The 72089-nt window shown below is 35.0% G+C and overlaps 2 protein-coding genes and 1 non-coding gene across 3 annotated transcripts; 1 reads left to right on the top strand and 2 right to left on the bottom strand.

Annotated features, from left to right (window-relative positions):
- Positions 1–396: 396 nt before the first annotated feature.
- LOC150100376 (excitatory amino acid transporter 1-like) lies at positions 397–23521 on the top strand. Its single transcript, XM_090402759.1, has 9 exons — positions 397–674; positions 4552–4762; positions 8746–8788; positions 11612–11714; positions 18710–18836; positions 20691–20924; positions 21347–21541; positions 21641–21775; positions 23243–23521. The coding sequence occupies exons 1-9, from the start codon at positions 431–433 to the stop codon at positions 23334–23336; spliced, it is 1386 nt and encodes a 461-aa protein (XP_090258885.1). The 5' UTR covers positions 397–430; the 3' UTR covers positions 23337–23521.
- A 364-nt stretch (positions 23522–23885) lies between these two features.
- Positions 23886–54626, bottom strand: LOC150100377 (calcitonin gene-related peptide type 1 receptor-like). The gene is made up of 18 exons (XM_090402564.1): positions 54494–54626; positions 40208–40425; positions 39920–40065; positions 38377–38564; positions 38123–38190; positions 35822–35955; positions 30665–30858; positions 29747–29872; positions 29098–29201; positions 28824–28915; positions 28574–28724; positions 28232–28382; positions 28025–28085; positions 27440–27506; positions 25409–25488; positions 25142–25280; positions 24440–24481; positions 23886–24339 (listed from the first exon to the last, which is right to left on the bottom strand). Exons 2-18 carry the CDS (start codon positions 40256–40258, stop codon positions 24148–24150), a joined length of 1986 nt encoding a protein of 661 aa, XP_090258690.1. The 5' UTR covers positions 40259–40425; positions 54494–54626; the 3' UTR covers positions 23886–24147.
- Positions 32664–32735, bottom strand: TRNAP-AGG (transfer RNA proline (anticodon AGG)). The gene has a single exon. It is a non-coding gene; the product is annotated as a tRNA-Pro (tRNA).
- Positions 54627–72089: the final 17463 nt, after the last annotated feature.

Here is a 72089-nt window from a genome sequence, read left to right on the forward strand (position 1 = left end):
AGAGGTAACTGTAATATTTATATTACACTTATATCTAATATTCCTAAGTTTTATTCATATCGAAAACTACAGTGCTACTTATTTATATTTATATATTTAAACATAGCAAAACGTATAATGTTATTTGTTTATTTATTTATTTTTTGACTTCTCGACATGTGCTAAACGTTTACTGTCTGAAATGCCCGCTTAACTTTGGATTCGAGACTACAGAGTAGATGACTGTAAGAATCTAGTTGCTTGCATTTTATGTTAGGGCAGCGGAGTTATTTTTGACTGAAGCAATAGCTAAATGTTCTTCCAAAATAGTTTGACTGCAGTAAAAAAAAGTGCGTGGCGTTACTCAATATTAAAAAAAAATAAAAGAAAAAAACAACCTACTCGGCGGATTTCGTGCCTTCGGTATTTCACTTCCTGCTCGACTAAGAAAATGGGCGACGAAAACGAATCTCTCCAAAGCAGCAGAAATCATTCCGTTAAAAGCAAATTTAGAGAAAATGCTCTCCTATTAACTACTTTGTTTGCAGTAATACTGGGAGCTTGTTTAGGATTAGGACTCAGGATTGCGAATCCTAACGAAACAGTTACTCTTCTCTTACAATTGCCAGGAGACATATTTCTGAGAATTCTCCGCTTGGTGGTGCTGCCTGTAATGGTTGTTACTATTATTTCAGGTAATTTTATTGTACACATTATTTTTAAGTGGTTGTAAAATTCAATATTATAACTATTATAACTATAACTATTTCTTTAAATTCGTTCGAAAATTTTTCTGACTCAGTTAATTAATGCTATAATTATTATATATATAATATTTACCTCATATTTTTGTCAGTGTAAATACTTCTACAAACATTTACTCACTACAGGTTTCTTTGTGTGTAGTTGCAGCTCACGGTCACTAAAACCCGAAAAAAATTGACGTGGTCTGTTACTGTGCTACTAGGACTACTTGCATTAGCTCACGCTAGTAATCGCCGATACTTTTATAGTTTACTATATTCGGCATGAAACTCTCTGATTCCGATCTCTGAGTTTCTTATTCGGTTTTAAAACAATGTGGGATTTAATATCCCCTTAATTTAAATAATGTTTATATCGCCGAAATGAAGCCTGTCGACTCTTTATATTTAAGTAATAATAATGGAGTATTTAAATTTCATGTTTAACCTATAGCGAAGTAGCTATTTTTGTATTTAATATACACTACTTTTCGTGTGCTGTGTTCATAATCAGGAAACGTTTCGAGGAAGTTGCAGATTGTTAAACTGCACATCACGTGTATTAAGCATGCTGAGCGAAACTAGAAGACTGCCATTTTAAAAGGACTGTGTTGAAAGATCTCTGATAACCAGTTATTTTGATCAACCTTTGCTCAAGAAAATATTTGATGATATTTAGAAACGCTAGATGATAACTAATTTACTAGTAAAATTTCTGTTTCACTGGTGTGCCACTAGAATTCCGTTCCACTAGAATTAGGAAACAAAAATGAGAATATGTAGGTTTTGATTTGACAAACAAAACAACGTAAAAAATTCTTTAGATATTAAAATAACGCATACATAAAAAGAATAATATCATTTTATTTGAAATGTATGGAAATACATTTATTTCAAATAAATGCATTAAAAATAGGGTAAGTTGTTTGAAAAGATGGAATATAAAAACATGATGGTGGATAAAATTAGTCTAGTGGCAAGGCTTATACGTTGGCTATTCATAACTGTATTTTTAGGATATTACAACGTAGACTAATATATTAACTAAAATAAATTTAATTAATACTTCCAATATTTCTGAAAAAACAAATTATTATCATCAGGGAACAAAATATAATAAGTTATGTGCACTTATTAAGTAATGAAGACTTTGGAAAGAGAAAACAGAATAAGCAAAGCTGGTATGGTTGGGAGCTAGTTGAATAAATTTATTGGGAATAAGAGAGAAATTAGCCAAATTGCCAAGCTAGCGGTATACAAGACTTTCAAACCAATTTTAAGTTATGGATCTGAGATTTGGGTTAGAAATAGCACCTGATGCAAGATTAGAGACCACAAATATAAGAGTTCTGAAAAAAATTAGGGGCCTCAACAGGTGGCATCAGCGGCAGAATCATATTAAAAATGAAGACATTAGGAAAGAACTTGATATTATTTGCAGTCAAGAATGTGTGAGCAGGCTAATCTTAGGTGGTATGGTCACTTAAACAGTATGAGAGAAGAAAGAAAAACAGGTGTTTTTGATGCCAAAATGGCAGTAAAAGACTCAGGGAAAGACTAAGGTCTAGGTGGATTGACTCAATCAGAAGAGCTTTAGAAGAACAAAATGGCAGAAACGACAGTATTGGAGTGCTGACAAGTAATCAACTAATTTGGAAGAAGATCATGTTGATAGGAGAATGATAATAATATAAACGTAATCTGTAGTGCTGTCATAGTAGTCTGAACACTCAAGAAGTGTTCCGACGACTATGACAGGGGACAATCAGGAAATTATTGATGATGGATGATGATGTATTGAAAATAATTCGTTTCCAACTATATGCAAGGATACTGGGAACTAAAACAATTGATGATTCTTGCTTCTTGCTGTAATGGCTATTCCTTATAGGACACACACACACACACACACACACACACACACACACACACACACACACACACACACACACACACACACACACACACACACACACACACACACACACACACACACACACACACACACACACACACACACCTGCTTTCACCATTAAAAAGGAAAAAAAGTAAGTTTTCTGACAATCTGTGTAGTCTCCATTGCTCAGTCCCTATCTGCTCATTGATTGATATATGCCTTCAACGTCCGTCTAAGGTGCAAGGAATCTTTATAAGTTTTTTTTTTTTTTTTCTTTTTCATTTTCTTACATCCCACAAAACAACCAAACGGCCAGAAGGAAAAAAAAGTAATACTGTACTGGTTTTCGGAATGACACTGGTTTTCATAGACTTATTACTTCGGCCTTCATTGCGAATCAAATTCACCGTACTAATCTAATGTAGTTTGAAAAATCTCTCGTGAATACAGGTGTATGCAGTTAACATTAAAAATAATGCGTATGACCTCTATATGTTTTGTTTTAAAGATTCTGGTACAATACACTTTTATTTACAAAATGTCTCTCTCTCTCTCTCTCTCTCTCTCTCTCTCGGATTCCTTATGGCCAAAACTAAAATGGAAAACGTCCATTTTGTAACTTCAGTGATGTATTGAGATTACTGAACATCCAATTTACTTATTAAAAAGAAATAAAAACAAGAATATCTTACTTTCGTATATTATCTGTTTCATTTATTACAGCCACTAACAAAGTATATTTAGCCAGTACTATTTATCTGAGTACATAACCAAATATCACATCACATAATGGCCAGTGCTTTTCTTATTCAAAAATGATTGCTATATTTTAATTTGCATGCATATATATATATATATATATATTAGAGGGGGAAGCATCAAATACATAGTCTCCTTGAAACTTGGGTTTGTACCCCGCAACTCAAGAGCACTGAGAACTCGCATTATTATTTCGGACAATAATATATAGCGTTCTGGTTAGGGATACGATATGGAAGCGGTTGTCTGCCATACTCTTCTCTGCGGATGCCAGTTAAAATCAGTGATAGCCTTAGACTAGTTAACTGTGACAACCCCTTCCACCAGTCTTCAAATGATAATTAGGGTTAAACGCTCTACCCCCCCTTTGGGAAATAATAATAATAATTATTATTATAATTATTATTATTACGTGACACCTCCAAGGAGTCCAAGGGTGAATCGCGAGAGGGCACTCTACTCTACTCTGCTAACCCATCTCACCGTTTTTCATACTACTTAATTTTCCAAATACATTCAACGACACTATAACTATCATCACGTTATCTACCGCCCATTACAGACAACAACAGTAGTTTTTGTCTGAAACTTGCGAGTGTTCGCATGTTTTCAATAAAAGGCACTAGTCGATGCATTTATATTTATTTATAGTATTTTTATAATAATGTATTTTATTTTAAGCTTTATTTTATTTCATTTTTCTCCTTCCACCATTTTGAAATCTTGTAGCTGTCACCAGAAAAGAAAAGTGGCCTCTTTATTAATCTTTTGAATAATAAGGCGCCACTTTTCTTTCTAAGAGACCAGCCCTATCCAGCATAAGGTGGATAGAAAACATTAAAATACAACGAACTTGCTTCGGGAATAATTTACCTGTTCTAAGTATGATTTTTCAATCACCAAAATACCTTCATCAAGCTTTATTTCACATATTCTAATTGATTATTGTAGCATGCTATAATTGAAAATGTGAGGTATAAAATGCCGAGGAAGTTTCATTCATTCACCAGAAATGAAAGTGACTTTTTAATTTAATTTTACTTATGTATTTATTTTTAAGAACAGTGATCTCATACCCAATCATTATCGATTAATGATGTATTATGTTGCCATCACTAAAAAATCAGTATTTTTTTTTTAATTCTTCAAAATATTAATTCTGTTTCTTTGCAGGAACTTCGAATCTAACTGGTAAGATTGAAGGTCGAGTGGCAGTTATCGCTTTTTCATATTTTTTGGCAACTACCTGTTTGGCAGCATTGATTGGTTTAGTTTTTGTGGTGCAGATTCAGCCAGGAAAAGGAAATATTAAGAACACAATCAGGCAAGAACCAGAAATAGCCAAAAATGCTCGTATCTTGGACACAGTTCTGGATCTCTTTAGGTAATATAATTTATAGTGTTAATTAATTATGAATACTTTTAAAATTTATAGAAGTCATTGGTGAGGTTAAATACGAAAACAGAATATCCACATATCCGTTTACAGCAATGTCTGGAGGAGGGTGAGAGGAAGAAAGGAAGAAAATGATAGAGAAATTGGGCAGATGATCCATAAAGCAACAGCATTTATCTCTTCATTGCTAAATGCAGATTTTCGTAAATACAAAAACATTCTCTAGCAAATAGATTATCGAATTATGACTAACATAGAAAATTCTCTCTTTTGGTTAAATATTTTGTTAAAGTATTCCCCACAATTCTCTAGTAATAATTAGGTGCAATTTCGTTTATCATCGTGGATAAAAGTAAAAATTTTAACCCATTATCATTTTCTGCGATTTCCATTATGGGTGTAAGAAAATCCAAGAACGAAAGTCTTACTTCTGCGCATTCTACTTTCTTTTTTATTTGCGATTTCAGGAGTGCTTGTATTACATTCTTTTGAAGGCTGCTAAATACTTTGAATCCTCTTAAAAATCTTTTCCTAATCTAGTCATAAAAGCAATGAATCAAAGTTAAAATGTTTCTTAGTATTTCCTCTACTTATAATACACCTGACGAAACTCGTCTCATAAACAACTTATTGCTTCCAGTATTTAAATATCTATTGCTTCCCAGTAAGAACGGTTATTCTTACTTTTCGTAAGAATAACACCTCCGATTTCAGCATTTATATTAGTTAACTTTCATAAAACGATCGTAAATGTCTGAAATATATCCCACGAAAATTTCACAGAATTTCACAGAAGCTTTGACACTTACTCATCTTTCAAAACCTAAAGATTTTTATGATATGCCAAATTAGTCGTAAAGTCGTACAAACATCAAGAAACAAGTCGATGTACGTCTTTTGACAACTGCTGGGTGTATATGGTGCTACACTGTAGAGAAGAATGACTGTCAGTTGGCTGAAGGAAGGAAGTGTTTGGCTAGCATCCAGCGAGTCAACTTGCAGCGCTCTCGTTCTTGGTTTGCTATTATAATGCACGTGGTATATTCAAGTTTATTTTTTGCAAATAGTAATGAGACGCCTTTCGTTTCTACATTACGTATTTCTCAAAATGAACACTCACTTGCTAGATTCATTTTGTCGTCTTGTCATACACATGTTATTGCTTTACCCCTGCTATTGAAATTTCATATTTTTAATCTGCACAAATATTTGTCGATCAAGTTTGATCTAAATCTGGACATTTTCAGAGGTACATTTAAACAAAACGATTCGAAATGGCACATAATTAAACATTGTCTGATCAAATATATCCGGAGGCCTGCTCATCCCAACTCCCACTCTAATACTGTATGAAAGGCATTAATATGGAGTTGGTCCGCCCTTTGCTTCTATAACAGCCATCAATCTTCTGGGAAGGCTTTCCACTAGGTTTTGGTAAGTTGCTGCGGTAATTTCCTTCCATTCTTTCAGAAGTGCATTAGTGAAGTCGGTCACTGATGGCGAACGATACTGTCCGGCTTGCAAAGATCGTTCCAGTTTGTCCAAGTGTTCGATGGGGTAGAGATTAGGACTCTGTGTAAGCCAGTAATGATCTTCAACACCCACCTCATCAACCCATTCCTGCACTGACCACGTTTTGTGGACCGGGGCACTGTCGCGTCGATACAGGAAAGGGAAGTCATGAGCTGCCATAAAGCTGACTGCATGGTCTAGAATGTCATTATAGCGTTAAAATTCCCAACATTGAAACTTAAAGGACCAAACTCGAAACATGAAAAAACAACCCTAGACCATGATGCCTAGAACTGTTTTTTCATTAAACTTCGCAGTTGGCACACCACATTAGGGCAGGTAGCGTTCTTCTGGCATCCACCAAACCCAGACTCGGCTGTCAGACTGCAAGGTGGTAAATGTGATTCATCTCTCCAGAGAACGCCTTTCAACTACTCCACCAGACGCCAGACGATTGGTGTTGCCCTTGCTGATGTTAAGCTTGTGAGCGGTTGCGTGGCAATAGAAACTGATGTTCTTCGGCTCCAGATGAACAGTTTGGTGCTGGCGTTGCCAGCAGAAGCATTTCGGAACTCAGTAGCGAATGTTTCAATAGAGGACTGGCGATGTTTTCACGCCACGCCCTTCAGCATTCAGCAGTCCGCTCTGTGATTTTATGTAGCTTACCAGTCGGGACTGTGCTGTTGTTGCTTCTAGACGTTTCCGTTTCACTGTAACATCAGTTACAATTCAGGGCAACTGCAGCAGCGCAGCAATTTTTCGAATTGAGTTGTTGCAAAGTGATATGTGATAGTGTCATATATTTGAAAGTCACTGATCTCTTCATTACTGCTTATTTTACTGTTAATATTTGTCTAGAAGGTTGCAAGACCATGCTTCCATTTATACCTGTATGAGCTATGGTTGTGATATATATATGTATATATAGCCATATTCACTCCCATGAACGGTGTGAGGATATTTTTGATCCCGGTAAAACGCCTTTTCTTTTCTCAAAGATAACACTCTTTTCAGTCGTAACTTTTTTGGAAATCAGTAGGTAGTCTATGTTTGCCAGAATCAAGACTGTAACAAGGACAAGGCGAGTGAGACATAACCTCAGGCGCACAAAATGAGGGAAGGAGAAGAGTAGACAAGTTTTATATTCTGTGTTATCATACATTTTTAAATAGCATGTAGGTATATTACCTGCGCTATGCATATATTTTTGTTCATGCAATAGAAATGCATTAAGCATTGCTATTATCATTGCTGTTTTTTAAAATAACTGGCATGAAAGTGTACTGAAGGTGAGGTACGCAATTTTCCATTCTTGCTTCTGTCCTCCCCCTCCAAAAAAAAAAGAACTATGTAGTTACGGATCTGCTTCTCACCTTCCGCCAAGATAAGTGCATCCCCTCGGTACTCTAGATAAAAAAAAAGGAGTAATAGCTATTCTAGAAGAATGACTATGATGAATGAACTGTTACAAGACTTTTGTTCCATTCACAAACATACCATGAAATTGATAATACTAAAATAAGAGAATACGTTTGTCTCCCGTCCATCAGCTCTTTTACAACCAAGTTGGTAAAAATTCTCAAGAAGCACAAAATGCGAATCACATTGACACATCTAACAATACTACGATCCTTGCTTCGTCCAGTAAAACCCAAACACGACACACTGCCTGAAGTATTCAAGTACTTGCAGTATCCTATATTACGAACAACCAGAAAAAATCCACAGAACATCATATAGAGGAGAGCATCATTTGACGAAATCACATAAGAGATCGAAGGTCTCTGTCCACTCGTATTAAAAAATTCTACAGATCCAAACGACAAACAATCAACTAGACACCTAGCAAAATGGGATACATGATTTCGCACCGATGCTATGATGACATTGAAAGAAGTGTACTAGAATCCTCTCGATCCTGACCATTTGAATCGGACTATGATTCAACTGCAATTCAGCCATGGCGAATAGGAGACTAGTGCCTGCACGTGTTCAACAATGCCAGTAGGTCCAGAATAGTTTAAAATGACGACAGTCCATCTGCAAAATGTGATGATAGTTACTATGTTTTCAATGCTTATTGTGTATTATTTATTTATTTATTTTTATTTATTTATTTATTGTACACCAGATGAGATCCTCGAGAGTAGTACGAAACTAGTTGTGCTTTTTTAAAAAGAATAAATAGTTTATATTTTCCTGTTCCCTCTTCTTAACCTTTCATAAAAAACAAATATTTTATATAGACTAGCCTAGGTAAAACAAAAGTAAAGCAAAATAAAAATATAGAAAGATTTGAAAAACTTTTAAAAGAAGTAAAATTTGTAAAAGAAGTAGAATTTCACCAGAGATGAAATTCTACCTCTAATTTTAATTTTCGAAATTCTAATTTCAGTGACAGATACTTTAAATATTTTATTCATCCTAAAAAAACTAAAATTATTGTTTATTTTTTACAGAAACATCTTCCCTGACAATCTGGTGGCTGCATGTCTTCAATCGGTAAATGAATTTAGTTGTAGCAAATAATAATAATAATAATAATAATAATAATAATAATAATAATAATAATACAGTGTTTTTATTTTCTTTTAGTTGACCATATTTAAAGGGTGTGCGACTGTGTTAACTGTGTGGATGATGCTATTTATCTGTCCATCTATCTTTAGTTGGGAGATGAATTTCGTCCCCCCTGTCGTGATACCACCAACCTGCTTATTGGAGACCTGAAGTGGCTTGGAAAAGTTCCACATTTGGTCTTCAGAGCTGTGTTTCCACACTGCTTTGGGAGAGTTATTGCTAAAGAAAGGAAAAAGAACACAAACTTTTTCAACTCTGTCAACTGCATGTATTGATCCTATAAATATATTTTTATACTTGATTGTGCACTATGTACACTTTGCACTGATGCAAGACTATATGGCTAAGGTTACAGACCTTAAGAGATTCAAGTTTTGTCTTCCTTAATTTTAAAGTTATTCGTACATTCGGCCACACTTTATAATAACATTGTCCAGTCTCATTCAAAATATCCTTAGTCTCAAAACAGATATATTTGTGATATAGGTGTTGAATGGAATTACGGCTAAAGCAACTAATTCTACTTACTACTACAACTAATTCTACTACTGAGGCTCCCAAGCTAGTATATTATGCCATTTAACCGCGTGTTCTCTCCTACCGCTCTACTTGGTTGCTGGATGAAACCCTTTCACCATTGTAGGAGAGTGACTAACTCACCTTCATTTTGATAAGCTTTATAATGGTTCCTCACGTACTGGATAGATTCGCATTGTCCTTAGTTCGTAAGACACTGAAAATGACAACAACAACAATTCGAACTATTTCCTTTAATAATTTTGCTGAAATCCAGGGGGAAACTGTGATATATTACTTTCTTTCCATTATCATCCACTTTGGACAATTTTCGTTTTAAAGGATACTCATAAACGATGTCTATCAGTATCCTTTATCACAAATTTAAGAATTGCCCGCATATTAAAAAACGAAAGAAGAAGGCGATCTTTAATAATAAACTTGCTACTTCATATATGTGGGTGAGCTGAAGAGTTCTCGGTCTAACAATAAAAAAACGAATTTATAATTTCAAAATTATTTTTATTTTTCAACGTAATCTCCCTTAAGACTAATACATTTATTCCAGCGATGCTCCTGCGCCGCCATTATCCCGTCTTCGTATAGTGGTTCTCAGCAAGATCTGCAAAATACCCTTCTACAGCTGCAATCACCTCTTGATTCCAAGAAAAACTTTGACTAACAAGGATGATTTTTACTTTTCGGAAGAGGCAGAAGTCAGATGGAGCCAAATCTGGGGAATAGGGTTGATGTTCCAACAATTCATATTGCGGATCACTTAATTTTCCCACTGCCAAAAAACACCTTTGTGGCCATATGCATTTCCTGAAGAAAGATGATTTTGTCTTCTGCAAACCGAGTATTTTTTCGCGAATTTTTTCGTCTAGTCTGGTTAAAAGATCGAAATAATATTCCCTGGTTATTGTTTTACCCTTTTCAAGATAATTAATAAACAAAATGCCTTTAGCATCTCAAAACACCCATGCCGTGACCTTTTCGGCTGATGGAACCTACTTTGTCTTCTTTGGCGCTGAACAACCGGCTTTTCTGTCCACTGTTTTGACTGCTGTTTGTATTCTATTGTGTAATGGTGAATCCAAGTCTCATCCATAGTAATAAATCGACGCACAAATCAGTTTTATTCTTGTTAAAGCGCTCCAAGCACTGTTCAGAGATTTTCATGTGCGTGCGTTTTTGATGTACTGTGAGCAAGTGTGGCACCCATCTTGCGCAAAGTTTTTTCATTTGCAATTCTTCATGAAAAATATATGCTACATTTTCTTTTCAAATGCCTATAGTCTCAGCAATTCCACACACTTTGACTCGCCGGTCATCCAATGCCATATCACGCACTGATCAATGATTTCTGGTGTTGTTACACTTTTTGGACGTCCTTCACGTGGATCAACTTCAAGGCTGGTACTGCCGCATTTAAACTCGGCAGCCCATTTCTTAATTGTCGAAAAGGAAGGAGAAGAGTGCTCATAAACTTTTATGAACTTCGAATGAATTTTTTTGGCATCAAACCTTCTTTTACAAAGAATTTTATAACCGCACGATACTCAATTTACTCAACTGACAACACTTTTATACAGACAACAGCTGTATAAAACAAACTACTTGATAGAATGACTTGCAATTTCATATGGATGCTTATGACAGATGTACCAACTTAGAAAAAAAATCTTGCCGATAGTGCTGCCATCTATGCGAGAACTTTTCAGAACACACTCGTATATGTTCAGTTACACCTCGTTCAGTTAAAGACTGCTGTTTCATGTGTGAGTTATTTGGCGCAGATGCAAGTAGAAAATAGAGACGAGTACGGATTCATATTATTTCTGCTCCTCTCAGGATGGAGATATAAAGTTAACTTTACCTATTAAAAATAATTAATTAATCATTCTCCTGAATGATGTGATCTGATAACTTCACTGCCTATTGCGCATGCTTTATTATTATCAATTTCATCAGAGGTTAATAGTATCAACATATCCAGATTTTTACCGATAACTTCACATTTTGTGCATAGAGTTGTTATTTATGGAATGATCTTTTCGACGACTAATGGCTTAATTGAAACTTAAAGATCTTAAAAATGGCTGATACTTTTTTAAAGATCTTTCTTCAGAGTATTATCCGATAGTGTTATCTTAAACATATATTCTCTAGTGTGATCGTTATCCCAAAAAAATAAAATAAAATTGATATCTTGAATATGTTTTTCAGGTTTACACCACTACTGTGGAGGAGAGGGATAATAATTCAAACCTGACCGATGCTGTAGTGATTCGCCGTATTCAAACAACGCGTCCTGGTGTTAATGCTTTAGGTAAGTATTAATGCGTTCTAATATATTATATTTAGTGATAAGTAATATAATATGCAAAAGTATTAATATTTTTCAAGAGAAATGAAACTGGCTTCCCTTCCAGGATCGTATTAAGCACTTCGTCTATCAAGTTTTTATTTTTTTCTTAATGTGATTCCCACTTATAAAGGGTTAAACCTGTAGTATATTAGTACTGTGTGCTCAGGATTTTTTTTTCTAATTATATATATATATATATATATATATATATATATATGGGGGATTTCCCTTTCAGTCGTTTCCGACCGTAGGTGACTTTGTAGGCATTGCTCACAAAGTTTTCCTGGTGAGATTTTTTACAGGGTAGTTCACCATTGCTTTCCCTAACTGCTCCCCAATTTTATCCGATCCTGGATCGGGACTGGCATGTGGCGGGGACGTATTCATGACAGTAATCCATGTGTGTTCAAGGGGCCAGTTGGCCTGTTATGGGGGACGAAAAACCCTAGTTTCCGGGTGAAAAAACCCGGAATGGTGTAGTATGATCGACAATCACTTGATTGGGCTTGTTGTGTTACCAAATCATCTTACAGGGCTCATTTATCTACAATTTCTGTAAAACGAACTTCCACTACTATTGAAGGATGTTTCCTTGGCTACAAGGATTGGTATGTTCTTTCAGCACGATGGAGCTCCTGCACATTGTATCCGTTAGGTGACATAATATCTAAATCGAACTTTCCCTGAACAATGTATCGACCACGGTGGTCCCGTTTATTGGTCACCAAGGTCTCTAGACCTCACTCCCTTAGATTTTGGTTTGTGGGGATGGATGAAAAGCGAGGTATACAAAGAAAAGGTAAATGCAAGAGACGAATTGATCGCTCGCATTATTGACAATGCTGCCCTCATAAAAGAGCGTCAAGATGACCTCAGAAGACGTACAACACGTACTATTACCACAAGAGTTGCAAAGTGAATTGAGGTTGGTGGCGGAATTTTCGAACATTTATTATGAACTGTAAATTACAGTATTTGTCAATTATGTGTGTTTTGTATCATTCAAACAGTCAATTAATACAAACAATGTCATCTATCGTTCTTTAATACCTCTCGTAATAGCTTTTTACGTGCCAGTTTCAAACAGCTGTATCTCGGTGTCCATTGGCAATTGAACGCATGTTTATATGAACATTTCTACTCTGAATAAATCGATACCACCACCTACCAAACTTTTGATTATTCTTCCTCCTGGAACACACGGGATGTTCCAGGAGGAATAATCATATATATATATATATATATATATATATATATATATATATATATATATATATATATATATATATATATATATATATACAGGGTGTTCGGGATAAATTTGACAGTTTCGTAAGGAAAAAGAAAATCTTCTTTGTATCTATTAAATTTAATGAATTGACAAAAAAACATTACAGGCAGAGTTAATTACAATACTATCAACAAGATTTACTCAAAATAACCACCATTAGCATCGATCACAGCTTCAATTCTGCTTCGGAACCTCGAACAAGCTGATGCTACAGTCTCCCTGGGAAGGGCCGCAAAAACTGTTTTAATTTTATCCATTAACTGGGCTTTTGTATTACTGGAAGTGCGATTGGTGTCTTTTTCAACTGCGCCCCATACAAAATAATCCATGGGGTTAAGGTCTGGGGAGTTTGGAGGCCAAACATTTGGACTGGTGAAGTCGTAGAAATTTTCAGACAACCATTTTTGACTTTTCCCAGAGGTGTGGCAAGGGGCCGAATCCTGCTGCCATACATACGGCCTACCATTGGCTACCCTTGTTATCCAGGGCTTGACTACAGTTAGCAACTCCACGAACAAAGCCCGAATTCCAATGCCAGGGTTCTTCAACACCTGTTCCTGCAGATTTGCGAGGAATTCTGCTGTACGAACGCAATCAGATCGTCTGCTAGGGATCTTTCTTCTTGCTACATCCTCGTAGTCACCATTGCAAGTCTCTAGTTCATGCCTGATTGTTTTTACTGTATTTAGGGAGCATTGGGCAGCAGTCGTAATATCCTTATTTTGATGGCGGGCACGAATCATCATGATACAAGTTATTCTCTTCCATGATTCAGGTGGGTTCCAGCTATCCATCCTTTCTGACATCTTGTATATGAATGAAGAAGGGTCCAAACTTTTAAATGAAGAGAAGTGTGTGTTAATACATGTAACTTATGGAAAAATATAATTAATTATAAATATGTCAAATTTATCCCGAACACCCTGTATATATATATATATATACAATATATATATATATATATATATATATATATATATAATAAACCAAGTTTATATATATAAACTTGGTTTTAATCCTTTTTTCCCCAAGTAAGCAAACAAGCAAATAAGCCAAGTTTGCGTCTGAAGTATTTTCAGGTCTGAAGCAACTCGTGGTAAAGGTGGCATAAGCTTTTGATCACTTGCCTACTATATTAATTTCTTAATATAGAAAACTATATTATTAATTTAGTTTTCTTCACACAGTTCTCACAAATAAGTATATCTCAATATTCCCCCACCCCAATGAAACATCTGGATCTCTCAACAGTATATTGCAAAGAATTTCGACTAAGAGAATACTTTTTTAATGTGAATAAGCACACATATTTTGTACTTTGGGTGGAGTAAGGTTAGCTAATCCAAGATTCCTGTTCCACAAACCAAACATGGAACTTCTCCAACCAGCAGGGCAGCCGCCTCTTATGGGGCGATAATATTCATCTAACACGAAAGCCTTTTATGAATATATAGACTGTTAGTTGAAAAGCAGCGACACTTCCCCCCCCCCACACACACACACTAGTACAATTAAACCTGTTTACATCTATATTCACTTCTACTTTTCATTTTTCTTAAATGTTCATTATAACAAATTCCATGCCTTGTCTTCTATTTATGCCTTATTTCGTTCTCCTCATTAGGTTCGTGATTTTACAACTCTCCAGTTAGTTTTACAAATAATGCATAATAATATTGAGAACATACTATAAAGTGCGGTAAAAACATCCAGATAAATTTATTTAAGTACCTGAAATTTATCGTGAATATAAATAATGATACTGAAGCAATGCTCCAAACTCATATACAGTTAAACCCTCGATTTAACGGACTTATAGGGGCTAAGGGGTGTCCGTTAAATCGAAAGTCCGTTAAATCGGGAATTTTTTAAAATAAAAATATCTGTAACATTATATAATTTTATCAATATTGGCACTGTAATAACAAAAAAAAATTGTTTTACACACAATTTTTAACACAGTTTTCACACTTTTACATAAACTTAATGTGATGTTAATGTTCGATGTCGAGGCGCTTAGTTTAGGTAACCTGTTTTGAAAAACTATGAAGTTTTTTTAACTTTTGAATTCTGCTGATTTTGTTTTATAATTAACTCCCTAAAATTAAAAATGTGTGTAATAAAACTGCAGCAGAAAGTCACACCACGCGACAAAAGAACCAATTACAGTGCGATTGTGTGATCACGTACTAATCGAATATTCGCCGAACATGTTTTATGAGCGGTGACTCCATTTATGTCGGATAAATTACTAGTGTTTTTCCAACATATGATGGCCTATTCGCCAAAATTTGTTAAAAATAAAGGAATTAATAACAAAAAATAACCTGTTTATTTAATTTTAAACAAATCTTGGTTAAAAGCATTTTAAAATTAACAGGGTGTTAATTTTCACATGTGACATACGGACCGGAAATTTTGTCCGTTAAATCGATGGTTTACTGTATAGAAAAAATTAAAACGCACATTCACAATCCAGTTTAAGTAGATTCAAATTGTCTTTTATGACCAGCCAAGTAACTTGCTTCTAGTAAGCCGAATTTTGAATATAATACAGTAATTAACCCTGTCTCCATGGTATACTGTTTCTATCAAAATCTTTGTCTTTGGCCGGTGTTTGTCTCAGACAAACCTGCCAGAAATAAAGGCTTCGGTTCGGATTTTTTTTTGTCTAGGTAATAAAAAAAAATCTGAACTTATGAGAAGTTAGAACTTTCTAATACTTCCGTTTCAGATTGATACTAACTCATCAAACTGCATAATTGATACTCACTGAACACAAATTGTCCTTTATAAATTCACTTTGAAGGGACTTGGAAATAAAACTATGAACTTTGATACGAATTAAAATGAGAACAAACTTTATGAAAGAGACTAAAGTAAAAAAAAAAAAAAACGTCCGTCAATGACTAAACGTACGAAAGTGGTCTGAAAAGTACTCGGCCTCAACTATAAATGGCAACACTATCGGAAAGACTTTTTTTCCAAGTTGGTACATCTGTCCTAAGCATCCATGTGAAATTACAAGTCATTCTATCAAGTAGTTTGTTTCATACAGCTGTCTGAAGCAAAAGTGTTGTCTGTATCCCTTGAAATGGATAAAATCGATATCGTGCGGTTATAAAATTCTTTGTAAAAGAAAGTTTGACGCCAAAAGAAATTCATTCGAAGTTCATAAAAGTTTATGGGCACTCTTCTCCTTCCTTTTCGACAATTAAGAAATGGGCTGCCAAGTTTAAACGTGACCGTACCAGCCTTGAAGATGATCCACGTGAAAGACTTCCAAAAAGTGTAACAACACCAGAAATCATTGATGAAGTGCATGATATGGTATTATTGGATGACTGGCGAATCAAAGTGCATGAAATTGCTCAGACTATAGGCATTCCAAAAGAACATGTAGGATATATTTTGCATGAAGAATTGCAAATGAAAAAACTTTTCGCAAGATGGGTGTCGCGCTTGCTCACAGCAGATCGTACTGGCATGAAAATCTCTGAATAGTGCTTGGATCATTTTAACAAGAATAAAACTCATTTTGTGGATCGATTTATTACAATGGATCAGACTTGTTGGATTCACCATTACACACCAGAATCCAAACAGCAGTCAAAACAGTGGACGGAAGCCGGTTGTTCAGTGCCAAAGAAGACAAAGTCGGTTCCATCAGCAGGAAAGGTCATGGCATTGGTGTTTTGGGATGATAAAGGCATTTTGTTTATTAATTATCTTGAAAAGGGTAAAACAATAACTAGGGAATATTATTCCGATCTTTTAACCAGACGACAAAAAATTCGTGAGAAAAGCTCTGGTTTGCAGAACAAAAAAAAATCCTCTTTCATCAGGATAATGCACCTGCCCACAAAAGTGTTTTGGCAATGGGAAAATTAAGGGATCTGCACTATGAATTGTTGGAACGTCCACCCTATTCCCCAGATTTGGCTCCCTCTGACTTCTGTCTCTTCCCAGTACTAAAACTCTTCCTCGTTAGTCAGCTTTTTTCTTCGAATCAAGAGGCGATTGCAGCTGTAGAGGAGTATTTTGCAGATCTTACTGAGAACTACTATAGGGACGGGATAATGGCGGCGCTGGAATAAATACATTAGTCTTAAGGGAGATTATGTTGAAAAATAAAAATAATTTTCAAATTATAAATTCGTTTTGTTCATTTTTAGGACGAGAACGTTTCAGACCACCCTCGTATTGATAAAGGTTGTAGACTTACAGTTAGAATTAATGGCTCTATTCTTACTAGGGGTTTATAAAATATTTTATAAAATGAGCCATTACTTGGCCGTAATAAAACATTGGGTTTTCTATGTAAAGGAAAATGATTCACCTCTTCTTGTGATGCAGACTTGACTGTTTTTTTGCTAACGGCACGAAGTTAATGACACAGTTCGTAGTTGAGAAAGAAGCTTCGGCTTTATTTATAGTTACTACTCCATCATGTCTTCCTGTCATTTCACCACCATCATCTGCACATGTTCCATATTCTATTTTTTATATTCTGCGCAACTTTTTTTTATGAAATTTTCCAATGTTAAAACAAAACAGATCTTGGGGATTTCTACGACTAGTTCATTAAACGCTACCTCCATATCATTTTCAAATTATTATTTACGGAAGAACAGCCTACTCGACTTCTGTGTTCCAAAAGTTAATAAGTGTTTCATTTCCTGCAAAAATAAAGAAAAGACAGAGGAGAAGATGATAAAAGAATCCACTGCAGATGATCGTACTACATGCTGCGTTATCCTGTGAAAAGTATGACATTCCTCAGCAGATGTTCTCTAGATGTACAGTACTATTCCCCTCCCCCTTCTTCTTCTTCTTCTCTCTTTTCTTGCATTTGAGGAAGTACTTGTAAAATCACCTAAAACTTCACGTACTTTAATTATAATGAGCAATCAACTGATTAAGTATCTTTCATTCCCTAAATGCCTTTAATGGATATTTTCAGTTGAACAGCGTTCCTTAAAGGAGACGTTTTTGTTACTCCCCTCAAAATGTGTAAAACTCGTGCAGCAGTCAATCATCATTAATTTTCCGTTCAACTTCGTATTCACCAGACTAAAAAATCTTTTTTTCTTTCTTATTTGTCTCAACTACTTCTGTCACGGGACTTCTTCTAGTAATTAACAGAATTCTAAATCAGCCTATCTATCTAAAAAGCCTGAGTCAAAAAATCCATTTGCTAAAAGCGAAAGAACTAATTTTTCCATTTCATCAACTTTAGTTACATAACTAGCGTCGTTAAAACCTGATTTACTGACACAAGTTCAGGCGAGGCACATTAGAACCTAAGCCGACAAAGCAGCTGTTTCAAATCACTCACGTTTTCGTTCTTTATTCATCCGGTTTGGACTAACAGATTTAATTCAAGCTCAAGTTGAATACCAAGGTAACCATCAGTCTGTGACGAAAAATAGGCTGAAGGGTCTCTCCTTTTTTTCGGGTATTGTTTTTAATTTAAAATTTTGCATGTAAATATTGTGATACTCTTTATGTTCGATCATATTTTCTCTTGTTAACAAGGAATTCTTTGAGGATGGGAAAACAAATGAAATTATTTGAGAAACATAATAAAGAGAAATGTGATACCATCGTTATCACTTATTAGTCTTAGTTAAATTACGATTATATATACCGATGTTTCTTGTAGGGATTATAATGGTATCTTTGGCGTTTGGAGCCATGATGGGATCGATGGGAGAAGCCACTAACCTCATGAAGAAAATGTTTACGGCTTTGGATAAAATTATCATGAAACTGGTTATGGGTGTGCTCTGGTAAGCAATGCAGACTCATTTGTACTTTGAGTTTAACGCCATTCAATCGATTTATGTGCCACATTATATTTTATTATTATTATTTTTAATGAGTTTAAATTTATAATAGAATTATACATGGTGCTTAACTTAAATATTAGGTCATCGAAAATTTTCCGAAATAACCACCACGTAACACCATTGTAGTTACACGGCTTAACCCCTAAATGTAGACAGAATAGAATCTAATGGGTCATTCGTTGTTTATTTCAAAGTTATAGCTGAATACTTGAGTAGTAACCACTTGTAAAGTGCTCTTGTGTGTTATATCTTCAGTGAATTCCTCGCCATTAAAATGACGTTCAGTTAAAGAATAGCAATCGTGCATCAGATTCTGCTTCAAACAGGATACGACCCACTCTTAATTGTTAAAATATGATTTCAGTGAGGAAGGAAGGAATGAAAATAATTCAAATATTCCATTGATTTTCCAAGTTTAAAAGTGAAGTGAAGCCTGTTGACGATACTGCATGTTAGGAGAAATCTCTATCGAGCTAAAATGGGTCAAAATGAAACCAGATGTTCGATTCAGACGTTCTGAGAATATCTACAAAGAGATTGCTTTCTTCAGTATTAGAATGGTGGACAGACCAATGTGTCTGCTTTGCCTGTGCAATAATTTCTGAACAAACATAGCATTTACTTACCTTAATCCAGAGTTCGGACAGTCTGCAATTTTTTTTCTCTCTTTCAAAAACTGAACTGTTACTGAAGAGAAGCAAATTTCATAATGCCTTTACGCTTGAAAAAAAATCTCAGGCTATTTTATATTTTCACGATGATGTTATCGTGATTTTTGTTTTATTCAGGCTAATATTTTTTAAATAAAATTTCGCTTTGAGCTCAAGTAACAAAATTTTCAACAGTTGAGCAAACGCCGGCCTTATTGTATCACAGGGGAACGCCTTCAAAGAGGATATCATAAATAGCACGCGAAAAAAAAAAACTTAAAAAACTTTTGATCACACCACATACATTAAGGATTTTATGGCTAATCTATTGGATAGAAAAGCAAGACTAGATAAAGAGTCTTCATGATTTGGAAAGTTGCTTCTTGGGTGCAAAAGCCTAGGTTTAAATTCTCTGAATTTGGATTCGAAAGCCAATCGTAGATTGAAATGTGACACTAAAACTACAGCTTGCTCTCCTTAAAACATACAAACCAGCCCGCGAAACTGGACAATTGTTGGATTAAATTTGCAGATAGATAACCTCATAGCTTTGGTTGCTTCTTGTTGAAGAATATATCTAAGCTAGTACAATTCTAAAAACGAATTAACTTTTAACATTGATATTATTTCCAAACAGTATTATATCACATTATATCACACTATTATGGCTTTGGTACAGTTGCAGTTCGTCGTAGTTGGTGGATTGAGTGGTGGAGACAGAGAGTTGTAGAACATGGCCCTCCCTCGATGAGTCTTTGAACTCCCTGGAGGTGTCACGTAATAATAATAATAATAATAATAATAATAAATTTAAGACAACGTATTCCTGGGAAATGATTACCTAACCAACTAAATGTAGGTTAAGTAATTGATTACTTAACCAACTACTCAATAACTTTCGGGAAGACAAAAGCCTATAAGTGCCTTTAAAAGTTGACATTCACCAAACGGTCCTTGGAATTGCTCCTCTTGATAAGATGGGTTGAAGTCTGCCACCTTCGGGTAATGAAAACGAAGAAATTTTCTATAGCATAAACTTTTCCTTGTATTAAGTCTTAAGGGATTGTGGTAGTTTTGTTATTCAAACGATCATTTCTTTAGTATAGAAACTTAATAAATACAAAATTTTTGTTGTTATTCATAGGTTCACACCACTGGGGGTATTCAGTCTAATATGTGGAAAATTATTAAGTGCAGGTGATATTGCCGTCCTTTTCCAACAGATGTCGCTATACGTAGTTACCGTTCTTACAGCACTAAGTGTTGAGACATTAATAGTGGAACCAGGAATCTATTTCGCAGTAACTAGGAGTAATCCCTTTATTTTTCTGGGCCGTCTTTTGCACGTCATAATAACAAGTTTTGCAACTGCATCCAGGTAGGATAATTTCTCATGTTCGTAGGAACTGCAATATTGTAAATAGAAAAACAAAGTATTGTAAATAAAATTAAAATCTTACTCATAAAATTTTTACAAAATAAAGATCTATTAATGAATTAGCTGTGGGACTAAAAATAGGTGACGTAACGGTGTAAAATAGTTATTTTTTTTAACTGTTTATTTACGCAATGCGCAAAGAAATGCGAAACCTATTCTGAAATAACAAAAGTTATTTCAGAATAGGGTTCAACAGAAATATGCCACAAATTAAACTCATTAAAATCAGTGCATGGAATGTTTCAATATATTTAATTACCAGTCAGAGAGCTTACTGTTTGCTAAGCTTCAAAAACGTTAATTCCGATGCTCAGCACTTGTTGAAAGAGATATGATTAATTTTTTATTTCTTATTCTTTTAGTTCTGCTACCATGCCACTTCTCTTACGTTCCCTTGAAGTAGATTGTGGACTTGATTCTCGTATCATTCGATTTGTTGTCCCAGTAGGAATCACAGTAAACATGAACTCTGTTGGCCTATTTATTACTATCTGTACATTCTTCATTGCGCAAATGAATAATATTGATATCAGCGCGGGAGAGACTATTGCAGTGTTGTAAGTGCTGCCATCTGTTGCATAAAAATACTATCTGTAAAAAGTGAAATTTGTACATTGTTATACTTATATTTAATTTATTGATCGGTTTTCTTTTAGAGTGACTTCAATAGCCGTAAGCGTGGCTGCCACTGGAATTCCCAGTTCTTCTCTCTTTTTGCTAGTAATGTGTCTGAGTGTTATTGGAGCGCCAACAAGTGACGTCAGTTTACTATTTACCATTGACTGGTTCCTGTAAGTATTTTCGCTCGGTTTTATATCTGCTAAAAATGCTAATGCCTTTTATATCCTATGCGGACTGGGCTAGTCGTTTTTTTTTTTTTTTTTTTTTTTTTTTTTTTTTTTTTTTAAGCCCTATCTAACTTTGGAGACTGAAAGGACAGTTTAATATGGCCGGTAGCCAATCAGAGATACTGCCTGGAGACTATCACTGGATGCCGTTTATAATTAAACGGTATCCAGTAAAGAGAAGCAGACAAGTGTCGCCATCTCGTTATCCCTAACCCTAACGCAGTATATTAGTCTGAAATAGTGCGCGTTCTACAGACGATTTTCTTGAGCTTATGAGAAGAAAAACTAATTTCCGGGATAAAAAAATCCGCTTGTCTCTGCCCGAGATCGACTAACTCGAGAACAGGTCGGAGAAAGGGTAAGAAAAATGTTTCTGTAGTCAGCAACTAGATTCCAACTCAGAACGGTTATTTATTTATTTATTTATTTATCGGATGGTTAACCCCCGCCATGGATACCAACGTCACTTTCGCAGAACTACACAGGCCGTTCGATTTTATATATAGGTGAAAATATTAACCGAACTTCGAAAATCAATATGCTAATTTTTTATGGGAACTTATTTCGTGATCCACTTTTTCTGTTATTATATGTTTAAGGTGGTAGTATTATGATACGAATGCAAACAATCTTAGCTTGCAATAAACTGAACTCGAATTTAAATTCCTTGCATTTGTTCATTTTCTGTGTTCGTCTCTCTCTCTCTCTCTCTCTCTCTCTACTACACTCTTATTGGGGGAAACTGTTTTGTTATCTGTTCTTTTTCTGGTGCTCATCCTTGACCAACAGCTGGTAGGATTCATCTAAAAATTATAAACTCCATAAGATAAAACAAAATAACTCAGTTTTGTCTGAATTTGCACGACAAACATAACAAAGGACTGAAATTCCTTATTTCCTTTCTCTAATTAAGAACTCTTGTTAATTGACCTGTTTTTGTTTTTTTTTCCTCGCGGCTCTCTAAATATCTATTTTTCTAATATATTTATTGTAATATTTATTATCAATTGCACAAAAGATTTGGAATTTCCAGCAAACTTTATTTCACTCTTAACAACATAAATTACTCATTATTCAACCTGGCCGACCTAGCATAACTATTGTTGGCATGGAAACACGGAAGCTAACCGTCATATCCGTCGTCGGACGTGAAGCACAAAAGTAAAATTTTATTTTACCAGACAATGCTGACTATTTTTAAAGCAATCTACTTTTTGTACTTCATAAGTTGCCTAAAGCAGTAATCATGCATAAAAATCAGGTTTTATTTTTATAAATTCGTAAAATTAATATATTTTAACTTTTAAATTCTTTCGTATAATTATTATTATTTAAAACTTTTTTATGAACTTTAATATCTGTATTATTTTCTATTGGAATCTGCTCATGACTGTTTATTGTTGTCTTTAGAGACCGGTTTCGGACTGCAAATAATGTCATAGGAAATGCTGTTGCAGCAGCTGTTGTTACTCATCTTTGCCGAAACGATCTAAGGCATATTTAATACGGAAGACAGGAAGTAAAATGCTGAAAGATGAACCTAAACTAAAGAAACGACTTTTTCAATGTTGCCAAGGAATGCTGGAACAAGAGAGACTCATTTGTTTGGATGACGTAAGCATTGCTATTAATGTGAAAAATGTTATTTTTAATGCTCTTCATAAGTGGGTTGGATGTTACATTAAATTTTTATACCATGGCTCACAATGTTGTCTTTATTCACTTTTTTATTCTTTCTATTTTTATGCCCCAGCAAAAAAAAAAAAAAAAAAGCGCCGAGATTGCGTTTTTATTTTATCTACTTATCCTTCTGAAATCTGATATGCGACTATGACTGCGTATGTTTTTGAGTTCGTATTTTTTATCGAATATTGCGGCTGTATCAATTTCATGCACCTCCAGTAGGGTTCACAAAAATTTTGATTTTTTTTCCAAATTCGCTTAGCTTTTAATTTAATTTGTAATTGATATCGCAATGGAAATTCTAGCACATTGCTATTTTGTTCATTAGGGTGATGGGCAACATAAATATGAAAATTCAACAAGAAAACCCTTATTATTAAATAAATTTTATTAAATAAATATCAAGCTAAACGACTAATGTTCGCTCCATTCCTCGACTTCAACAGTTCTTCCACTTTTGGCATCTTATTCTTCGTCTATTTTTCATAGAGTTTCAGAAACAATAACTTCGTAAGTCTGCAAATAAAAACAAGAACTTGAACTTTATAGACTTCAATTGTTGCATTCAGTTCGATGCTTTGGTTTTTGAAGTGTTTGTAACAAAAGGCCAAATCCAACTATTCGACCTTTATTTATTTTATTGGAGACGTCGGTCTTTCTGTTAATTTAAACTCTCCAGATTTCGCGTTCTTTTGATTGTGATGTTCTTGTACTGACATCTGGGTAGAGAATGAAATGCTCGTCCGTGATTGCTTCACCCAGGTGTCATCTATACCATGTTTCAACTTGAATTTGGCGATGGATTTTTTTATTAGGGTCCTCACCTATAAGACAATATGTAAAACTCTTACATTTTTACTAATAGATAATATAATATTACCATTTGGTGATATGTTAAATTTTTAGTAAGAAAACCCCACTTACCTCGTTGTTGGTATAGCAGAAGAGTCCACTCACCAAAAATCCCTAAAAAAGAAACATGAAAAGAGTCGTTTATGAACAATGTATAATTTGATCCCATTAAAAGTTTTGAACGTACATGCGCAGATGCAGAATATATAAGAGCAAGGGAACTGAAGTGTTATTGGGTTATATCTAATAACATACCTTCACATCCCCACTGTCCTAAGCTAGGTGCAAAGTTTTGTTTGTTATTACAATGACAAATAGAGCAATATTATGGTGTATATTGGTTTTGGAAGATGAGATTAATCAGCATATATAATTAACTGAAATATTGCATTGGCATCACTCATGCAGTCGTTATTTTCACTGTCATAATGTATTGTCAAAGTAAACACATTTGCTTACTTTGACAATACATTTTAGATCCACTAGAATCGGTTTTAGCCAGTGATCATACTGGTCCAAACGAATTCTAGTGGATCTAACATGCTCGCGTATTTTCATAGTGACTGAGGGGAAACAAATATTAATTTTCAGAGAAAAATAATATTTGTTTCCCCTCAGTCACTATGAAAATACGCGAGCATGAAATTGGCTAACTTAACCACGCTCGAAAGAGAGCTTTCCTAACATAGGGTTAAAAACTTGTTGATGCAAGTTTCTTACTGAATACTCCAAGATAGCTTATACAAATGATGATTATACGGTATATTAATTTACCTGAATTCCATCCACGATGTTGACAAAGTAGCCGTATACGTTAATAGCGGTACAACTGCCAGAACTTGGACTGACTGCCAATGTAACGAAGTGAATACCAAAGAGAGGCACCAGCATTACTGTTGCCCGAAAGGCCCGCCTGCATTAAAAACAATATGGATATTATTATTAATACTAAAAGATGATGCTGTAAAGGAATGCTCTTCAAGAACTGTTCCACAGCAAATGTTTCATTCACTTTGAAAACTTAGAATAAGGAATGAATACCTGAATTGGCTTGGCTCGCTGGTGGTTCGAAGCTTGGTATACAATACTTTGATTATATTGATCAGGAATATTATGTTCACCTGTCAGAAGAAAAGATGAATAAGTTTGTTATTGAAAACCAAGAATCACAAGAATATTTTTTATATTTAGAAATGAATCGAAGTTGACATTTTAAATTTTCGGAAGGTTTGGTTGCTGTTTGAAAATAATATTCTTGATCTCACTTTGGTTTCATTATTTTCGGTGGAGAATTAGTGCAGGGAATATTTATAAATGGAACTTTATTTCGAAAAGATGTGCAAGAATTTAATTTGTAATTTGAAACGATCAATCTGCTGTGTAATTCTTCACTAGTTATGCACAGCAGATTGATCAGCTGTTTCCGTCTTATGAAAAAAGGATTCAGTTGGAATAAAAATAGAAAATGGTAGCCCTGTGTATTAACTGAATGTGCAAAAAATGTCAAAAGATAATTGAACATTAACTATTAAGAATTCAACTTTAACATCGGTTGTTGATCACATTTGTAAACGTCATAAAATTATCAAATTTATTTAAATTTAGTTTCCCCCAAAAAAATTAGATCCTAAAATATAAATAATTTACTTTATTTGTTAGAGTTTTCTTACAGGTCTTCATTTGTTTAAAGGAATCATCAGGAAAGGATGATAGCGGAAGGCAGACTGGCCGACAAGAATATCCTGCAAATGTCTTTCTAAGATGACCACGTAAAACACCGTCTTAAGTATACTCAGAAGATTTCATAAACAGCGAACATCGAATAATGGAAAGAGCTGATCGATGCAAGAGATGCATAGAGGATCGACAGGATTGCCGAATCCTCTAAACATGCTACAAATGGTCGAGTCATGCACGATACATCTACGACTTTTATGGAGTATTTCTGAAAACACCATACGTCTGCTGTTATACCCTACACCAGAAGTAGGGTATAACAGCAGACGATCATGGAAATACCACTCCTGTCTAACCAAAGCAAGTTGCCAGGGCTGAGATGGGGACGGAGGGGGTGGGGTGGAAGAACATCACATCAGCATTGGACACTAGAGAACTTGAGAAAGCATACATGAAGTGATGAATTAGATTGGGATTAGATTGTTTCCACTTACGGCCAAAGCAACTGAGGATATATGTGGCCAGTTTGCCTGTTCTTCGGAATAACAACCTGAGTTTCTCGGATAAGACCCCCTTCCACCTCCGTATGAGACAGGATAACTCACCTTTATCAAGGCTCTGCGTCCTGCACGGGATTCGAACTGATATGAAGGCTCATGGAATGATTACTTTGGTTTCTTTATTGCATACGGACGGAAGAACAACGATATGGCGACATCAACACGAAGCCATGATCCATTCTGCTTATCACAACAATATAAAGCGCCGCTGCTGGTGGTGATGTAGGAGAAGTGATGGCCAGGAATGTTCTCCTATCACTCCAAACCCACTGTTTTGTCAAGAGCAAGGACTGGACGGTAACGGCGTACGTCAATATCAAGGCTGACAAAGTACACCCACCTATATTCGTCATTTACTGCACATATGATAGACACTCAACAGAATAACATATCCTGTCATAGGACAAGCGCTATCCAGGAATGGTTACGGAGCATGATAGAACGTATTTTAATGGATTCCTTCCCATTTCCCATCTCAGTCTTATTGAGCATATTGATGATGTGGTGGCGCGAAATGGTTGTGACAGAGACTCAGTGCCAGCAGATGAAGTGTTTTCTGATAGAACTGCAGGAATTCATTTTATCACTATGACAGGATACCTGTGGAGTGTTTCAGGAAACTTGTGCCGAAACTAATCTGAATGCATGGCGGACTAACAATGCTGTTAGTGGGTGTCTATATTTAAGTGAAAGCTCAGTGTATATAATACTTAAATATTTTAAGTATTATATATTGACGTAGAATGTTGATGAACGTATATATTCAAAGAAGGTGAGAAGTAAAACTTACCTTTATACGTGGATAAAAGATAAATATTAAACAAGAATAACTCACCAAAATTGTCGCTAACATAAAGATGTTAATGGACCATTCTAGAGTTCCGCCTCGTATAGCCCAACAGCTATAAAAATAATAATAAATAAATAAAACTAATATAAAAAATAATAAACAAATACATAAACAGCAATGTTATGTTTATATACTTTACTTTTTTTTTTCTTTTTTTTTTTTTCAAAGAAAGAAAGAATCGTAAAATGTTTATTGTGAAAGATTAAAATATTTGAAATGTAGGTGTGTTCATCAACAATCATGCATTTGATGATCAAAAAGGAACTCAATTCGAATCAAATTTTGTACATTTGAAGAAATAATTTGATTTCTTCAAATCAAATGCATTCTAAATTAATTTACTCAAATTAAAGCCAGTCTTCAAAGTTTTTCATGACCAGTTTTAAATACCACTGAACCAAATAAAAGAAAGGCATTTTTGGCCAATTTTAATGAATTTGTGCCTCGTAGCACCAAAAACAGCATTCCTAACATGAAGTATTTTCAGTTATGAGGCGATGTTTTAAAGGCACTCCATTTCTAAAATGGCAATTTAGAATAGCACTCATTCCATTATAACTGCATACTTACTTTTCGTCCAGCAGTTGTGATCGTAAAATAGCGTAAATGGTTACGGGAATGACAGGTAAACCTATGGGAGAAAAAATGACAAAACAGTAAAGAAGATATTTAAAAAAAAAAAAAAAAAAAAAAAGAAGAAGATATTAAGATCACAGAAAACGTAATTCATTTTGATCACGTTATTGTAATCCATACTAGTGTATTATGATAACTTACCCCAACCTACGATGTAGAACATGGTTAGCTTATTCTGTTTAGCAAAGGCTGCAACGATCAGTTTGTGTAAATAAAAACCTTCGCACATCATCCATAGATAGGTGGACAGTCTGAAGTACTTCATCAGAAGACCGATAATTTTACATACGACCTTTAAGAAAAGGAAGAAGTAGCTGTATACAAATTTGCTAAAGTTGTTAATTTTAAATACCAAAATTCACTATTTAAAAAATAATTGTGAGTTTCGATTGATTGAAATGGTTCTCAAAAGTTAAGACTGCTTTTGACCGAACAAATAGAAACTAACATTAATAATGAAATCATATAAATCAGTTTCCTTACTCCATTCTGGTCCAGAATTGTATCCCTATTTTCCACTGGTTTAGTTTCATCATACATAACGTAGCTTTCGAAGGTAATCACCATGATAGAATTCATAAATAACGATATGAAAAGATTGCGATGAATGGCAATGCGGTACACTTTTAGTTGTCTGTAGAGAAAGATAGAAAGAGTTTGTATAAATTATTGATGCAAAATATTCATTTTTTACATGAATTTAACTTCACAGATATGGTTTTAGTTGGCTTACCTGTATACAGAAAATATAACAAGAGCTGGAATCAGGAAAACACCAGAGATCGTCAACATAGCTATGTGGACATCTAATTTGGCTTTCATGGCCTAGAAATAAGCATCAGTCAGAATAATAAAGTATACTTGCATTTGGTCTTAAAACATAAACGTTGTAAGAGAGAATAAGATATTCAAAAAATATTATTATATTTTTTATCCATCATTCATCTCCTTTCCAGGCTATTAAGCTCTTGTACATTTTCTATTCTAACTATAAATTGTGTACTGACCTCAGTGTTTATACACGTGGTATAGTTGGAAAACTCGTTCCTAATATTTCCATTAGAATATATATACCATGTTCCATTTGGCCAACACAGTTTTGTTGCAAAATCTGTAAATAAAATTTTTTATTATTTAACACTTAATCATTCTATTGGAGCAAGAGCTAGTTCATCCAGAAGCTAAACTGACAAAAACAAAGCAAATGCTAAAAGGTTGGTCAGAATGAAAATGACATAAGATTGGATTAGTTGCCTTTAATTTTCTGTACGTAAATATGCTACTGATATTCCAAAGACGAGTGTGATAGACATGGCAGATTAATACATACATTGTTATAGAAGTTTTTCCTTATTTATATATACTAAGTTGTATATAGTCAATCCCGACTATTGGTGGATTCAGGTACTTCATCAATCAGTTAATAATATATTTTGCACAGTGTCGCTATTGCCCCCGTATGTTGTTACTAAAAATAGCAAAGGGTATTATGAATTTTTTGTGTATCAAGGTGCAACGTTCCTGTTTTTTTTTTTTTTCGTTAGTTTAAAAACAAATTTCTTAATACTTTCTTTAGCATTCTGGACAAATAGTAATAGCAGACTATGCTAGTATTTAAAGTAATGTGAACTTTATCTTACGACTAACTCTACTTACGTGTGCACTTTGGAGGACTACTCGAAAAATAAACGTGGTCTGGACAAGGGCCTCTTGCTAGTTGACCTCCTGGAGTATCCGTCCAACATTTCCAGCCATCCCATAAACGTGGACAATAAGGATCCGCTAATAATATTAGGATATAAATCATTATTAATTCATTGCAGAGAGCGAATATATTTTGAATATGTCGAAATGAACATTTCAAAGTAGTACACAGTATTTATAAGGTAGTTAAAAGAAAGTACTGCATGGAATAAATCATTTTGCAGTGCGATCAAAACTATAGGTTGTATGACGTGAGAAGAGAGTCTAATGTCTGGTAGCAATAAATGTCAGCATGAAGTTTAAAACAGGAAGAAGGATAGAATATGTCGAATGTTTCTTCTTATTTATTTATTTTTAATTTATATTTTTATTTACTTTCTCGTGACGGCTTACTTCCTTTTAGTTCCCATCTCTTCCGTCTAAATGAATTCTTGGCATTCTGGGCGCTAGTATAGCTTTTGTACTCTCTTGGTATTTCAAAATCATTTGCTAACACTTCACTGAGGTCTTTTCAAACATATTACTTCCTTTTCAAATATTTGGAAATAAAAACGGACTAGTTAGTTTAATGACTCTTCAATACAATAATCAATAATATGGTCTATCAGCGTGCTGTGCATTTCAGCAAACGAAACTAGTTTCCAAAATCGGAATAAAGAGGGCGTTTCGACTCAATGTAAACTTCATTCCATTTCATCAATTTAAAAATGCTTATCCAAGAAACCATACTTCTATTAAAATATAATACTGTATTTACATGCCATAAAGGAAGTTAAAATTTTGAGTCTTTTTTTAAAGCCTTTATATATAGAAGTTTTAAATTTATACATAATTATGAATATTACATTTGAAATAGTGTCTAATATTTACTTGTGTTCCGAATGGGTTCGTTCTGCATGGTCTCACAGCAACTGATTGCCGCTTCGCAACATGCTTCCCACTTTCGAACATATAGCGGTGACATGAGGCTGTTCACAAGAAGCTCATCTGGATTTTTATGATCAGCAATGAATCTTATGGAGACATTGGAACTGCGAAACACTTCAAAAGTCGTTGGATCTATCCTAGTACAAAAAATATGAGATATCAATAAGATATACACGAAATAAAGTCACACATATGGAACAACAGAAAACAGTTATTAAAGTAATAGAATTTTTTTAAAACTTACTGGTAATTAGTTTTAATAATTTTATGCAAAATTAAAGCTCTTAATTTGCAAACAATGACAAAGTTTTCGCAAAAATATTATATGACTGATAAAAAAGTTAAACTATATCCTTTGATAAGTTGGCTGTTAAGTATATTTTTTACATATTAACTTTTTTTAAATAAAATTAAAACAATCAAGTAGTCGTTTATAATAGCTAGATGCTGATTGACTAGCTGAATTAATAGTATATATTGCATTCACTGATAGCAGTTACAACATGAATTGTTCTATATATCGTTATGTACACTATGTTGACAAAAGTATATGGACACCTTACGTCCCATGCAAAGTTCGGATCCTACCACATGCAAATATTCAGGGAGTGTCTCCGTAAATCCTGTAATGAAAGATGGGATGTGCTGCATGTTTCGCACTGTACTCGATGTCAAGTTGCCACTTTCAGCTGAACTGACAGACTTCCAACCTGGGATGGCAGTTGGGTGCCACATCAGTGGTCTTTCTGTCCTTGATATTGCTACCCATCTCAGTATACCGAAATCCACCGTTGCTTATGTCATTCGTAGAGAAAGTTCTCGATAAGTTGACCAATCTCGATGAACTGATCGTGATTGACGAGCTTTGTCTGGGAATGTACGAGCATCGTGCAAGTCATCAGTGGCGGATCTCGCACTCAACCTGGAAAATGCTGCAGGGACATCTGTCCACACTAGAACTGCCTGCAACTTAGTTACCACGGCAGAGCTGCGCGAACAAGCTCCCTTCCCCCCTCTTTGGATTGATGTTTGACTGGTGTCTTTCACACCGTTCCTGGACCGTAAATGATTAGAAAAGGATTCTAATCATTTACGGTTCTAATCAATTCGCTTCCAGATGTTTCACCCTAAAGGTAGTGTTTGGATCTGGAGTTTACCAGGGGAACAGTTTCGTCAGGACTGCATTATTCCAACTGTCAAGTTTAGTGGAGGTTCGGTAATGGTAGGGAGTGTTTCAGTTGGATAGGGCTTGGACATTGGCGAACGTGCCCAAACCTATGACGTCTGACTGCTACCCGGACAACTTAATACTCTCGACGTTGTGGAAGTACTTCAGTGACCCTTGCATGCTTCAGCACAACAATGCTCTATACCGCACTGCACTGCGTGTCCGAGACTGATTTCCACAAAACAACGTTGAAGTGTTGGACTGGCCAGCTCAAATTCCAGCCCTCAACCCCCATCGAACATTTTGAGACGAATTAGAACGCCGGATTTGATCTTGAGACCAGCGGCCGTCATCAGTAATGGAGATAGCTTTGTACAAGGAATGGAAGAATATTCCTGCTACATCACTATCGCATAAGGGTTAAATTTTTAATAATATTCGCCTCATTTTAATAATGAGATATTATTAAATGTAGTATGGCTACATATTACATAGGTAGTACACCATAATGCATTTGTCATAAATATGTTTTATATATATATATATATATATTTTTTTTAATGAATGAAAAATTTGAGGAAGATACGTCCTGTATATCTGTTCTTCAGATTAAACTGATATTATCGTTCGCATTGCCGTTTGAATCGCACACTGATTGTAAGTCTATATGCTTACGAAAATTCATTAAAAACAATCAAATTTATTCTTATTATTTTTGAGAAATAAACGAAAATTCGTTCGAAAAACAATTAACGAAAAAACTAAGAACATATTGGGCTCGTCCGGGATTTGAACCCGGGACCTCTCGCACCCTAAGCGAGAATCATACCCCTAGACCAACGAGCCATGCTGTTTTTGTTTTATACTTTCATTTCATATAATTTAAGATAAATATCCACCAGGTATTATTATTATAAATATTGCTGAATTAATACTGTGTTATACAGACTTTTTTTCTTCCAGCAGTCATAATAAATAATATAATTCAATTTAAACTGATCATTATTTGATCTCTTTACATGCGATAATTAATTAGAAAATGTAGACTCTTGTATAACGCTGGTGCTGTTCTAAATAACACCTGAAACAGGCGCTATGGAAAATGGACACTATTTAATAGATTAGTAGAGTTTAATTAATTAAGTTAATTTTTTTTCCGAAACTTGTTTTTATTCATGAAATTTTAAAGTAGTCAGGGGTGTCCGCATAGTCTCGCGATAGCCATGAGAGAGAGAGAGAGAGAGAGAGAGAGAGAGAGAGAGAGATTGTAATCTTCAGAATTAGAGCTGAAGCATCTAATGCTGTTTCGGCAGCAATCCCAAAAGTATGATTGCCAGTCTTATGTCTGTAAGCTGCGCACGTTCTTATGACCAGGTGGCTTCTTTTGTGAGATGAAAGGCCCAGGTTTCCGAGAAGGAAAAAACTCATACAACCACGGATGAGACCGGTTGACTCACCTTCAGATAAAAAATACTTTGTGTTCTAAACAGGATTCGAACCCAGGTATTTCTAACCAAAGAGTGTCGTTGATACCAACTGAGCTATGGAGGCTGAGGCGAGATGCCATCAAGTGGTATTTGAATTATTGTTGTAAAACATTGCGATAGGTTTACCATGTGCAGTAATGATCTTGCATTTCTAATATTGCATTAAAAGTGCTCATGTATTGGGATATTGCCCTCTAAATTATTCAATACAAAAGGCCGAGCATAGGATAGTCATCTCTTTGAATGTGTCTTCGACGTTCATTATAGTTAAAATTTCCTTAACAAGTTTCTATAGTTTTCTTCAAAATGGTTCTGCTTTGTTCAAGTTGATTGGCAGTAGTAGTAGTGGTGGTGGCTTAGTTAGGAAATGAATTCCACCACCTGGTATGAGACCACTATCCGTTGATCCCCTCCCACCAGTGCACTAATACTAATTTATTATGGGTTTACAACCTTCCGTCGATCGAATTCATATTAAAAAAAAAATCAGTCTCCTTACATTGTCCTATAACTGATCTAGATTTCATTTATTTATTTTTCTGTGTTCCATAAATCAGCTATTTTCTCTTCCGATGATAACATATGTTCAGTAACCAAGTCTTCACTCTGGTTTTCTACCATAAAAATACAAGGATCTTGTTTAACCGAAGGATTCTAGAACGGATATGAGGTTTGATAGCACTAAAACCACCGTGAGTTGAGTTGTTAGCAATGCAAATAGTTGTTAACTCCCAAACTCCAATTAATTTGGTTAAAATGTAAGTGGATAGTTTTCAATAGCATTCACTGACAAAAAGTGTGAAGTATGAATATCGATGTTGTTATGTATTTGGTTCTGGTGTGCTAATGCAGAACGGGAGACGAATGGGCAAAGTAATGCAATAGGGACGCATGCTAAAGTATACGAAATTTTGATGTTTGAATGTGGATAGTCCTGGAAGTGCGGATACAAACAATGAAACGGTCTATTCATTTTTTGTTTTGAACGCCATTTCGACGTTCCTAATCAAATTTGAGAGACCATAACATAAGTATTAGATCACATACTTCCTGTAAGTTTACACTCTTACGTAAAGTCATTTAAAAACATTCAGTTTCATATTATTGTTCATAAATAAACGGAAATACATTCGAAAAAGGAGAATGAAGAAAGTAAAAAACCTTGAGAGCTCGTCAGGGGACCTCTTGCATCCTAAATGAGAATCATATCCCCAAACCAACGAGCCTGTTGTTGTTGTTGTCAGTATTTTGGTTGAATTCAGGTCGAAATCAGGTTTTTTATTTTCCAATCAAAGGGTGCAATGTCCTGTTGTTCTTCCAATTGTACCATGGATATATAATGCAAAGCATATACAAACCCACGTTTTCTAGTTCTGCGATGCACCATTACATTCCTAGGTATCATGTATGTGTGTATGTTTCACGTTCTCATCAATATCATCCTCAGATAATAATAACACAATTCTTCGTGGATGCAAGCAATTGTATTATACCACAAGAATAATCACTATTATTAGAATAAAAAAGATCACACTTATTGTAAGTAGAGTCTTTAAATACAGTATTGTAAATATAAATTAAAAAATTGCTATCGCATTCTTTAGTCCCTCCAAAAAGGAGTACATGAAGTCCCTCCAAAAAGGAGTACATTTAGTCCCTCCAAAAAGGAGTACATCTCGTGGTCCCTAACCCTAACACAGTATATTATTTGTGTGAAACTGTGTGGTTTGTGCGGTAGAGTTTCTTGAGTAGTAAAGTTTATTGATAAATTTAAAAATTCATGAACACTGACATTCTGATGTGATTCAAATATCTGGACCAGTTAGTCTTGGCGAACGGGAGTCATATGGAAGAAGAAGTTGGATTTCAATATGAAATTCGAAAAAGATCCGCAATGATTCAGCTTGCCAGATCTGGAAGACTAGAAAAATATTTATGAAGACCAATGATCTGCGGTTCTTTATGGACACTGAATCATGGACACTGAACAAAGAAGTTAAGATCATTGCTTTTGAAATGTTTGCCTGTAGAAGGATGCTTTGAGTTCCTTGGGACAGAGAAAAGAACCAACGTGAGCATCAGAGATCAATTAAATCTTGAAATGAATCTCAGTAAACGGTGGAAAGAAGAATCTTCAGATTTTTGGACCACTCCTCAGATTTTTTTGGTCCGTCTATTTTTCTTACTAGAAGCAAAAATAAATTACAGGTTCCATGGGAGATGGTCAGATCAAATTCTTGCTCTTACTAAGACTAAGATTGAAGGATAGGCAACTAATTCAGTGGCCAGTATGTGTACCATGGTCCCAAATGTAGGACCAGAAGAGGCCTAAGTCCCCAACAATATCCTGTACTATCCAATTCCAAATGATCCTATAGGCTTATTTTGACCTTAAAGTATACTTTAGGGTAATTTAATGTTTCATCTTCACTTGCGTTTTCCTACCTGAATACTTTGGTTTTATTGAAGAAAGCCTCCTTAGGCAATGCAGTGAAACACAGACTACACGACGCTTTTGGAAACACATCAGTACCCACAATGATCCCATTCTTCATCCTGCAGGTATTTTGCACAGAATTCTGAAATAAGAAAAAAATACTTTTTAAAGAATTCATGGTGATATTGTTTCGAATTGAAAGATAACATGATGATTCTCGGTTCACAAAAGGACTCAAAAATGATATACCGCTTAATGCTGTGTTTGGAAGTGTTCTGTGTTTAGAAAAATAATTTAAACTCGAGGACATCACGAATTTTCTTATCCACCAATTAAACGAATACAATTCAAAGATTAGAATGTGATTAGCTTTATAGTTTTATAGTTGATGGAAGGATTTTCAGTTTCTAAGGGTGTTGAATTTCTCTTTAAAATGTAAGCGAAATTTTAAATCGTAGACGCTTAATAGTTTTGTAATATAAAATCATTTAGAATATATGCCTCTCTCTTTGTTAGCAAACTAAATCACAGTGGGACTACTGCCTTAAGCACCTGTAAGGTTATATATTTACATATATATATACGCTGTAAACATGTCACCTTATGTTTTGCTGGAAAGCAGTATTTTGGCCCTCTTGATATTTCGAAATTACAAACGTTTTTGTGACTTAAAAAAAAAATAGGAACTTCGAAAGGATTAACCCAGTTCCTTGTGATTTTAGAATCTCATACCAATCGAATTTTCAAAAACATATTTCGCTAATTGAATTGTCATCTTGAGAGGAAATACACCAAGCAGTTGGTCAGGGATATTCTCTATCTGCAACTGTATTTACTATGTACTATATATATTTAAATGAAATAATAAGAAAAAATGAAAGAGAAAAAAAAACATAAATAATGAGCTATGTTCTAATGGGAATTTAAATAAACGCCTTTTTTGTTTTGGTGATGATAATGACTAGAAGATAAATATATTTTGAATGAAAACTATTCTAAACGTAAAATAAACAGTTAGAGATTTCAGAATGGTAATCTCAACAGAAAATTCAAAAACAATAGCTTTTAAAGGTCAAGATCCAACTAGAAGCAAAATAGACAAGCATTTATCAAAACCTTTATAAGTTATCAAACCAATAACAAAAACGTACGAACAAATTAATACTTTTGATGTTTTGGAATGACTGACTTCATATGAAGATGGAGAGAACATAAATATGAAATTACAAAATACAGAAAAATAACAAATATAAGAAATTCTGTGCTTATCCTCAGTCTAATGCGTGCTAACTATACCAACACAAATTTGCATAATAAAACAAAAACAAAAATATGAGCAAAGATTAACTGTAGCCGAAATGAAATTTATGAGAAAAAAAATACTATCTTTAATCATTAAAGAAATGAAATAATAACATAGTTAAGAAGAACCAGCAATAGAGAAAATACATTTAAATATTATATATAAAACACCCGAAAAAGAAGAGACTTGCCAATGGCTTTGCGAACACAGAAAAATCTATTGGCAAGTTACCCGTGAACTGGTTGTAAACCTATAGTAGCTTAATGTTGGTCTGAAGGTTAAATAACCCGGAAACTATTCTTCAAATGGTTTTTAATGTAAACTTTTAGTATATGCTGCGATCCTGACTTAGTTATGTCAAGGGTAAGATACTCATCGCTGTGCTCTAGTTACAACGCTGGCAAACAGATTCATTATGATAACTAGAGTGGAAAAAACAAATGCAGTCTGAGCAAGAAAACGTCTATAAACCATTTGGTTGTCATTTATCTTTTACAAATTGTTATTTATTTTTGTATGCTGAGTTAATTATTAGCAACTAATACTCAGCAATTAAGTATTCTTAGTATTATTAAATCTGCATGAATAGGGAATAACAAATTCAAAAGATACAGTTAAAATTGAATTGGTACTAAGGCGCCTTGATGCATCCTTAATACAGTAATAATGGACAGTGAGGTAGCTTCACACTACAGCAATTTAAATAGTTTACAGGAAAAAGATAACACTTGCATTAAGGTGTCTGTTAAGTGGCGCACAACCATTCAGAAGTTATCAAAATTGAAGTAGTTCTAAGAATACAAAGCAAAAACAAGTTAGAAAATAGATAATAATATCAACCAGTGAGCCGAAGGGCTATTAAGTTTCAGAAATTTTTATCTACACTACCTTAGAGACTAAAGCTTTTATGTTAGTAGTATCGAAACCACCTTTACATCTGGTCAAAAACTAGATATCTTTAAATACGATATTTATGGGTATATGAGTCACATCTTTTATCACTTACCTTGAAAAATTGTTTTTGATTTGATGGTAGATCCAGTTTATTGGAGGTCTTTATCTTCGTTGTCCTTGCTTTTAAGAAAACAAAAGAACCAACTAAACAATAAAGAATTCTAGGGTTTTACTGTCATAAATCTACATTGAAAGAATGGAATTAAATAAATTAATCTGCCAATTAGAAAATTATTTACAGTTAATTTTTAATGATAAACTTGTTTCAAATTCCAGATACTCGAAAAATTAAAATTTGACGCTCACCCACTAACGAATATTTTGGTGTAGTGAGTGTTTTGGGATGTGAAACTGTTCCCTGGCAACAAGAAATCCATTGATCAGCGAACTCACTCGAAATAAAAGAGTTCAGAATAGCTTCGTGTGGCTGGTCGAGTTCTGCAACGACAGTTTTATTGTCCATGTCGATGAGCTCTTCTTGCTGCGAGTCATATCTGTTAAAAATCATGTTAAATATCACGTTAAAAAGAGTTCATGCTGTTAAATGTAATTTAAATTATTTTATTATATAGTTATAATTTCAAGACAGTTTTAATAGCTGCAATTATCACGAATTAGATATATACTAAGGGACAAAAATTATGCACACATTGCGGTTTAATACAATTTATTATTATTGAAGAGGCTGATAATTCTTTTTAAGATACCACGAAGATGAAACAAGAATGATCGATTGCGAGAAATAAATCGACTATTTATTTGGGCCCATCAAAGACAGCTTTTCACTGTTATTTGAAATATGCTACAATAGTTTTCTATAGCGTTTAACAGTGGGCTTTACTGAATTTGTTTCCTAGCGATTCAAGAAACGAAAAGAGCCGAATTAGTCCACAATTGATTTTCCCTTCCATTAGACCTGCATTTAACAGCGCTTTAAAAAAATCTCAGTCAATTTCAACATACTCGTTCTTTATTCTCGAACACAGATCGCTTTCACCGAGATTTACTTTTACTATCGAATGACATCATAGCAAACATTTTACTGTTGCGTGAAAAATCAGCAGCAGATGTCACACGAAGACATTTCAGCGTCAAATTTTATTATATATATATTTGTTTCTTTGTTTGATTTAGAAGGAATGTGCATACCATCATGAGCATTTAAGGGGGGGGGGAATACTTCGTTAGAACATGGGTCTGATGCTACACAGTGAATGAGCTAATGTTTGAATTTAAAGAAAGTGACTGAGATACTTAACGGGTAAAAAAAAAAAAAAAGAAGTAACTATGTACCTAGAAAGCGTTTCTAGGTACATAGTTGTAGAGGACAGTGTAGAGATAAGGTGTTATTGAGCTATTGAAGCTCTGATCATGGCAGGAAGGTAACAGCAATAGCCGAACCTCAGTTAGAACTTTATTGGCTACAGCATTGCCATCCATTACCCTCCAAGGGTTATTGGATTGAATGAATCAATCACCGCATCTCACGAGCTACCAATTGAATTATTATGTTTCATATGTTTCATATATAAGTAATAAAAGGGTTTATTAACTTATTAAAATACTCTGGATTACAGAAAGTATGTTTTTTTTTTAAATTCCAATTTCTTTGTCTTATTATAGTCACATGAGTAAAATAGTGATAAACCATTTAAAATCATAAGTTTGATCATATTCATTATGAACAATATTTATATGTAATAAGACAAATAAACCAAAGTAGCGTTTTGATTTGTGTTAAAGTTTTCTGACAAGTAATTTGATGCAAACTTGGAACAGCCAATAGCAGAGCAATTGCTTCACGACTTATCGCTTTATACATATTTAGATTCTAAATTAAACGACTTACCTAAGTTTAGGGTCTTTAAATGCCGTATTGGGCAAACAGAAGTAACAGCGAGCACATGATATTTTGGGAGATATGCGAAAGGCAAGGAAATCCTGTCGGATATTATATCGACAAAGAATTGAAGTGTTTAAAGTATTCGAGGAAATCTGTAGCAAGAAAATAAATGATAAGATTATCTTAAATTCCTGGTTATGTTAATATTAACTTTTTTTATGAAGTTAATATTCAGGTTTATCATCTAATATAAATATTGGACAAGTTCTAAAGTCCTGTTTGTTCCTTACTTACCGGAGTGGAGCAGTAAAGAGAGAAGGCTAAAAACATCAGCAGATCCATCATAAGAGAGTTTGAAGTCTGGAACAATCGTAGTAGCCTTCAGAGGTCCGAGCAAGTGGGTTCAATGGCAAGGAAGATCCTTAGTTCTCTCATGATGTTTTTGTCTAAAGACAAGCGGGAAAGTGACAGTCTCGAAGAATATGGCCGCTTTTCCGGTTTCCTCTTCGATCCTGCAATAACAAATCAATTCAAACCCACTATTCAGTTCGCAAAGGATATTTGAATACGTTTTTTTCTAGAATGAAGAAAAATGTATTTTATTTAATAATATACAGTATTTATTATATATCGTTATGCCTATAACATCATCTTATGTAAATCGAATCGACAATTAATTTTCCTCTCTTATCCCTTCTTTATATTCCTGCCTTCTATTTTGATCAGAAATGAGGAAATTGTCAGTTGATCTTCATATAACGTAATATGCACCCACGTAAGTTTTGACAACATTCGAGCGATGCACCATTGTACAGATTTATAAGGAGAATCTCTCCCTATATTTTAATCCGATTGAGCTGCTTCTTTTTAGACATTTTAAGCAATATCATGAATACGTCTTTATTCGCAAATTTTGAGACTTCTGAAATCACACTCTCGAGCGCACACACACACACACACACACACGCGCGCGCGCGCGCGCGCGATGAGTTATTCTGAAAAAAAAAGTTGAGTCAAAAAGAATAGAAGGATGGTCTGAAAATAGCTTCAGATGCAGGATGTTTTAGTCTTCCATCATCGCGTGAGGTCAATTGCCTTTGCCAGGTACCACATCATTTGGGGTAGCAGAATGACTGCCCTTGAAAGAAACAGTAAAAAAAAAAAAAAAATTCATCGAGGAAAAAATATTATTACACATTACAGAATATATTATTTTGTAATAGCCTGGTGAGCATAGCAATTCATTCTTCAGTGAAGGTGTTTTTTTTTTTTTTTTTTTTTTTTTTTTTTATACTTGGGTTTACTTATTTTATGTTTTCAATTTTATTGTTATTATTTTATTAGATTTTATTTCTCCTTGCAAAGTTGTCAATATCACGATAACTGCCTCTAATATCAATATTAAAGGCAGTTATAAACTGTCTGACACGATAAACTGACAGTTTATCGTGATATTGGCAATTATCGTGATATTGAGAGTTTATGGGGCATGGCCTTACATCTTTTAACACAACGCTCCATGTCACAATACAATGATTGTAAACACGTTTGGAAGAGAATAGTATCGGAATCAGAAATCGTGAGCAGAGTTCCAACGTAACCCCCACCCCACCCCTGCGTTCCTCATTGAGCATTTGTTGGATGAAGTGACATACAGAATTGGAACACAGCCAAGACAACCTTCTTCATTACTGGCACTTACTAATGCTTTAAACAAGGAGCCAAATGCAATGTTTTCTTTTACCAGAAATTAGCAAGACTGTGTGTAGCTAATATACTGAGAAGTTATATTAGCAAGACTGTCTGCAGATATAACGTATAACGCTACTGTCAAGATGGGTGAAGCAAAAATGCTTTTCATATTCCCCTTTGTCTGTAAAGGAAGTTATTTGGGAAAGGGAGTTTTGTGAGCTTTAAGCTCGCCCTCTGGTGGAAGTTGTATTAGTTATGATCAGCTGGGAGTAGAATAGCCTTCAGTCTTTTGTATTTGTAGTACTTTCTTTCATTGTAATTGACAGCTTCTACGATCAGCGGGTTTGAATGCGAACTTGACTTGATGAAGAATTTTTCTGCGAGATCACGAAGAAGGGAGGATGTGTATGGAATGCTGGTTTCTCGATGAATCTGTGAATTTCTGATAAACCATGGGGCGTCTAGGATCATCCTTAAGTACTTATTTTGGATTCTTTGTAGTGAAGTTTGATAGTGAAGTATGACTCCATGCTGGTGAGGCGTAAGTAATAACTGGACGTATAACCATCCGGTAAAGTAGTAATTTATTTTGTAAGTTTAGTTTACTCTTGCGGTTGACCATTGGGTAGAGTTGAGCTATTACTTTGGATGTCTTGGAGCCAATGAGATTGATGTGCTTGTTAAAAAGGAGTTTCTTATCTAATAGTACCTCAAGATATTTGGTCTCTGATTGTGATGGGATCTTTTGACCAGAGAGCAAGATGTCTTCTTTAATGCAGACCTTTTTTCTAGAGAATAACATGGCTCAGCTTTTGAGGGGATTTATTTGAATCCTCCAGTTGGTGAACCAGTTTTCCAGCGCGTTGATACTTCCTTGGAGTCTACTGATTGCCAGGCGAGGGCTGAGAGACCTTGCTGGAATAGCGGCGTCGTCGGCATAAAGGGCCGTAATGGTTGTTCTTAAATTTAGAGAGATGTCTGATACGTAAATTGTGAACAGCAGTGGGGCCAGAAGGGAACCTTGAGTACACCAGCTAGAATCTTGCACCTTGATGAAACAATTCTGTTAAGCTTTACTTGCATGTATCTTTCGCCAAGGTATGAGTTAATAAGTTTTACTCGCTTAATTGGGATGTTGTTTTCAATAAGTTTGAAGATAAGACCTTGATGCCAGACCTTATCGAAGGCCTTGGAATGTCCAAAAACACAGCAGAAGTGTGGAGGTGCCAGTTGAAACCGTGGATGATGTGTTCTGTTAATCGATGAATTTTTTGCACTGTGTTGTGAGCTTTGCGAAAACCAAATTGCTCATTTGGGATTATTTTATGTTTGTCCACTGTCAGTTGTAGCCTTGTTAGGATAACTTTTTCTCTTACTTTGCCAAGGCAGGAAAGAAGATTGATGGGCCTGTAGCTTCGGGGGAGTTGTGGGTTATTACCAGACTTTTTCAGAGAGATGATATCAGCAATTTTCCAAGCTGTGGGAAAGTACTAGAGTCTTAATATGGAATTGGTTATACTAATTAGATGAATTATGGCCTTCCTTGGAAGTAATTTTATTATTCTATTGGCGATGCCGTCGGGACCAGGAGCCTTTTTTATTCTTCAATTGGGATATAATGTTGATTATTTCTGTTGGATTAGTGGGGGTGATGAGATCTGAATCATCCTCAGGCTGTCTTAAGGCTTTTCTGACTTGACGATGAATTTTATAAATAAGATTAATATTTAAATTTTCGTAAGATGGGCTGCACTGATTTCCCAGATTGTCAATTAGGGCTTCTACGTTTTCTTCATCTCAGTGTGCAATTCCATGTTTAGTCTTCATAAGGGGGATGGAGTTAGTACGAAGTTAGTACGAAGTAAAAGTTAGTCTTTAAGTACGAAGAGTTTTTAGAAATGTCCATATGAAGTTATCTTCTGGGTTGATTTCTGTAAGTTCAGATTCCCATTCGGAATTCCTGTGTTTCTGGAGAGCTTCTTTAACCTGTTTATTCAAGTTGTTTTGTCCTGTGGTGCTCTCGTGTTGTGGTATCGCTTTCTGGCTTTGTTTTTAGCCCTAATCAGGTCCATTATCTCTTCCGGAATCCGGCTGTAAGACAGTGGCTTGTGTGAATGATGTTATTGTTGTGTTCATTTGTCATGTTAGGTTGTTTACAGCTGTCTATTTCTTCTTTTTTTGCGCTTAAAAGCTATAAAAGACTGTTGAGGAGAGAGCTGATCCTCTGTACCTAGCTTGAGCTGTATGGGATTATGATCTGAAGTAAGCTCTTCTAATGTCTCCAGCTGATATTGATATCTGATGTTCCTGAGAATGACTATGTCTAGTACATACGAACTTCCTAATGGGCTGTAGCGGGTGGGCTCGGTAGGTCAAGCTACTATTGATGGGTTGAATGACGGTTGAATGACGAATAAGGTACGGCCTTTGGAGTTGATTGACAAACTGAACCAAGCTGTATGTTTGGATTTGTGGACTCCTGCTATAATTATGAAATCCGTGGAGCAGAGAATGGAATCTAAATCCGATGTCAGTAGTGGAATGCTGGGAGGATTGTACGCTGCATAGATTTTAAGTCTACCTGCGTTGTTGGTGTGCACTTCCACACCTGTCACTTCAAGGTTTAAAGTTTGAGGGTTGATTAAACATTGTGGCTTAAATAATTTTTAATAAAAATGGTTGTGCCACCACCACTAGAGTTAAGTCTGTCTGTCCTATATAGCATATATCCTCTTAATCTTGGGTTGCTAGATGGTCTGAGTTGTGATTCACTAATCAAGATTATGTTCGGATTGCATCTGTTTGCGAATTCTTGCAGCTCAAGAATTTTATTTGTCAGGCATTCCATGCTATAATCATGAGGGAGTTTGGTTTGAATTTTTTATACATTGTAGAGAGCTGTTAATATGGATTGTGTTTCTAGATAAAATCTCTTTCTGGAAGATGGTGAGGTGCTTGCTTTGCTGAATTCGTGCAGCATTGTGGCAAGTGAAGCAGTTAGAACTGATGTTAACTTGGAGCTTGTTTGCTTGAGATGAAGGAATCTGAGTTCGTGCCGCCTCTGCGTATGTATTGGTCATGGGTGAAGGTCGCGTGCCTTCCTGTGCTGTTGAAAGTGAGGTATTTCGATCAGTAAGGCGACCTTCTTGGTTGCTTATGGTGTCATTGCATGGGGAAGCAGGGTTCACTGTTGCTGACCCATGATTTTTTTGGGTGGAAAAGGCACCCCTTGTAATTAGCGGGATGTGGTCCTCTACAGTTAGCACAACAGGCAGGGTGTAGATCTTAGCTTGGTATCCCTCTCCACATTTCAGACATTTGTAGGCAGCTCTGCACAACTTTTGAGAGTGCCCGAATTTTTGGCATCTATGGCATTGCCCTGCCAATGCTTTCTTCCTTAGAGGCTCGGTTGTAATTTTGAGCCAGCAAATATCTGTCACTTCATATATCGTTTTCTGTGTGTTGCTGATTTCGAACAACACCAGCGGCATTGGCCTTTTGTCAGATCTCAGCATCCTGCTGACTTTTATTGTGGTCAGTCCTTGACTGATGAGGTCGGCAGTGATCTCATCAGCTGTGATGCCTTCAGCAACCCCCTCTAGGCACCACTTTAAGATTTCGCTTGCTAGTGCGAAGGTAGGACAAGGAAGGACAAGTTGGAGTTGTCCAACATTTTCGTCATCTTACGATAATCTGAAACAGTAGCACAATGAATCTTTACACCCTCATCAGTATTTCATGCCCTGGAGAAGTTGATGTTTTGTTCTCCTAGGGACTTTGAGACTTAGGTCCACTTCTCTTTGTCTCGGAGGATAACTGGACGGACCTTTTATTTTCTGTCATGGGTATCATGTGTTACTACAACCTCTTCCATATGATCTTCAGATGTTCTTCGCCATTTGTTTGAATGTTTCTCCTGAGAACAATCATATTGTCGGGGAATCTTTGGTAGTGGGACAGACGTGAAGTTCCCTTCAGTGTCCACATCACCTTCTCCGGTGTCGTTAACCTGAGTGTAGATATTCTGCCTCAAATTTCTTTAAGGTAAATTTAAGAACGTGAAGTGTCAGATCTCTGTTTAGATTTTGAATGGCTTCATTGACGTCTTTTATGTTTTCCATTTTTGTTCACCGTATATTGTTGGAGAATATTACGGTGTGTGTAGATAATCCTGTAGACTTTAGAGGGTCTACTGACAAAAATCCCGAAGATCTTACGATCTTCCAGCAAAGTCCCGTAGACACACAAATGTGTCTACCAGCAAATCAATACTGAAGTCTAAAATACCCTAATTAATGGGGAAGGAGTGTCGAGAATAACATGGCCACAGGATGAAAGCCTACCTGCCTAAAAAACCATAAATCCACACTGGTCCTCATTTCGGGTGGGGTCTACACGGCCATCAGACCTCGTGCATTTTTCATGCAGAGAGGGGAGGGTACAGTAGGAATCATGCTGTGTCAGCGCCAGTGCAATGTGAGATTCCCGAAAAACCTTGCATGAAATCTAATCAGGCTCAATCTACTCAATCTAAAATAACACCTTGATCTCGTCAAAAGTCCAAGCCGAATTCCTCCAATAATCTCATCAAACTTACTGTTTGCAGATATTTAAAAAAAATATCTAGAAGGGTGAAGCAAGGAAGCTTTTCATATTCCCCGTCATCTGTAGAAGAAAATGAATGGATGGAGTAATATAGTGCTATAAGTTCTGATCATGGCAGGAGGGTAACAGCAATAGTCGAACCTCAGTTAAAACTTCATTGGCTACAGCATTGCCATCCATTACCCTCCCTGGGTTCCCATTTTAGTCACCTCGTACGACATTCATAGACTACAGTGGGGCTATTCTTATCCCGTCCACCACAAGGGATTGTCTGCAGATAATATACTCAGAAGTTATCAATAAAAAGAAATGTTAAAATTTTAATGGTTTAGCTTATTTATACTGCATATATATTGTAAAATTGCTTTTATATTATATTGTATAAGCTAACATACTACATAAAATTTACCGATACAGAGCTATTTTAAGAAATTTTGCTAATACAAGCTAATTGTATATAGTGGCTAATGACTTCATATCACTTGCCTTAGTATGTATCCCATAATGCAAAGCACATCCCCCTTTCAAGGCATGTATAATACAATACATAATGGGAAGTGTCACTACCCAGACCGGTTTCCATGTATTAAGTGTGCGGGGTTAGCTCTCCAAAAACTCGTGAGATCCCCCAGATCACCCTGTCACCGAGAACTCTCAGCGTTCGCTCTACCCCTACGGGGTAGAGCAAACCCCCAGGGTTGGGTTATCCACACAGGTTTACCCCCACCACCGAGCAGAGCCATTCATATTTCATCCGAGGGGTAACAGCAACAGCCGTGCCTCAGTTAGCTTCATGGGCTACAGCATTGCCATTCATTACCCCTCTACCTGGGTAGCAGCAACAGCCGTGTCTAGTAAACTTCATTGGCTACAGCATTGCTATCCACCACCGAGGCGTCCAACCTCAAGGAAAGGAACACTTCTGCGCAAAAGCACATCCGTGGGAGCCAGACCCGGGAGAAATACCAAGGTTGTAGTAATGCAGAAATCATATACAGGTAACCATCGTATAACTCGGATGTTAGTTCTATAGAAATACCGAGTTATAGAAATCGCGTTATGCGAGACTCAGATCACATAGAAAAAGTAGGGTTATGTTCCGAAATCGTTTTTTTTTTTCAATTATATAAACAACAATGATATATCCAACAAAAAAAAATATTTTTATTTAATTCAGGTAATTCATGTAAGTTAAGAAAACATAAATTATAAAACAAATACATAATATAAACTTACAAAAATTACAAATTGTATGTAAACTTCACTGCACATGATGCATAAATGTTTTAGGCAAAATAAAATAAAGCGCATATTTTAATCGTCATCACTCTCTTCAAAAATAACAGTTCGTAGATGTTCTTTATTTACGAGTGACTGGAGCTCATCATCACTTGAAAATCTCTTGGACATCATTTCTATAATTCTCATTGCATACTTCGGCTGGTTTAGTCATCAAGAAGTCAGTAATAAGACTTTGTTTTCCACTATGCTGCAATTTTTTTTATTAAGTTCATAATATGGAACTAAATAAATATCCAATTGTCTCGTGAATTTTCCGGAGCGCTCCATTGAGGATCATTATCCGTAAAATTACTTCCTAACTTTCTTGCCAAGTCCAATCCTTCTGCTAATTTCTTTAAACTGAATTCTTTAACGGATTCATCACAATCATAATCTTCGGCAGAACTTTCTCCGCCATTTGGTTCGACGTCTTCTATTAATTGTAGAGTTCCTCCTCATTATTCCCCATCAATTAATTCACTAATTTCGTTTTCAACCATATCACAAAAGCTCTCTAAGGGGCCAGAACTATTAATATAAGATATTTACATTAAAAAAAAGCATTACATAGTGTATGTAACTCACCGGAAAATAAAGTGCTCAGCTTGAGATTAACACACACTTATGACTTTTAATGTGCTTTCCTGGCAGAAAACGAAGATAAATTTCAACCATAAACATTTATACGACAAACAATTCACGTACATGTATGTGCTAAAGGGTATTTGCCCTAATATAAATTCGCTACTTATAAATACATGCGCGATACGGGTACACGAAAATTTAACAAAGATAAAATTAGATTTTTATGTCGCAGGTGGTGAAAAACAAATCAAAAGATAAATGGTTACTACAATTGGTAGACCGCGTTATATCGAAACCGCGTTGTATAAGTACCGCGTTATACGAGGGTTACCTGTATATCTTATGTACAAGTAGACAAAAGGTGCTTGATCTTCTTAATAAAAATCTCTGGATGAGAGAAAGATGTAGAAAGTTTTTTACCTTGGGTGTAATATATATGTATATTTGAAGATGCGAAATATATTGTAGCAATATCACTTTTGTTTGTAGTTACAGATTTGGCCGTCAGGAGTCTTAACGAGATACAGGAATATGCATGTGACAATCAGCTAATCAACAACAGAATTTCAACGTTTTTTTTTTTCTTCTTCTTCCCTTACGAAATAATCTGTTGACGTTATTTCTTGACAATGACGATCCTCGGCTACAAGGATATTTCTGATTAAAAAAATAATAATGGATTAACTGCACCAAGTGTGTGAAGGATGATACAACGTGGCATTTCTGATTTATGACTACGAAGTCATTTGGCTGACAGTTCTCTTCTGCCTTGCCAAAGTTCTTACTCGAAGAGTTTATCAATTTTTTTTATATTCGAAGAACCTGTCTTCAGAAAGTTTTTTTTTTTAGTTAAGTTTTCCATGTCAAAACACTTTTCTCTATTTATAATAATAAAAATAAAAAAAACAAAAAAACATGAATTCAGTGCCTAGTATCTCATACAAATTAAATTATATACATTTTTAAATATTTAAGTAGACTGTAATATATATGTAATATATGTAATATGTAAAATATGTAATCTAAGAAAAAAACGTAAAAAAAAGGGGGGGGGGAATGTTGTTTTAAGTGTTAGAAGAGGTGTTTGTTAGAAATTGTGCAATATGACAAAAAATAAAGCGCATCGTGAGTTATCATACACTTATCGCGTTTCATGGTTATCAGTCCATCGATAGACTGTATGCGAACTCATATAAACAATGCTGTAATGAACTGAAAGGTTAACGATGTCAAACGTTGAGCATTAACGTGATCCACTCTAACCAAAAGAAATGCTCATTAACAGAGTTAAACTCAAGTATTTGCTAACGTTAATTTAGAATTTTTATTAAAATTATAAACACATTTTTTCTGTAAAAATATTTGCCATTTTCAATCTATTTTGAATTCAAAAATTTTAAATTAAAGTTATTACTCAGAGAGTTTTAGAACACCTTTTAATAATTCTTATGATGGAATTACATTAAATAGATGTGTGGAAAATACGAGTAACATCCCCGTGTGGTAAGAATAGCCCCACTGTAGCCCATGCATGTCGTATGAGGTGACTAAAATGGGTACCCTTGGAGGGTAATGGATGACAATTGCTGTAGCCGATGAAGGTTTAACTGAGGGTCGGCTATTGCTGTTACCCTCATGCCATGATCAGAGCTTATAGCCCTATATTACCCCATCCATACATTTTCTTCTACAGAACGGGGAATATGAAAAACATTCTTGCTTCACCCATTTTGGGGAGGGGGGGGGAAACGAGTAACATTTTGGTCCTTTTTTTTTTTTTTGAAATTGAAACATTAATGGATTTGAAGTTCGATGGCTTTAGTTAAAATAAAACAAAATTAGTTAGGACAGTTAGAATAAATTGTATTTTGACTTATTTCAGTTAAATAAACGATTTGAAAAATTTTTGTTAAAACTATGAAATTTGAAATCTTTATTAAATTATACATTTATTAAAATAATTTTAATCATTTAAATTTTATTTATATACGATTATTAAAAATATTGATATTTTAGATTAATTTTGCATAACTTATAATAAAATATGTTACTTTAAACTGAAGAAATCTTGTCGATTAATTTTATAAGTTTAAATTAATTCCTCAAGTTGATTATAACATTTGTTGAATTCTGATTTTGTAACATCGTTATTAGTTCTTTTGAACATTTTTTATTCACAAATGCAATGAAAGTACGCTTGCTTGATACTTGATACTAACAGAGAATCTAAAAACCTATGCAAAAAGAAACATTTTTACCTGGGAAGTTGTACGTTTTCTTAAATGCATTACAACAACCTAAAAAAATAGGAATGGACAAATTTCAATGTCAAACTTAATATTGAACTTAGTTTCACTAGCTTGGTAGTACAAATATATTGCTTTTTCATTCTATAACTTACAGGCTTGGATTTAAACTCCACCATATTATATTGATGGTTTTCAGTGTCTTTAGGTAATAGATTATTTTTATCACCTGGTGTTAGATCTCTACCCTACTTATTTGAAGCTAAAAGTGACTTGGAAAATACAATATTTAGGTCTATAGTGTACGATTAACTAACTTTAATCCACTCACTTTACTAATGCGTGAAAAGTTTACAAATTTTCATGGTTAGAAATCACACAAAAAAGTTCTTACTTAAAAGATGGCAAGAAATCATGGTTAAACTTTAGCAAACCACAAACCATCAACATGACAGATTGCACTAGAAGTTATAGGGTGTTAAGTGTTTTTTTCTTTCTTAATTTTGGTGTTTCCATATTAGTTTCATGGGTTGTCCACAAGAAATGAAGATTATATCTGGTGATGAATGCGGGTTGGACAAAATGAAGGCCACACAGGACTGGAAGAATCTTAACACAGGTGTATACTGTGGATCCAGCACATACTGGTCGCTTTTTCTAGGAAGAGTCTGCTCGCAGTCCATTTCTAACAAAATCGACTGAAACATGTCTAAGTGTTTTGAAGTTTGTATCTAATCCGGTGGCCAAGCCCTAGTTTGAAGTCAATGTAACGAACACTAGGAATATGACTGTTGATGTATAGCAGGAACTTTACCTGCTTACCCAGAAGAACATAAAAGTATCCTATTTATTAAATTAAATACGACGCATAGTTTAGGATCAAATGGCTTCGCCTATTCCTGCTGAAGAGCAAAAGGCATTAGTGGATTTATTTCATATAATTTTATTTTATTAAATTTATTGGATTTATTAAATTTAGACAGGAGGGTTTCTGGACTGTGTAAAAAATGCATAAAATTTATAAAAATAGAAATAATCCTTAGCCCACCCATGGTTCTATGTGCGATAGGTTCATAAAAACGTTTCATGGATGGAAATTTACATAAAATAAAAGATAAATAGAAACTGCATGTCTTTTACTGGTAACTTTCTTAGATGATTGGAGTCTAGTGGTATATATTTAGCGGTATATATATTAAGTGTACTGCTCTCTTATTTATCTCAGTTTATTACATGAAACGGTATTCATGCAATTTCTGCTGGCACTGTTAAGACCAAACATGTTGATATTTACCGTCCATCAACTTAATTATCTGTGGAAAGTAAACAAAAAAAAATCAATTGATGAAAGGATATATGAGATAGTGATGATAGCTTATTTTATGGGGTTTTTACATCAGAAAGATAACTTACTCGAGGAAAATTTCGGATGAAAACACAGATGGCATCATTTCCTATTCTTGGTATTTTAATGGAGGGGGGGGGCTGAAATTTAAGTTTTTATTCTATATTATAAATTTTGAACCATTTTTGTTATATTGTGTAGTCTAATCCTTATATTCTGATTTTAAAGTCATTTTTATATATTTAATTATTTTTTATTTAAGAAAAGATGTTCTGGCGTTCATATTCTATTTTTTTTTAAGTTCTCGTTTTATGTTTTGAATCTTAAGTATTATTAGCCTTGTTGATGTTAGTGATGTATTTCTCTGAAGCAACAGAATATTTCAGGATTCGAGTATAATTGACAATTTTGCACTGCATGTAATTCCAAGGAATATCTGAATCGATATTTGGTGTTGATCAAAATCTGGCAAAATATGTTGTTAGCAATTTCTCTGTCTTGTCTTCAGAAATGTACGTATTTTGAGAGGATCACTCATCTGTTTGAGTGATCCTCTAGCGATTGCGAATCACCCAATAAGGCTGCTGTTTTAATGAATTTTCAACTCGTGATTTCCAAAGTTTTTTTTTTTGTTGTTGTTGTTTGTTGTTTTTAAAGGTTGCTTTTCACCTTTTGATGATGCAATAATTTTTAATAAGGCAAAGTGTACTAAACTGAGTTCTCGAACTACGAAATTTGGTGGTTTAAATCCGCATTAGGAAAGGAAAATCCCGAAATTTCCACTAAAAATATATTTGCAAACACAAACAAACTACACAACAGAACAATAACAACTCTCTCTCTCGCGCTTTTGATATCAAACAGTCACAGATAAATTTCTCACATCGCTACAGGAAAGCCATTGCCAGTGTTAATTAGCTTTCCTGAAATAACAATATTTACTTTGGTCTTCACATTTATCCCTGACATCTACATCAAGTTTCGCATGCTCTGTCCACAAAAGCACTCGCTTATTAATATAGTTTGGTACTCGCCAATAAGCGAAACTAAATCTATTGTGTATACAGATAAGACAAGCCCTCGATATCGTCTTCAAATTATATTAAGCATTTTCGAAGACAAAAAGGGTCAGCGGAAAGCGATAAGTGGTTTAATAATCAATAGTCTTCTACTTGGCTTTCATTCTTCATACGATCATGAAAAGTAGAAGTAAAGATGAGGCCTGACGAGATAATTGAGTTCAGAGAACAAGTTCCACTTCAGATTATTTGTTCTTGGATTGGGTAACGCCAAAGAAATTACTTCGATCTGAGCCACGAAATCTTCAGACCATGCATATCCATCTCATACTCCTGAATATGAGATGGATATGCATGGAATATACTCTATGTGTTCTCATAGAAATTTGCATTATTTTATTTGAATTTATTGTTACGATTTTGAATTACAATCTGTATTTCAAGAAGAAAAGAAAATGTTTGCACCACTAGTATCAATTTTGTTAATATCAGTAGATTTCTCACATTAAGTCTAAAATTTAGTAATGTTGAATGTTTTTAACCTAAATATAAACATTATCTCATACCTAAAAGATAAAAATCGATAAAAGAAATCCCTCACAATCAACGCAATAAGTGTGAAACTGGGGAAACAATTAGTTACAACACAATAAATCCACATTTGACGTATTATTTCCGCTACTTGGTGGCGCTATTGTCAAATGTTAAATGATAAGTAATATCAAAAGAATTTCGTAATTAGATAATGAATCACGAAAAATACTCTCACAAAGTTGAATACTCAAATTAGAGAGTTTCAAAACTGGAAATCTTTAGAAGAAATATTTTTTAAAAATTTAACAAACATATTGTATTTTGTTGCTTTCGTTTGAAGTAATTTAGTACAGTGAAAAACAGAACAAACTGAAAATTAACAATGGGATTTATTTAATCAAAGAGACTTTATTTTAACCGATGAACACTTTATGTGTGTTTCTAAATATATTTACATAATATGAAAATAAAATACTTTATTTCTCTAAAAAATAGTTTAAAAATTTATATATTATTTATATTTTGAAAAAAAAAACAAAAATCCTAAAAATATTTAGAAAATTATATAAATTTGTAAAACACCTTAAAAAGTTTTATATAAAGCTAAATCACACTAATAAGTGGGGTTTTATAATATTCGAGATTTGGTGACCTCTTCTTAGATTTCATTTATTCATTTGGTATGGTACATTTTATTTCAAAGCTTCTAAATAAATATACTTGAAAATATTTTTCATTCGAGATTTGGTGACCTCTTCTCAGATTTCGTTTATTCATTTGGTATGGTACATTTTATTCAAAGCTTCTAAATATACTTGAAAATATTTTTCAGAAAATATGGCATAAACCTTTAGATATATACGTATTTATTTATTTTATTCTATAACAATATGACCTAGGAATTATTTTTTATATTTTCATGTAATTCTTCTGTATATTCGTCGAAAATCTGGAATTTTAGAGGAAAGGAACTGGAATTGTTTAGTTATTTTTTTAAATTATTATTTTATACCAAATAAACAAATAATATTTGTCTTCGACTCTTTCAAAGTTTCGAATAATACGATTTCATGAAAGCTGAAGCCTCTCAGGCCCTTTTTTAAAACTGATTTTTAAATTTGAAATTACAAATACTGTACTGAATTTCTCGTAATGATGTTGTTCTATCAGCAACTGCGGATTCTAATGGCTGCCTTAAATTTATAAATTATCATTCTGATATCACGAATAAATAAATATAAAGTGCAAATGCCAACCTTTTATGGTTTCTTACCTTGTATTTGTTTACTTCTTTCAACTGAACTTCACTCGTATCTTCTATTAAAACAGTCCAATGTACTTTTCTTTCGTTCTGTGTTTGCTCTTTCACACAGAAATGACAGATTGCCTTAGCACGTCAAGTGATGCATTGCTGTCTGTACTCATGAGAAGATAATCTTTTGCAGATTTAACTGCTATCAGCTGATAGCACTTCAAAAGCTATAAAACAATTCTGTTGACGAACAGATAAATTTAGCGCCATCAGTTCTGATAAAGAGTAGAAGAGGAAGTTGTGTGAATAAACTTCTTGAAGTACAAAAAGCTAGTTATTAGATAAAATTTAAAAAAAAATGTATGGAAGTCCTTTTTCGTTTTATATCATCTGGAATATCTTTGTTCCTTTTTACATTTAACACATCCGAACAAATAAACCTGTTGACCTTCTGTGTTTTCGCGATAAATCTAAATTTCCGTGTTAAGTGTAAGGAGTTGGAGACAGTGAGTTGGAGAAATTCTTAAAAACTATTTTTCATATTTATTTATTCCATAATAAATAATCTTTAGAGACTTGTTCGTCATGCAACAAAATAAAATACAATTTTTATGTGATTTCTTCTCGTATATCTTGAAGTGGTGAACAAACTTCATCAAGTTATTCCTCACATCAGCACATTTTCGCTTTATATATTACAATAACTTCTTTGAGTTATGGACTGAGTCCTTGACTTCTTATCCCTTTATCTGAGTTCTCGTTTTTGGGTGGGGTTTTAGTGCGGGCTTTACTTGCTTTTTGTGAGCATTTTGCATTGTTTCGGCTTTCTTTTGTGATGAAGGATTCCGATCTTCTATGCTTGGAGCAGTCTGATAGCTTATAGTCAGCTGCTTGTCGTATTATCAGATTTTGGTGGTTATCTGTGACTGGGAAGAATTTTTCTGCGATGCCTATCATTTTGGTCTTGATGTCTTCTAGCTTAGCGTCTCGGTGTCTGAAGGTTTCTAATGAACCAAGGAGCGTTTAGCGGCATTCTTAGGCATTTGTTCTGGATCGACTGTAGAGTTTCTTTTAGTCGTGCGTTCCCAGGTCGGTGAGGTGTACGTTAGTTGAGGTCTTATCACTGATTTGTAGAGGAGAAGTTTGTTGTTTAGATGCTGTTCCTATTCAGGAGTGGATATAGCTGTGCTATGGTTTGGTTGGCTTTAGTAGACACACACTATCGATGTGCGTTTGAAGTTTAAGCTTTTATCAAGCTGAACTACTAGATTTTTGGCTGATTTGTGCCAAGGGATGGTTTTTCCAAACATTCGTATGGTTGTATGTCGTTTGGTGAATAGTACTGCGGAGCGTTTATCTGGGTTGATTGAGATGCGCAATTTGCTGTACCATTTCTCTAATACGTTGATTGCTATCTACAGCTTGTTTATGGCCAGTTGTGATCGGAGGAATCTGGCTGTGATGATCGTCTAGTCGGCATTGAGGGCGACGATGGATGGGACAACATGGGAAGATCTGGCATGTATATGGAAAAGAGTAAGGGAAACAGTAGAGAGCCTTGGGGGGACTCCAGCCGTGATTCTTCTTTCAGTAGATCTAATTTAGTTTATTTTAATCCTAAATTTTCTGTTGTTTAGATATGACTTCATGAGTAGAACTAGTGGTAATGGAATTCATACTTGGTGTAGCTTGAAAATTAATCCATAATGCCAGATTCTGTTGAATACCTGAGCTATGTCCAGGAAGATTGTGCCAGAGTGCTGGCATAATCTTCATATACTTGGTTCTGCTGGCACATCAAGTTCATATCATTGGCTAATGCATTCAATGATGTATTATTTCCTGGTTTAAGAATTAGGAAGAAGTCTGTGAATTTCCACCGTTGTGGATAGTGATTTAGCCGTAGGATGGCATCGGTGATGGCCAATAGATGCATAATGTCTTTGTGTGGGAGCAGCTTGAGCGCCTTGTTTGTGATTCCGTCCGGTCCCAAGGCCTTCTTGGTATTGAGCTTTCTTATGGTTTGGTATATTTCTGCTGATGATATGGGTTTGTTGTTGGATTTGTGTTTGGCGTTCTAAATTATTTTGCGCAATTCAGTGTGGATTTTCTTATGAATTTTAAGTCTACTTGAGCAAAATTTAGGCTTCATTGTTTTTCCACGCTATCTGCAAAAACTTCATTTTTTTTTTTCATCTTTATAGACTATTCCATATTCACCTTTGATTGGAGGGAGTGTACTGAGCTTTCAAATCTCATAACTTTCCATATTGACTGGTCCTCTATGTTTAGGAGCTGTATCTTGTTGTTACAAAGTTGGTTTAGGTGATCTTTTAGTGCGTACTGTAACCTTGTTCGTTGCTATATTAACTGCTTGTTTATCTGCGGGATCCTTTGCTTTATGATATTATTCTCTCCTTTCCCGGATAAGTTGGTTTATTTTCTTTGAGAAATATCAAAACTAGAAGCCGCCAACCTTTGAAAAACAAATATTGACATCAATATCCTATGTAACAAACACAATCACACGTTATTAATCCTTGTGATTCGAGTATGGTAAATGATTAAGTGCGGTATTTTGCGGATTGTGATATATACTATGAAGGTATATAATTCGTGGATTCACTGAAAATGCTACACTAAATCGTACGCAATATTAATCCTTATAAGGACTGGCTTAAAGGGGCGAAGCAAGAATGCTTTTCATCTTCCCCGTTATCTGTAGAGGACAGTGTAGGGATAAGGTGTTATTGAGCAATTAAAGCTCTGATCATGGCAGGAGGGTAACAGCAATAGCCGAGCCTCAGTTAGAACTTCATTGGCTACAGCATTGCCATTCATTACGAGGGAGAATTACGTTATCTGTAGAGGACAGTGTAGGGATAAGGTGTTATTGAGCTATTAAATTAAAGCTCTGATCATGGCAGGAGGGTAACAGCAATAGCCGAGCCTCAGTTAGAACTTCACTGGCTACAGCACTGCCATTCATTACGAGGGAGGATTAATACCATGGGTATTAATCCTCCCTCGCCCTATTAACCTCCCCCTCTATAATTATTTGTGTAGTAACTATAAAAGATTTATGATAATAAATGTAAGGTGCATTTATATTCTTCATTACTCTACTTTGAAATGTTTTAAATTTTCAAATATTTTAAATATTTTTTTCTATTTCATTATATTTTATAACTTTTTTCATATCAAATATTATCTTTTTTTATATATATAAATACTGTATATTTAGAATATTTGAAACATAAGTTTTGTATTACTCCTAGATTTAAAATTAACTACAATAGGGAAGATTAGCGAAAATGGAACTGACTCAAAATAATCATTGCTCAAGATAATACATTTAACGAGTAACATTACTGATTAAAATTTATTTTAGAAAAAAAACAATATATAATAAAAAACATACATGGATATTCTTGAAAGGAATTGTTACTTCAAATTGTTCAAAATTGGTACTTCTTGAAACTTTTGTTACTTCAAACACTTGGGCATCCATCTCGTTTTAAAGATTATTTGTATATGAAAAATCATAAAATTATTTGAGTATAGGGAAAACAAAGTTGAACAAATGTTTATTATAAATGACAAAATATATATCCAACCAGAATAGATCTTAGTTTTCAAATTCGTTATGATTGCTATCAAGTCTAGTAGAAGTAAGAAAACGAAAGGAAGATATGACTGCTGGATGCAAACATGCGATATAACAGAAACAACAGATGAATTTCTACTAAGTTATTTAGCGTACGCCTTGTCGGAGAAATGGCAGTAACCTATAGTACAGCTTTCCAGAGATCGAGTAATGAATTTGGTCCCTCTACCCAGAAAGATAAAATAAATTTTGTATTGTATAAACCACAGTTCGGATTAACCGAATATGTATATAACGATCTCAATTATTAGTAAAGTATAAAGCTCCTAATAAGGACTGGCTTAAAGGGGCGAAGCAAGAATGCTTTTCATCTTCCCCGTTATCTGTAGAGGACAGTGTAGGGATAGGGTGTTATTGAGCTATTAAAGCTCTGATCATGGCAGCAGGGTAACAGCAATAGCCGAGCCTCAGTTAGAACTTCATTGGCTACAACATTGCCATCCATTACCCTCCAAAGATATTAATAATATTAATTTCTCTCTTATTATCCTTATAAGGACTGGCTTAAAGGGGCGAAGGAAGAACGCTTTTTATCTTCCCCGTTATCTGTAGAGGACAGCGTAGAGATAACGTGTTATTGAGCTATTAAAGCTCTGATCATGGCAGGAGGGTAATAGCAATAGCTGAGCCTCAGTTAGGACTTCATTGGCTGCAACATTGCCATCCACTACCCTCCAAGGGTATTAATCATTAATCACCGCATCTCACAGTCGAGTCACTCTCTCCTATTCCTTATCCTTATAAGGACTGGAGGACTTCGCCCCTTTAAGTCCTTATAAGGACTTAAAGGGGAGAAGCAAGAATGCTTTTCATTTTCCCCGTTATCTGTAGAGGACAGTGTATGGATAAGGTGTTATTGAACTATTAAAGCTCTGATCGTGGCAGGAGGGTAACAGCAATAGCCGAGCCTCAGTTAGAACTTCATTGGCTACAGCATTGCCATCCATTACCCTCCAAGGGTATTGGATTGAATGAATCAATCACCGCATCTCACGGTCGATTGATCCCCTCCTCTCTCCTATTAACAACAACAACAACGTTACTGGCTTGCTGGGTGAAGCATAAAATGCTTTTTATTTTCCCCTTTATCTGTGTGGAGAAGCTTGATGGGAGAGGTTGTGAGACTTATGCTCGCACTTTGTGAACTATGGAGTTAGCTCTGTTCTGCTGAAAGCAGGATTGCCTTGGGTCTTTTGTGATTTTGATAGTCATGTTCACTATAACTGGAAGCTTGTCTGATTAGTGGATTGGGATGAGAATGTGCCTTGCTGAAGAACTTTTCCGCATGGTCATGAAGGAGAGAACGGATGTCAGGGGTTCCGGTTTCTCTGTGGATCTGGCGTGTTTCTGACGAACCGTGGGGCGTCTAAGATCATCCGCAGGCATTTGTTTTGTATCCTCTGTTGTTTCTGGATGTTAGATTTGGATGTGTGACTCCATGCCGGGGATGCATATGTGATTACTGGTCGAATTACCATCTTATATAATAACAGCTTGTTGCGTTTATCCAATTTGCTGTTGCGATTGATCAGGGGATAGAGTTGGGCTATGGTTCTGGATGTCTTTGTGCCTATGAGCTTGATATGGCTGTTGAAATTTAGCTTTTTGTCTAGCTGTACTCCAAGGTATTTGGCTTCTGTCTGCCATGGTATCTTTTTTCCGAGAAGTTCAATATCATCTTGGATGAAGGCTTTGCGTCTAGTGAACAGTATAGCTGAGCTTTTGACGGAGTTTACTTGTATCCTCCAGTCGGAGAACCATTTCTCTAGCTTTGTGATCGTATCCTGGAGACGACTGATCGCCAGGTGTGGGCGGAGAGATCTTGTCATTATGGCTGTGTCGTCAGCATATAGGGCTGTGATGGTAGTCCTCAGGTTCTGTGGAATGTCCGCCACGTAGATTGTGAAAAGTAAAGGAGCCAAAAGAGATCCCTGTGGTCCCTCCTATTATCCTTATAGTCCTTATAAGGACTGGCTTAAAGGGGCGAAGCAAGAATGCTTTTCATCTTCCCCGTTGTCTGTAGAGGACAGTGTATGGATAAGGTGTTATTGAGCTATTAAATTAAAGCTCTGATCATGGCAGGAGGGTAACAGCAATAGCCGAGCCTCAGTTAGAACTCCATTGGCTGCAGCATTGCCATCCATTACCCTCCAAGGTTATTGGATTGAATGAATCAATCACCGCATTTCACCCTTCATCTCTCTCCTATTATATAGTCCTTATATAAGGACTGGCTTAAAGGGGCGAAGCAAGAATGCTTTTCATATTCCCCGTTATCTGTAGAGGACAGTGTAGGGATAAGGTGTTATTGAGCAATTAAAGCTCTGATCATGGCAGCAGGGTAACAGCAATAGCCGAGCCTCAGTTAGAACTTCATTGGCTACAGCATTGCCATCCATTACCCTCCAAGGGTATTGGATCTCCCTCCTATTAATTTCTCTCCTTCCTTATTTGAAATCATTTCATTTAAATTATAAAAAGGTGTATTAATGAAATATCTATTAGAAAATTATACATTATTTTATCCTAAGACTTTAGGTATTTATCTACATACATTATTTATATCTTATTTTTTTATTTAAATTAATGTTATTAAAAGTTTTATGTCTTTATGAATGTTTCTTTTATTTTCTGCCAGTTTGAGACTTCTTTTAATAAGTAATTAATTCAATGACTCGTTTATTCATGTGATTTAAACGGACCACATAATTAAAAATGTTCAAAAACACTGCAACAGCCGATATCAAGCTTGTTTATTTATATCTAAATTAAGCAAATTAATCTATGCATCTATTTATGAAGTAATCAATTCCATACAAGCACTGATTTGTTCAAATTAACTAATAATTCTAAAAGAGAAATTTCACCTGCTCTTATTTAAGTCTGGATCATCGTTATTAGTTCTTCTTTGTAACAATAGATGGCGCCAATTTTCGAGTAAACTTCAAAATATTATTGATTTGTTTACTTTAATGACTGTCCAATCATGAAAAGCAACAATTAGTTTCGTTCTTCTGTTTAAATAACCATATCTGCATAAAAATTGAAATTTTTTGAAACAGCCTTCTATGTTAAGAGGAAAACAGGAATGCAGAAGTGGCCAATTCATTGGAGGAGTATCCATAAAAAAATCAGAAAATGATTGGAGTAAGTCTGTAAGAGAGTGAAGGAAGAAAGTTCAATTTCTTCCCTTCTCAATAGGAGTAGGTGGGGGATAATAGCTTATTATTAGGCTGCCCACTGAAAGATTGCACAAAATTAAGTTCTCTTTCTACTCATTATGATGAAGAGTTTGGATTTAATTCAGATTGATGTATGAATATCGTCACTTCCGGAAAACTATTGTTTGCTGCAAGTTACGTAAACCGGCAATTAAATCTGTATTTTCACAAAACTAAGAGATTACGAATGGAAATTATGCATCCCCACTTTTAATATAATTATGAAGCTCTTGAGCCAGTTATGTCCAATAGGATTATGGAGGTCATAAGATCTACCCACCCCCCCACACACAACCGCAGGTACGTTTATACATCAATTCATCTCACTATATCAATACTTTAATCTCCGCTTGAACGTTTTGTATTCATTTGTCATTAGGACATAGTCAATTTCAAAAAAAAAAAAAAGAGTTTAAATTGACAACCACGCCATCTATTATTAAACAGATGAATCTAGGCAGTATTTAAAAGGGACATTAGGAACAAAAGTTAGATATCCTGAGTAGTGACGTTCGTTCAAAAGTGTTATCGCAAGCAACCGCCGAACTACAAAACGCTAATGTCCGATACAAAAAATTGGTCATCGTAGCCAAGAAGTATTCTTTGTACCAGATCATTTTTTCATTGCTGCCATGCTCGCTAAAGTGCAAATATCTTGATACTGGTAATCTGAAAGGAAGTTCTTTAACCGTAAAATTCTCACGAATTCTCATAGTCATATTGATATTGTCATGAACTTCAAGGTGCGTTTTTCTCTGTGATACTAATGATTTACTTATATATATATATATATATATATATATATATATATATATATATATATATATATATATATATTATATATATATATAATTTATATTATTTTATATATATATAATTATATATTATATATATATATATATTATTTTATATATTAATTTATATAATTTATAAAGCAAACAATTAAGTTTGCGCCTGAAACATAATTCAAGTGTAAAGATGGTACAACAATAACCAATATTAAATAACCAAGCTTATAAAATTACTAAGTAACCCTAATATACAGTATCCCCAAGTTAAAAAATTAATTACATCTATATCTTCTCCAGAGATTATTATTAAAAATAAAAACACCTTGCAGCAACATGTATAGGTAAAGCTTATAATGCTCTGTATTACTAAACCTTGTAATACTAAACTTCGACCGTGAGATGCGGTGATTGTTTCATTCAATCCAATACCCTTGGAGGGTAATGGATGGCAATGCTGTAGCCAATGAAGTTCCAACTGAGGCTCGGATACGGATATTGCTGTTACCCTCCTGCCATGATCAGAGCCTTAATTGCTCAATAACACCTTATCCCTACACTGTCCCCTACAGATAACGGGGAAGATGAAAAGCATTCTTGCTTCGCCCCTTTAAGCCAGTCCTTATAAGGATAAGGACCTTGGTATTTGAGTTCCCTTCAAGGGTAATGGATGGCAATACTGTAGCCAATGAAGTTCTAACTGAGGCTCGGCTATTGCTGTTACCCTCCTGCCATGATCAGAACTTTAATAGCTCAATAACACCACCTTATCCATACACTGTCCTCTACAGATAACAGGGAAGATGAAAAACATTATTGCTTCGCCCCTTTAATCCAGTCCTTATAAGGACTATAAGAACCTTGGTATATAGGGTCTAGCTACTCACTGAGGAGACTTCAAAAAAGGTTGAAACCGGTCTGGATAGTGACCCCAACCATAATGTATTGCAGTATACATCTTTTAGTGAGATTTGCTTTACATTATGGGAAAATACTAAGAATAGTGATCAGAGATGTACCCACCTTTACAATGAGTTGCCCTGGTGTTGTACCATCTTCAGACTTGAACTATGTTTCAGGCACAAACTTAATTGTTTGCATACTTGGGATTAGGAATAAAAATAACCAAGTTTATGAAATTACTTGGTAACTAATATACAGTATCCCCAAGTTAAAAATTAATTACATATATATATACTGTATATTATTGTATATATATATATATATATAGTAAATATAAAAAAATATATATATTAGGGTTACTAAGTAATTTTGTTACATATACAATAATTTTAATAATATACAATATTAGGTAACCTTAATATTGTATATTAGGGTTACCAAGTAATTTTATAAGCTTTGGTTATTTAACTCCTACTCCCAAGTATGCAAACAATTAAGTTTACGCTTGAAACATAGTTCAAGTCTAAAAATGGTGCAACACCAGGGCAACTCATTGTAAAGGTGGGTAAAGCTCTGATCACTATTCTTAGTATTTTCCCATAATGTAAATAAAGCACATCTCACTAAAAGATGTATACTGCAATACATTATGAGTAGGGTCACTACCCAGACCGGTTTTAACCCTTTTTGAATGTAAAAGTGAAACGGGCTCTAAAAATAAAAATAAGACGATCCCGAAAGATCTCCCTACTCTGCGTTGTTCCACTCAATGACAGGCTCACCTCATCACCAAGCAGTGCCATAATATCATCAACGGTGGCCCCACTCAGCGACAGGCAAACACCTATCCCCAAGCAGAGCCTCATGGAGCCCCCTACCGGTTTCAACCTTTTTTGAGGTCTCCTCAGTGAGTAGCCTAGACCCTAAATATATATACCAAGGTTGATAACTGATAACTGTAGTGGCTTGATGGATATCAATCCCATGGATTCTGATCCCTTCATCGCTATGAATAGACTTATATTAGTGGTTAGCGAGCACTTGGCTCACCCTGTTTAGGGCAATGTGGAAGCGCCTGAGCCGAAAGGCAGTGCAGCTTTCGGGCGCTTAAAAAACTCCTGAATGAGTTGCTTGGAATGAAAAGCTGCTTTTCATTCCAAGTAATGAAAAAGTAGCGGTAGTGTTACGAAGCAATGTGGAAATATCTGGGATATCAGCATCGAGATGCAGGAGAGCATGTCATTTGTTGATCATGGAGAAGATGACTTGAGTATTCCTGAGGAATTTCTTAGTGTCGGCTTAGCTGGGATTCATGTTGCTAAAGGCCATTAGCATCTCCCCTAGTGAGGCAGCAAGAATCAGTGCAGAGTTTTTGCTGTAAGCTGTCGAGGCTACGGGTAAGATCCTCGGAGAGACTGCAGAAGCGTATGTTTTATCGGCGGGAACACTCCACACTATGACTTCCGGCGAAGGTTTCGTGGCTTGAATCTGAGTGGGCGGAGCCAACGCCGCTCTTGTCTTCCGTAGGTTAGAAGGGTGAATTGAGCAGCCTTTATAATTGGATGGATGGGGGCCGCCACAATTCGCACATTTAGCAGGTGTAGACCGTGATTTTGTGCAAGTGTGCGAGGGATGGCTGTCACCACACTTTACGCACTTGTAATCTGTTTTGCATAACTTTTGTGCATGCCCAAATTTTTGGCAGCGGTGGCACTGACCGAACCACTCAGAAGAAAGGCGGATGCCTTTCTTCTGAGTGGTTCGGTCTTGATGACTAAGTTGCAGACTGTAGTAAGGTCATAAATTTCTCTCTGATCTTTACTGATCTCCACTAAGACCAGAGGCATGGGGCGCTTGTCTGCGCGGTACATGCGCGAGATCTTAATTGATTCAAGACCTTGTGATCTGAGGTCAGTAGCTATTTCATCAGCTGTTATGGTTTCTGCCAGACCTCTGATGACTACCTTAAGGTTTTTTCACTTTTAAGTTGATATGTGTGATATGGGACAATCTGTTCATCCATAAGTCTGGTGAGCTGGCGGTAGTCCGTTGCTCCTTGAGGCTGTATGCAGATTCCATCGTCGGTGTTTTTAGCTGATGAGAACTTGATGTTATTGTTCTTCATCATCTCTGCAAGTGACGACCAGTTTTCTTTAGCTCTCAAGATTACTGGTGGAATCTTCTCTTTGGGCTGTGTCAATGTATCTGTCTCTGTTCTTTCATCAGCTAGTGCTGATGTGTCCATTGCAGCTGTAGATTCCAACGTCTGAGGTATTATTTCAGGATCTGCTGCATGGGATTTTTTCCTTCTCTTCTTCCGTCTGCCCTCCTGAAAGCCACTGGAGTTTGAAAGAGAGATGTCTTCAGTTGTTATTGCTGGCTCGCTGGCGTTGTCATGTGATGGGTGAGGAAGTTCAGAGGGATGGGTATCCTCTGTCTCCACTTCAAGGATCTGGTGTGCTCCGATTTTATCTGGCCATTTTTTATGTAGCAAGGTGCCTAAATCCCTGAATAGCCTCAAAAGTTCCTGAAAATTGAGATCGTCAAAAGATTTGTGCATGGCTAGGCTTACGAAAACGAAACAGAAATTAAAAAGTCTTACCTGCTCTGCTGATCGAGCACGAATGCCTTATCGAGAATCTCGATCTCTAATCATCAGTATTAAATCAAAACTTTATGTAATAACTAGAGCGCTGAGAAACACGTCTGTCCAATCAATATACCAAGGTTCCTTATAGTCCTTATAAGGACTGGCTTAAAGGGGCGAAGCAAGAATGCTTTTCATATTCCCCGTTATCTGTAGCGGACAGTGTAGGGATAAGGTTATTGGGCTATTATTAAAGCTCTGATCATGGCAGGAGGGTAACAGCAATAGCCGAGCCTCAGTTAGAGCTTCATTAGCTACAGCATTGCTATCCATTACTCTCCAAGGGTATTGGATTGAATCTTCCCTCATACCAAGGTTTAGTCCTTATATAAGGACTGGCTTAAAGGGGCGAAGCAAGAATGCTTTTCATATTCCCCGTTATCTGTAGAGGACAGTGTAGGGATAAGGTATTATTTTGAGCAATTAAAGCTCTGATCATGGCAGGAGGGTAACAGCAATAGCCGAGCCTCAGTTAGAACTTCATTGGCTACAGCATTGCCATCCATTACCCTCCAAGGGTATTGGATTGAATGAATCAATCACCGCATCTCATGGTCGATTGTTCACATCAAGTCCATATACCAAGGTTTCAGTATTACAGAACCTTATCAACTTTACCTATAGAAATTGCGGCAAGGTGTTTTTATTTTTAATAAGAATCTCTGGAGAAGATATAGATGTAATTAATTTTTTAACTTGGAGGATACTGTATATTAGAGTTACCAAGTAATTTTATAAGCTTAGTTATTTAACTCCTAATCCCAAGTATGCAAACAATTAAGTTTGCGCCTGAAACATAGTTCAAGTCTAAAGATGGTACAACACTAGGGGAACTCATTGTAAAGGTGGGGTAAACAATATATATATATATATATATATATATATATATATATATATATATATATATATATATATATATATATATATATATATATATATATATATATATATATATATATATATAGTGAAAAAATAAACAGACTTTGGGTCCGTGCCTCCCTAATACAACTGAGATAAAGTATTTCTGTTGAGACAGACTTCGATTTGAATATTTTAAGAACATTAATCAAAAACGTTTTAACCGGTTTTAGACGAAAAAAAGATGGTTTCTAAGAAACTAATCAGTGATCCCCTATATTATTACATAACATGGGTATCATTGCTTGGAAATCCACATTTATTAAATTTCAAGGGGTCTGGTTTCAGCGCCACAATTCACCATTTCTCCAATGCAGATGTCCACAAAGTTTAGTTAGTTATGGTTCTCATGTTCCTTAATCGCATTCTCTAGCGTCTTTAGTGTGCTTTCCTCTTGATATCTCAAAATCGGATCGTACCATTTTTGACGCAATCTTTGCTCACAAAAACGTAAAAATGTGGCAAAAAATCATGTAGTATTTCTAGTGACGAATTATGTAATTAGTGGTGCCATCTCTTAACTAATCGGCAATACATTACATATTTGTCAGTGGTATGTGGTATATATGAATCTCACTTGTTGATTTAAGATAGATGTGACGTAATATTACCATGACCACAATGTTTTTTTTTTTTTTTTTTCTCTTGGATCCACGAATTGCATCTTCGGGAATGAAATGAGAGAACTGTCATAGATCAAGTACGAATATAAAAAGCCACAAGAAATTTACAGTATATGTATATATGGCAAAAAGTCACGTAGTTCCTACCGACGAAATTTGCTACTAGTGGCGCCATCTATTAACCAAATAATATATACTGTATATATTCTTACAAGAACGAAAAAAACTAATTTTCTTGATAATTAACATTCTCTTGGTGTACCCGTATCCTCTGCGTTATGTTTCCTAGAACATCTTAGACGATCTACGACGAATATTTTGATGACGAAGCTTTGGCAAGGATTCCTATTGTGAATTTTTTCACTTCTTGTGTTGACTAATATTATTTCAAGCGAAAAATGACATTCAAAAATAGAGTCGTCCTTACATAACAGCATTCTCATTTTACACTCCAACTTCTGTCATTTTTGAAACCTCTAAATAAATAGTAGCCGTGTTTATTTTAGGGACTTTTGACAGTAAATTAATTTGTTAAAAAAAGAGTTTTTTTTTGTCAAAGAAAACTTACAGCCTCATTTTAAAATACACTTTCTTTCTTTCTTTTTTTTTTTTTATTCAGAGCTTTTATTTATCCTACTTAAATTAATGAAATGGACGAAATGTTAGGGGAATTAGCTGTTAATTGACAAGAGGAAATCTGAATTATAATGGCAATAATTAAATTCGACCCCCCTTAATTAATTTAATGGGGAGAGAATTAAAATGTGTTCCATTGTTGAGTATGGTAAACATTCAACAATGAATCTATTGGTCACGAGTTTGTAATTATTTTTTTAACTTTCAAGAATCTGCGTTATAGTACAACATTTTTTTGTGCACATTTATACTGTAGCATGGTTAGATTAAATTACTTTAATGGTTTAAGTAGACAAACCATTACTTTATTTTATTTATTTATTTATTTTTATTATTATTATTTATTTATTTTTTTTTTTTTGAGAAGGGTGCAATTGTATCGAATATTTTTCTCACATATGTATTATTCATTATTTACTGTAGCATGGTTAGATTAAATTAGTTTAATGGTTTAATATTACTACCATTTTATTTTTATTTCATAAATTTCATTATTTATTTAAAGTATTACTTAAGTAATACATTAAATAAATTTAATATTTTAGATATTTAATTAAGGGATGCTTAAGGGTCAAAGTTATATAACTGAGAGGAGACCTCCACAAAGCCTTTAAAGGAATGCGGAGAACCGGTCAGGGTTTCTGACTTAATGTCCAATCCTCACCTTCTCGTGATGCATCCTGTTAAGTATCACCTGGATAATGAACGAACGAGGATGGGCTGGCAATTTGGGATTTAGCCGACCAAATTGTATTCTTATTGGCTTAAACCAAAATACAAAATGATGGTACAACATGACATGTAGGCTGAGGTGGCGTACGGTTAAACAATTAAACAAGCCCCTAGTTGTATTCACCAGGGAACCAGGGCAAACAGCGAAAAGTCAACCTCTAGAACAAATCCTAAAACTTACCCCAAATCAACATTATTAGAGTCCAGGATTGGTACTATCAACATAAGAAGCCTGGATGGCAAAGAAATGGAGCTAGCTGACGAATTAGAAAAGTACAAGATCGACATAATAGGGGTGACTGAAACAAAAAAGACAAAAAATGGTGAGATCCTTCTGAGCAATAAATACAAAATGTTATATTCAGAGAATGACAATCAAGGAAAAGAAGGAGTAGCCATAGTATTCAACACTAAATATGAGGCTAATCTTCTTGAATGGCAGACTGTCTCAAGTAGAGTGATGTGGGCAAATATGAGAATGGGGAACTGGACAATGAGACTCATTTGTGCCTTTGGTCCCACAGAAGGTTCTACTAAGGTAGAAGTGGAGGAATTTTTTGAGGCTTTAGAAAAAGCGACTGACACAATGAAAAATGAAAAGTTGGTCCTTGTTGGGAATCTAAATAGCAGAGTAGGAAATGTTTGTCAGACATACAAAAATATTTTGGGAAAATTTGGAGAACAGAGCAAAGCTAATAACAATGGCAAATATCTGTTGGAGTTTTGCTCAGAACATGGACTGGTTATTACTAACACCATGTTCCAACATAAAAATGTGCACAAATTCACATGTAGAGAAGAGGCAAGGAATAAGAAAAGTCTCATTGATTACGTTATTGTTGATAGTGATGTTTTCTCCCTGGTGCAGGACATCAGAGTGTACAGAGGATTTGAAATTGGAAGTGATCACTATTTAATCTTGAGCAGGATAAAACTGAATTTCATATTGAAAAGAATAACATGTAAGAAAGTTTCAAAGTGAATTAAAGTTGAGCAGCTCTCAAATGTGAACTGTAGACTAAAATACACAAAACTTATTCAAGAAAAAATGAAAGAGTTTGAGAACAGGAACCAAACCTTGGAGATTCAGTGGCACGCCTTGAAGATTCAGTCAGAGAGGCATGCGGTGAGGTTGTCTACAAAGATAGAAAATTCAGAACTCCATGGTGGACACAGGAAGTTAAAGAGGCAGTGAAGGAAAAGAAGAAAGCATATCAAAAGTTCCTGGCAAATAAGTCAGCTTTTACTCTTACAGAATACAGAGACAAATGTAAGAAAGCTAAACAGTGTAAAACTAGCTAAACAAAAGTCATGGGAGGACTTTGGCAAGAATATAGAAAATAAATATCAAGAAGGTGGCAAAATATTCTGGAGGTTGTTTTGAAGAAGCTTAGGAATGGAGGAAAGAGTGCTGTAAAAGGAATTAGAGATGATAAAGGTGATACGAAAACAGGAGAAAAAGATATTCTTGAAGTATGGAGTGATTACTTTAAAAAATTGCTAAATAGAACAAGCAGTGATAGCACACTTTTAAAAAACATTGGCCAGGCATGCAGTCAAGAATACATATCCATGCTTGAAGTATCAAAAGCCTAAAATGTGGAAAGGTAGCTGGAGAAGAAGATATTCGACCAGAAATGCTGAAGTATGGTGGTATAAAAGTCTTATAGTGGCTGCACTGCATAGTTCAGAAGGCCTGAACAGAGGGACGAATTCCTGATGACTGGAGTAGAGTTCTCATAGTACCCCATATATAAAGGGGGAAATAAAACTGAATGTGAGAATTACAGAGGTATACAAAAAAGGAATTTCTCAACCGTTTCTCAAGTATAATTGCGTATATTTGAGAAACGGTTGAGAAGAATTGTGGAAGAGAAGCGTGGTGAAGAACAAGCTAAATTAAGCCCAAATAGAGGATATCAGTATCAGATTTTCAGTTTACGAGAGATAGTTGAGAAATCATGGGAATATAGCAAAGATCTGTATTTAAGTTTTGTAGATCCGAAAAAAGCATATGACAACGTCCCAAAAGAGAAGCTATTCGAAACGATACAGTTATATGGTATGAATGGGGCATTATATCAAGCAATACTTAGTCTGTATTTCAGTTGTAAGTCAGCAGTTAGAATTGAAGGAAGTAAAGAAAGGTGCTTTAATGTTAAATCTGGTGTCACACTAGGATGTACACTGTCCCCTCTGCTCTTCACTATCTATATGGATCACATTATAAACGAAAGTAGTATTAAACCTGATATCAAAATTGGAGATGTTAATGTCAGCTGTTTACTTTATGCGGATGATGTTATACTTCTAAATAAATCGGCTACAATAAGTCTGCAAGATTCTCTGACTAAATTGAATAACTGTTGTAATAGATATGATATGAAGGTCAGCATTAAAAAGACAAAGACAATGAAAATAGGCAGAATCATTGAAAATGTCAACTGTGTTGTGAATGGGGAACCTGTGCAACAAATAAAACATTTCAGCTACTTAGGCACGATTTTTAGTGAAGACGATAAATTAAATATGGAAATAGACAACAGAATTAATAAAGCTGATATGCCAGGAAGTCAGCTGAATAAATTTATATAGAATAAGAAATTAGTCAAAACACTAAATTAGCTGTATACAAGACAGTATTCAAACCAGTTTTAACCTATGGATCTGAGAGCTGGGTTAAAAATAAAACACTTGACCAAAGACTAGAGACCGCAGATATGAGAGTCCTGAGAAAGATTAGAGACGTGAACAGATGGCATCAATGGCAATTCATATTAAAAACGAGAGTATTAGGAAAGAACTTGACATTGTCAGCATCCAGGAATGCATTTGGAGAGGTAATCTCAGGTGGTATGGTCACTTAAATAGAATGGGAGAGGAAAGATTAGCAAAACAAGTGTCTGCCAAGTCTGCAGGATAAAGATCCAGAGGAAGACCAAGATATAGGTGGATTGATAGGGTGCAAAGTGCCTTAGAAGATAGAATATAAGATCTGATAATGTTGGAGTCTTAACCTGTAACATATTGATTAGGAGGAAAATTATAGACAGGAAGTTAGTAATGATGTATTTTTTCATGTAGTACTATCATATCCTGTACACCCCTTGAGGCACCCCTATACATGGCAGGAATTTGATGATGATGATTATGATAGTTCTGCACTTTTGTGGAATGTATATAATTTTACACGGCAAAAGTTTAAAAGAATTTATGATTCCAATATATATATATATATACAGTATATATATTATCAAACATTGCGTTACTCTGCTGTTCGCGATTGCACTTTAAAACGAAGCGGTCCCTTTTTTTACCTAGTACCCTTTTAAAAATACCGACTGGATTCCCCTAGAGGGCGTAGTTGTTGGTGTAAACTTTATTGTTTTTATTTATATTTTTTGATTAACTATGTCTTGACGGCAAACGGAACACAAAAAAATGTAAATCAGGACAAAAAACCCATCGGTATAGTGCAATGA

Source organism: Typopeltis vanoorti, chromosome 13, assembly GCF_054136105.1.
Source record: "Typopeltis vanoorti isolate ZY-2024b chromosome 13, IOZ_Tvanoo_1.0, whole genome shotgun sequence".
NCBI classification, from domain to species: Eukaryota; Metazoa; Arthropoda; class Arachnida; order Uropygi; family Thelyphonidae; genus Typopeltis; species Typopeltis vanoorti.

What these genes read in the sequence shown, in the direction of transcription:
- LOC150100377 (XM_090402564.1), bottom strand. Translation starts at nt 40,258, where the DNA reads ATGATGGATCTGCTGATGTTTTTAGCCTTCTCTCTTTACTGCTCCACT. An exon ending in ACCAAAATATTCGTTAGTGG is followed by an intron (nt 38,191 to 38,376) that starts GTGAGCGTCAAA and finishes TTTTCTTAAAAG; the next exon opens with CAAGGACAACGAAGATAAAG. An exon ending in ATCAAAAACAATTTTTCAAG is followed by an intron (nt 35,956 to 38,122) that starts GTAAGTGATAAA and finishes TTCTTATTTCAG; the next exon opens with AATTCTGTGCAAAATACCTG.
- LOC150100376 (XM_090402759.1), top strand. Translation starts at nt 431, where the DNA reads ATGGGCGACGAAAACGAATCTCTCCAAAGCAGCAGAAATCATTCCGTT. An exon ending in TCCTGGTGTTAATGCTTTAG is followed by an intron (nt 11,715 to 18,709) that starts GTAAGTATTAAT and finishes TGTTTCTTGTAG; the next exon opens with GGATTATAATGGTATCTTTG. An exon ending in TTTACCATTGACTGGTTCCT is followed by an intron (nt 21,776 to 23,242) that starts GTAAGTATTTTC and finishes TGTTGTCTTTAG; the next exon opens with AGACCGGTTTCGGACTGCAA.